At 37.2% G+C, this 72,089-nt stretch overlaps 1 protein-coding gene across 4 annotated transcripts; it reads left to right on the top strand.

Moving 5' to 3' along the window:
• Positions 1-28,111: 28,111 nt before the first annotated feature.
• Positions 28,112-66,542, top strand: Rgs13 (regulator of G protein signaling 13). Of its 4 annotated transcripts, none has more exons than XM_052200748.1 (6): positions 28,112-28,159; positions 29,554-29,622; positions 33,847-33,916; positions 37,226-37,287; positions 62,523-62,689; positions 63,758-66,540. In XM_052200748.1, exons 3-6 carry the CDS (start codon positions 33,852-33,854, stop codon positions 63,938-63,940), a joined length of 477 nt encoding a protein of 158 aa, XP_052056708.1. In that variant the 5' UTR covers positions 28,112-28,159; positions 29,554-29,622; positions 33,847-33,851; the 3' UTR covers positions 63,941-66,540. The 4 variants fall into 4 exon arrangements, with proteins under 4 accessions (XP_052056708.1, XP_052056707.1, XP_052056709.1 ...); XM_052200747.1 differs by having other exon boundaries at positions 28,121-28,305; XM_052200749.1 differs by lacking the exons at positions 28,112-28,159; positions 29,554-29,622 and adding an exon at positions 36,152-36,388 and having other exon boundaries at positions 63,758-66,541.
• The last annotated feature ends 5,547 nt before the right edge of the window (positions 66,543-72,089 follow it).

Below are 72,089 nucleotides of genomic sequence, written 5' to 3'. Positions count from 1 at the left end.
TGTGGATTTTCATATCACTAAAGTATGACCCAACTGTCTGTAAAAGGACACCACTGTCATTTCTTTTTCTTCACTAATCAGGTATGCTAAATTAGAAATAGATGGGTAAAGGATATAGGAGGAGGTGATCTTTCCTCAATTAAGAGTACACAGAAGGACCCTGCTGTGAGAGACAAGAAACAGAATCTGAGTCGCTGCCTCTTGTGAACTGACAGTGTAACTCTTATGATAATTCATAGTTTTCCACAAGCGATCATTTCAGAAAGAGTTCAGAAATGGAAACTTTAAAAACTTGGCTCTAAGCCACACAGGTCATATAACTTTGGGTTTACTTTAGGTTCTAGGCAAACCAGTCTGCTTACCCGGGCCCAAGTGGCTTTATTTACTTGCACATACTTTTTTCTACCATTGTAAACAAATAAAAATATTTTAGACATAGATAGGAAAAAATATACAATGATATTTTTAAGATCTGGTATTTTTACTAGAAACTAGAAATATTTGAAGACAGACTTTTGTGAAATGATTGTAAATTATTGTCTGACATTGACAGCAACCACTGGAGGGCATTGTTATAACCCAAAATGAGCCTAAGAGGGACGTTGGGAAACCCTGTCACAGGGTACCCCAAATAAAATGAAGACTTTGAGAGATGGGGGTGGGGATGGGAGCTTCTCTTATTCACTCACCATACTGTAAATAAGTGAGGACTAGAATACAGGTTTTGGGGGACAGGGGTCTCTTTTAATGTTGTTTGCCTTTTTCTCTAGCTTAATTACTCAAACCTGTCTTTCTTTTCACATAATCTACAAGAGGTTTTCCTGTTGACTGTATTCAGTGACCAGACAGCCTCCCGAGCCATCAGGTAGACGAGAGACGTGAGATCACACGTAACTACCCCACTACCCCAAATGACCACAATCGCCATCACTCTCATCTCAGCAGGATGTAACCATAAGCTACATGACTCCTTCCCTTCAGTCTGTGGTTATTCAAAAGGTAAGAACGCACCAGCCATTGAGAAACCTCTGGAAAGAGTAAAGGGCAGGGGATGAGGCATATTTTCCCCTTGAGTTCATTATAAACCAAAGAAAGGCGATGATCTTTCAGGGGTGTTAACCACCCCTCTTTTTTACTGCCACCCACAGAACACATTTTATAAATAAAGACTATTTAGTCAGTGTCTAAAAGGAAGAACCTAAGGCTATTGGTTGCTTAATTATTTTGTGTGTCAAAAAGAAATTAAACACAAAGCCATATAAATTGACAATAAAGAATATTAGTACCATGAATAAACTTATAAACTTGTGAAAAGAATCTTTAAGAGATTCTGATACTCTGCTTGTGAGCATTTATAGCCACTAGAACATATATTAAAAATTAAGTATGTTTTCCTCAGGCAGGAGACTAGGAATGGGAAAGTGTGCCTCAAATATCCACAATATAATGGTTGTAAATGATGTGCCCACCCCTTACAGCTTCTACTAGTTGTTGCTCTGTTATGAGCATCCTTCCCAGTGTATGCTAGGCCCCTCCTCCAGGCATTCATTTAAATGTCACAGCCTTACCTGGTCAGGGAGGGAACTGACCTTGTTCTCACCTTTAACCAGCACCTACAATTCGACACTGGCACTGATTCCTAATAACTTCTTCTGTTTTTAATGCCTGTGGATTTTGGTACATTCACCCAGAATTCTGCAAAATACATAAAATTATTCTTCCATGTAATACAGCAGATACACATGAAAATATTTTATAGATTTGCTCTTTACTGGATTAACAACCCAGACTCGTGTACCCCTTCTAGTCCCAAACCCTGGTCCACTGGTGTCACTGTCTCTAGAAAGGGTCTCCTTAGTCAAATCCCAATAAGAGTATGAGAAAAATTGAGAGCAGAAGAATCTAACAAAATACAATGACCCTCTAGGCACTCAGGCTCACGGGTCTGCTGACCACATTGTTTGTGTATAGTCCTTACTCACTTAGTCACATAATTGCACATTATATGATGAGACAACTTTATTCATTCCCATACCACTGTTTGAAAAAAAAGGTATTTTGCCATTATTTGAACGTGAATACAAGTTTTTAATTTATTACTGCCTATCAGTTTTAGTTTACATTCCATGTTAATACAATCATTGCCCATTTTTGTTTTTGACTTAAATTAAAGCTTTAGCTGATGCAGAGCATAATTATACTCATTTATGAAGTACCATGTTTTGTTTTGATGCATGCCCATATTTTGCTATTTGAAAAGACTTGAATCAGAAGAAGCACATCAAACTTTCAGGGTGTTTACAGATAACAGAAAAGTACTGTATATTTCCAAAAGCTTGGAGAGAGTTTTCATTTCTTACCACTTTTTATTCTTGACTCTCACTTCACCCAAGCTACCCATGCCCACACATGTACTGTCCGAAATATCAGTATTGAAAAAGGCCCTAAAAAAAGACTAAAGTTAAAGGAAGTGGTCATGCTGAAAAACAGAACTGAAATTCTAATATTTATTTTTAGAAAAAGATACTAGCTCACTCCAGCATGGATATGAGCAACCACCCTCCACAGAGGAATCTCTAAAGCAATACTACCACTATGAATGAATGAAACCTTCCCCTTCCCCTCCAAAGCATAGCCCCTTCCACATAAACTCAAGAACAGCTCCTTAGTACAAAGTTGAAGATTTTTTACCTATGATGGACAATTAGAAAAATCTTTTCTCCCACAAACCTGCATTATTTCCAGTTTGGATTTTTGCTTTGGTTCTGTCCACCCGATAGATACTGACTAGAATCAACACATACCTTCTTCTCTTTCTGTACTTACTGAGTTTGCCTAATTGCTAAATCATAACGTATCACCCTCAGCCGGGTAACATTCTTCTTCCTCATTGTAATACAAGCTTAAAGCTTAATCTACTATCTACTTAGCAGATGCCAATTTTATCCTGAAGCAGACAATACACTTAGAATTAGTGTATTTTTATTCATATTTCAGTCTAGAAAGGATTATAAATGAAATATAAAGTTATAAAGGGGAAGAAAGAAAGAAAGAAAGAGTGGAAAGGTGAGGTAGTGAGGTGTCAGAATTAGGGCAAAATGGAGAGAAAGGCTGTGGAGCAGAACCAAGGAAGACTTAGGAATGTGTTTCATGAGAGGCCGTAAACTCCCTATGTTTTGATCAAAGTTAACTTTAAATTTGTTAGGTAAGAGCAAAACAGGGATAGGGAGGACTCATTGTCCTAGTTAGTTTCAATTGTCAACTTGACATGACATGGAGTTGTCTGAGAAGAAATCCTTGAATGAGGAAATGCCCGTCAGCTTGCCTCTCAGTACGTCTGTGGAGGGTTTTCTTCATTGTGAACAGGTATAGGGCAACCCAGCCAACTGCGGGTGGTACTATCCCTAGGCGGTTGAGCCTAGGACTGCATGCAAGAGATGACTGAGAGTGAACCATCAAGCAGGGTTCCTCCATGGTATCTGCTTCAAGTTCCTAATCAAGTGCTTGCTTTGATTTTCCTCACTGAAGGACGGTGATTTAGAAGTGGAAGCATAAGCCAAATGTACCCCACCTCATCGCTGCTTTTGGTTAGAGTGTTTTAAATCACAACAGAAGAAAGGAGATAAAAACACTCATTGATCTCTAAATCAAATGTGTCCCTAACCTACAAAAGACAAAAATTGTTCAGAAGTGCTACTCTACCTGGTCCTAAAAGCACAGAAGTGTTTCCACCTGAACTTATTCATGAAAATAAAAATGATCAAGTGGCTCTCCTTTTAAATAAAAATGATATCTTGAGTCTCTCTCTGATGATGTGTCTTTCCTTTCATCCATGTACTCTCTGAAAAAAAGGGTGTTCTGCCCTTCTAACTCACTTCACTTCCTTCTTATGGTTCTGCCTGTGACACTAAAACCTCCATTCCCACAGCCTTTCTGAAAATGACCCACAAATGATGTCACTGTGTCAATGACTTCACACTAAACAGCTGTTTCACAATAATATCTGCTTCAGCTGGGCGTGGATTCTCTCTCTTCTACAAGTTAATCAAGTACGTCACAGCCTGAGAAGTTTTCATCAACAGCTGCCCTGATGTTACTGCCTCTCTACCCAAGTATCCACTGACATCAATCACACCAAGACTGAATGTGTCTTCCTATTTCTAAGTGTTTATGGCCAGCATTTCTTTCTTCTCATATTTACCCTCAAGTTCAGGCCTGACGAATGGCAGGTTTGACTTCGGTGACATCTTAGTTGCTCTAGCACCCACATTCACATATTGAGCTCTGCCTTCTGGCACTGTGTCACACTGTGCAGAGTGATACCTAAGCCAGAATACAAAAGGCGATGCACTCCTTTATTAGCTATGTACTGGTAATACATTGAAGTCTTCTTCGACCTTAAACCTAAATAACTTTTTATATTACCAGCAACCTTATACTGATTTAATTTACATTTTATTAACCCTATGTGCCATCCCTAATTCTAGCTCTCCCAAACTGACTTCACTAATTTTCTTCCTAGATTTTTTTTATTGTCTACTGTGTGGAGTCCTGTTGCCAGTCTTTCTCTAATATCACTTACACTTATCTCAGAACCTGATTAATGTGACACTTCGCTTCCAGCAGTCAAACATCCTGGTTTCACATACTGACCATGTTCAGTTCTCAGATGATTGTAAGTCCATGTTCTAAAGGTTATGGGGACTCAAGCCTACTGATTTCATCTCCTTGAAGTCGATATCTTGCCCCACATAGCAGCAGTCAGAATCCCAGCCTCTTGCTATGGGTTCCATATTATTCATTCCATTCTCTTCTCATGTCTCTCCCCGTTCCTCATTTTTAGTAGCTGCACCTCTCTTATTCAAAGCCAAAGAGAGTTTCAAGTCTCAGTTTAAGTTCTAGTTCACCAAGAACAGTCTAGTTTTTCCCAGTGTTTCATCTTGGGACAACAGCAGATATAATTATTATAACATGTACAAGATAAACTATTACATCAGTATATAGCATCATTATATCTTACCCTTCTCTATTCCCCAAAGTGTATATCAACTGTTCTTAACAACTTTGTAGTTATACAACAAATATTTGACTTCAGCGTGAATTGACATCTTAATCATTCCAAACATCAAAATAGGAAAACTTGGCAATATTTTCATAAGACAAATTATAACATTTTAGACCATAAATTTAACCCAACTAGGTATAGAGAAAGGGAGGGGTAGAAGACAGACAGAATCAAATGCATTTGCTTAATGCCAAAAAAATGCAGAAAAATCTTGGTCTCCAAGATTGTTGGTCTCCAATTTGCAATCATATTTTTAACAAAAGTTCTATCCTGCTTTTGCTATATTTTATAAAATAGACATTAAATAGACTAAAGATAAATTTAAAGAGTCAGGTGAATACTGTATACTATTAATATATCTAGAGTGATTTCTAGCTATATCCTTCCTCAAGAGGTTATAATGCTTATTTTAATACATGATGTTATAGTTTTCTTATACATAATAAATAACATAGTTTCAAAATGATAAATTTCTACAAATTATTTTAGCTCGTGTTTTTATTGAAAATGTAAAAAGTTGTATTTTTAGTTTAGCAAATTAATTAAAAGTAACTATCATCAGAATATAGAAGTAAATAAGTTGGACAAGTTTTATTTCTGTGATAAACAGCTTTATAGTAGTAGAGTTTTCTGAGCTAATCCAGCACAGATAATTAATTTTGAGATGTATTTCATGTCTATAATGTACAGACCACAAAGAAAGAGACCTAGATAAAGTTTTCTGGTGGTTTCTATCTTTATTCCGAGCCAAAACACTATTCCAAGCCTTTGTGATTAAAATACTAAATTGACCCTGAATTCCACCAAGAGCTATGTGACCTAGAATCAATCACTTAACTACTCTGAGTTTATTTCATCATTTGTGAGATTTAATAATAAGTATACTTTCCTCTTCAGTATAGTGTGAAAATTTATTAACACATCTTACAAATAATGAAATTGTTTATAAAATTTAGCCATTAGTTTATGAATAATATGATCAACTAAAGATGAAGTCATTCAAGAATACATTGATTCAACTTGAAAAGGCCAGTGTCATTAATATCAGATGATTTCCTCCAGCCTTGGTTACTAACGAATGGCTAAGCTTGTTGCTGTAAATAAGTGGGCACAAGCACATTTCTTAAAAAAAAATGAAATACACATGTGGATCAAGATTAGACTTCTTCCGCTTTGTGGTCTCACATGTCTGACCACAGCAACTATTTTTAATCAGTGTCTGTGCTTTTTAGTGACATCCAACTCCACACATCAGAGTCACCATCCTTATGGTGATGTAGAGACGTGTGACAGTCTTGTCACACCCTTTCGTTCAGTTGTTTATGATTCCAACATGAACTTCTACTATGGCAGCTTTGAAAACAGCAGAGTGCGATGGGCATAGACTACTCATTTCTGTTTTCTAAACTTTTTTTATTAGATACTCTCTTTATTTAGATTTCAAATGTTATCCCCTTTCCTGGTTTCCCCTCTGAAAGCACCCTATCCCATCCCCCCTCCCTCTTCTCACCAACCCACCCACTCTTGCTTCTTTGTCCTAGTATTCCCCTATACTGTGGCATCTCAGCACCAAGGGCCTCTCCTCCCTTTGATATCCCACAAGGCCATCCTCTGCTACATATGCAGTGGAACCATAGGTCCCTCCATGTGTACTCTTTGTTTGATAGTTTTGTCCCTGGGAGCTCTGGGGGTACTGGCTGGTTCATATTGTTGTTCCTTCTATGGGGTGGAAAGCTTTTTCAGCTCTACTCCTTAACTCTACAAAAATAAAAGGGAGGTAGGCAGCTGCCTTGATATAACTTACTTAGCTAATAAACATGGGATGGTTACAAAGAGGGCTTCTGTAATGATAACAAACCAACATTGTTTTTAACTCTAATTGAATTAAAGTATTAAGAATGAACAAGACTTTTAATAGCCATCTAACTGACTCTGATAACAATGAACAGTGGGTGTGCCCTCTCTGCCACTCAGCTACTTACAAAACTGATGGGGAAAAAACATGCTCAAGTTTAGATGAACATGGGTTTGGCTAGAGTGGCTAAAATATCAACACACTGTAGCTATGTGAATGTCATAGAATGTCCCCAACCTGAAATCAGACATTTCTAAGTTCAACTCCCAACCATATAATTTAAAAGCATAGGACCCTGAACAGTTTAATAATTTGTATTACTGGGATAGAAAGACTTAATAAGACTAAAGAGAAAATGGGGGGATGATGAGAGGGATATAAATTAACAATAAATACTAAATTTAAAAGCAACAAAGGTTAAAGGCAAAGACTATAAAGGTAGAGAGGTCTACAAAGAGTGTTGAGAAAAAGCCTCTCTGACGGCATTAGGGACACGATTGTACCTAGGATCTATACTACATAAGACAGTGCCTTACCCTTCTCCAAAGGATACAGAAAAATCATTGCCAGAAACTGTGCAGCTACACAGGAAATATGTGATCTCAGCATGAACTATTTTTCAATTTTAAATATTTCAAAATAGAACTAGGAGATGACACAAAGGGTCAAGATGTTTCCTGCTAAGCCTGATAACTTTAGCTGAAGATAGTGCAAACTTCCTCAGGATGGCCTCTGGCCTCTGCACAGAGACCATGGTAAGCTTTTATGGATGCACACACATACACATAGAAATACATACATACATACATACATACATACATACATACATACATACTTACATAAAATACTTTAAATAAAAAAGCCATCTGGGATGGTTATTCTAAGTCCAATTAACTGTAACCTCAAGGTACAGAAAAGGTGAGCTTTGTGTCCTTATGGTAATGATGCTTCAGGGAGAATAAGGTGACAAGAGCTACAAGCTAGAGTTGTTAGCACAAGACAAATACTAGAAAGTCAATAGCTTTTTGGGAATCAAGGTGCAGAAGAGGAATCAAAGAGTATACTGAGCCTCATCTACCTCTTCTTTTCTTTCTTACTTTAGACTCAGAAGACAGTTTGCATATCACTTGTATAAGAAAATATTCATCTTTGTATATGTTTAAGCAACTCATACTAGATGTTGCAAGATAAACCAGTGGCAAGAGTAGAACTTTATCTCAGGTTGGCCTCACATTGGTTAAGTATTCTTAACCAAAGTACTCCAGGAAACAAATCAACTTCAAACAATAAGACAATATGTAAATAAATCAAAGGAAAATTTGAAATAAGATTTTAAATTTAGACCTCAGCCTTAGCTGCTACTCCAGCAGATCTGCTGGTAGGATTCTAATGACTGCTGAAATCCCAATACCCAGATGGCTCCTGCTATGCTTTCCTTAGAGTGCAAGTACTGTTGACATATGTGTGATCTCTGGAAGAGGTCAGAAATGATACACAACCATATGATACAAAACACTCATGTGTGTACACTCAAGCAAGCATACACACATGTGCTCATGCACACACATGGATAAACACACATGTGCACATTCTCACATGCCCACACATATATTCAGGCACACATGTGTACATATATCCACTCATGCACACGCACATCATATGCATGCGCGCGTGCACACACACACACACACACACACACACACTGACTCCACTACAACCGCCGAAAGGCCCACCACTATTTCTGTACATTCTTATTGGGAACAAAGAGAAAGCCTGAGACTATTTCTGTACATTATTACTGGGAACAAGGAGAAAGTCCGAGAGAATCTAGAAAGTGAGAAAGAGGAGTAAATCTGATTTATAACAGCATAGGGGGCATTGTTTTCTGCATTGAAAAGTAGAAGCATGTAAGCCAAATACTTCAACATTAAAACAACAATAATACAAAACAAAAATCTAAATGACCATAATTGACTATCATCCTGAGTGAGGTAACCCAATCACAAAAGAACACACATGGTACGCACTCACTGATAAGTAAATATTAGCCCCAAAACTCTGAATACCCTGGATACAATTCACAGACCACATGAAGCTCAAGAAGAAGGAAGACCAAAGTGTGGGTGATTTGGTTCTTCTGAGAAGGGGAACAAAATACTCACAGGAGTAAATATATAGATAAAGTGTAGAGAAGAGACTGAAGGCCATCCAGAGACTGTCCCACCTGGGGATGTATCCCGTATCCAATCTCCAAACCCCAACACTATCATGGATGCCAAGAAATGCTTGCTGAAAGGAGCCTGATCTGGCTGTCTCCTGAGAGGCCCTGCCAGAGCCTTACAAATACAGAGGCAGCTGTTCACAGCCAACCATTGGACTGAGCAAGGGGTCCCAAAAGGAGGAGTTAGAGAAATGACTATAGAAGTTGAAGGGGTTTGCAACCTCATAGTAAGAACAACAATATAAGCAACCAGAGCTCCCAGGGACTAAGCCATCAACCAAGGGGTACACATGGCTCTAGCTACATATGTTGCAGAGGATTGCCTTGTCAGACATCAAGGGGAGGAAAGGTCCTTGGTCCTATGAAGGCTCAATAGATGCCCCATTGTAGGGGAATCGAGGGTGAGGAAGTGGGAGCAGGGTGGGTGGAGGAACACCCTCATAGAAGTAGGAGGAGGAAGGATGGGATAGGGGCTATCCGAGAAGGGGGTACTGTGAAAGCGGATAACATTTGAAATGTAAATAAAGAATACACCCAAGGAAAAAAACAAGAAAAATAAAAAAAAAACAATAACAACAACAACAACAACAAAAAAAAAACCAACCCGATGGTTACTTTTCATCCTCTGGTAAATCTAGAGAGATGGAAACTCCTTCCAGACCTTGTGGCAAAAGCAGCCACACAATTTCTTCCACCACTAACCTTGGTAGAAGGACCACAACTATAAGGCTTATACACAAGCCCCTGACTACCACCTCCTATAACTAGATCACACAGGACCAGATGTTTCCCTTGGAAACCGGTGCTCCCCCTCCCAGTACTCCTCCCACTGGAGGGAATTTGTAGTTCCCCGTTTTCATGTGACTGACTTCTGAAAGAGAAATGATTGGCACTCATGTGTTTGTTCATATATTAGCAAAAAGGGAGTAAAGAACATATTTGATTTTTAACATACTTGATCACATATACTTGATCACATATTGTGGGAACCCAAAAAATGCCTTTTTCTGTCATTTTTCTCTGTTCTACAGCTGGTAAGAATTGAAGTCAATAACAGATCACCCTGAAAGCTTCTAAACACTCACAGCTAATGTTAAATTAGTTCACCTAAGTGAAACATGCCTTCATGTAAATCCAGTCACAGTGCTGCAGAAGACACTTAAAAGGGGGGAAGAGCTGTGTCGGTGCACATCTCTTTCAAGCACCAAAGTTGCAGCTCACCTTCTCCACTCTGGAACTGTAGACCTCAGTTTTTCCTCTGTGAATAAACACCATGGCCTGTGGAATCTGCAGCTATGAATGAAGAGTGTCATCACCACTTAACATTGACCAGATTGTTTTCCTGCCTGCTACTGTCACAGCACACGGTTATAGTTCCTACTTCGTTGAATATGGCAATAGCTATGCAGTGGTAATTCCTAGCTACTTTTCCCATAGTGTAGCTATAGAAGCTCTGGGATGAAGCTACTTTCTCCAAAGAGTATACTGGGCATCAATTACAGTGGCACACAGTGACACCTAGTGGATGACAATATATTTTGAACTCTCAAGTTGAAGTAAGCCGTTTTCAGTTCTCCCCTTCCCCTATAAATATTCAGTATTTCTTTTTTGTGAATTCTGGATGATTTTGAAAGAAAAGAAAATATATACAATTTCCTTTTACTATTACAAAATTTAAATGCTCAGAAGATCATTCTCCAAGAAAAGTCACCTTTTCTTTATTACTTTTATGAAAATAAATCTTCAAGTGATATATTACCTAGCAACTAGTTTCAAGAGAAAGACATAGAGCTGGAAATGCAGCTCAGTTGGTAGAATAATAGCCTAGAATGCATAAAATCCTGGATTCCACTACTGCATCACACACCTACCATGGTGGATCATACTTGTGATTCTAATACTGGGGAGGTAGAGTCTTCAGGATCAGAAGTTGAAGGCTATCCTTTAGTGCATTGCAAATTTGAGGCTAGCTTGAGATTTCATGATATCCTGTTAAAAAAAATTTAAGACAAAAAAAATTTTCAAATTCAAAATAAACTTGTGAATTGAAACACATAGACACTGACCCTCCAAGAATATAGGAATATGAAGATAATTCTTTACCAAAATGACTCAAGAAGAAGCCACAGATTTATGATCTCTACCTATGCTACTCACTCATTGACTGTGTGACCTTATCTGAATGATGTGACCTCTCTGTGCCTTTGTTTTATATCTGATATCATAAGAAGGTTTAGATTTAGATGAACTTTCAGAGACTACTCACAAAAGATGACAGATTTCTGTACCAGTCACTGAACATAGTGAGACTCAACTCACCACTGAGAGTAAAATACAATCCAGGTTTTCCCACATAAACTTCTTTCATAAATTCATTTGTACTTAATATTTAATTTAATCATAATTTTAATTTTATATGTGTCATCATCCTATATGTGCCATTAGCTGTTGAATAAAATGGTTGTATTGGCTTTAAACATTCTACACATTTGCTTCAGTAAAATGAAAAGGAAACTGGGCCAGAAGCTCACTCTACTAATTACCGAACTTGAGAGGCTGAGGCAGAACTGCCACAAACTCAAAGTGTCCTTGGATGGAACTGGAAACAATCATTCTAACTGAGGTAACCCACATCCAGAAAGACAACACATTTTCTCGCATAAGTGGATGTTAGCTTTAAATTTTTAGATGCTTGTGTTTTATTATTCATATACATAGATGTTAGGAAACTATCAAGGGCCCATGGAGGTGAGGGGTATCTTTCGAGGAAAAAGAGATTAAAATATAGTATTAAAAGGAGGGGAAAGAGAATAATGGGACAGTAAGAACTAAGGATTGTGGGAGTAAGAGAACAGAGCGGAGGGGCAAATATGATGAGGGATAAATAACACTAAAAACATTTTGAAAAAGCCATGGTAAATTACTAATATATAAGCCTCCTAAAATGTTTCATAAATGTACATATAATGAGTTTAAATGGAGTTTTCCTATAACAGGACCAAAAATTGCCCAACTAGATACCACGTGCTGGCAGTTAAAAAGCCTACTGTGATGAATAAGAGCACTTGCTGCTCTACCAGAAGACCCAGGTTCCATTCCCAGTTCTCCCCTATCACAGCTAACAGTATTAGATAACTCCAGTTCCAGGGGATCTGATGCCCTCTTCTGACCTCTGTAGGCACTGCATACCCAAATTGCACAAGTATACATGCAACCAAACACCCACAGATATTAATTAAATAAACCAAAAAAAAAAAAGAAGAGGAAGGAGAGAGAGACAGAGACAGAGAGACAGACACACACACACACACACACACACAGAGAGAGAGAGAGAGAGAGAGAGAGAGAGAGAGAGAGAGAGAGAGAGAGAAGAATAGAACAATCTATTTGCATTGTTTGTTCAACGGAGGCTAGAGTTTTGTGCTCTATCAGTGCAAGTGAAGTTGAGGGAAGGAGGCAGATTCTGGGAGAGTAAGTATTTTCAACTTTCAATTCCCATTCCTCTGTTAAAGGACATCTGGGTTCTTTCCAGCTTCTGGCTATTACAAACAATGCTGCTATGAACATAGTGGAGCATGTGCCCTTGTTATATGTTGGAGCATCTTTTGGGTATATACCCAGGAGTAGTATAGCTGTGTCCTCAGGTAAAACTATGCTCAATTTTCTGAGGAACCACCAGACTGATTTCCAGAGTAGTTGTACCAGTTTGCAATCCCACAAAAAATGGAGGAGTGTTCCTCTTTTAACATGTCCTTGCCAGCATCTGCTATCACCTGAGTTTTTGATCTTAGCCATTCTGACTTGCCAGCCCAGGCTACTATACCCAACAAAACTCTCAATTACCATAGATGGAGAAAACAAGATATTCCATGACAAAACCAAATTTGCAAAATATCTTTCCACAAAGCCAGCCCTAAAAAGAATATTAGATGGAAAACACCAACACAAGGAGGGAAACTACACCCTAAAAAAAGCAAGAAGGTAATCTTTCAACAAGCCTAAAAGAAGATAGCCACACAAACATAATTCCACCTCTAACAACAAAAATAACAGGAAGTTACAATCACTATTCCTTAATATCTCTTAACATCAATGGATTCAATTCCCCCAACAAAAAGACATAGACTAGTAGACTGGATATGCAAACAGGACCCAGCATTTTGCTGCATACAGGAAATGCACCTCAGTGACAATGACAGACACTAGTAAAAAGCAGTAAAAGACAGTAAAAGGTTGGAAAACAATTTTCCAAGCAAATGGTCCCAAGAACCAAGTTGGAGTAGCCATTCTAATATCAGATAAAATCAACATTCTACCAAAAGTTATCAAAAAAGATAAGGAAGGACAGACCCTTCAAACGAAAAATCTACCAAGATGAACTCTCAATTCTAATCTATTCTCCAAATGCAAGGGTACCCACATTCATAAAAGAAACTGTACTAAAATTCAAAGCACACATTGCACCCATACAATAATAGTGGGAGTCTTCAACACCCCACTTTCAGCAATGGACAGATCATGGAAACAGAAACTAAACAGAGACACAGTGAAACTAACAGAAGTCAAGAACCAAATGGATCTAACACATATTTATAGAACATCTACCTTCTTCACAGAACCTCATGGTACCGTCTCCAAAACTGACCACATAATTGGCCACAGATTCAAGAAGATTGAAATAATCCCATGCATCCTATCAGATTATCACAAACTAAAGCTGGTCTTTAATACCAACAAAAACAACAGAAAACACACATACACGTGGAAGCTGAACTATGCTCTACTCAATGATATCTTGGTCAAGGAAGAAATAATTTAAAAAAATAACTTATTCATCTACTTTTTTAAAGTTTTATTTTATTTTTCATCACATTTATTTGATTGTTTGTTTGTCTGTTTATGGAAGTGCACAGGCGTCATATTGTATGTGTTGAAGTCAGAAGGCAACTTGCAGGACTTACTTGGTTCTCCCTGTCCACTCTTTGGTCCTAAAGCTTAACTCAGACTGGCCAGCTTAAATCTTGCCTGCCCATCATTTTTAATGCACATTAAATAACTGTACATAATTCTGAGATATAACGTGATGCTATGATACTGATATGATGATGAAATCTTATCTACCATCTCAAACAGCTATCACTTCGGTGAATTCCTTAGCCTCTACTTGCCCAAGTAAAACTCATGGTACTTTTTTCTGACTTAATCCCCATCAATTATATATGAAGAGGTTATTTTATCTGCAAACATGTCTAAGTCATCACAAATGGGGATTAAAATTATAAATAACTGTAGAACACAATCCAGCTTACTGTCTGATTTATACATATATCCCTGTCTCATGTGCACTTGATTTAATTAAAGAAAATCCAAACGATCTGAAACATGTTTTATTTCTCTGGTATCTTGACTCTTTCTTTAATTACCCCACAAGTACCTGACTGTTTAGCAATAAAAGGTAAGTATAATCTGTCTTAGAAAAAAAAAAAAACCGAGAAGTCAGGTCTTTGCAGCTGTCTCTTTGCAGCTGTCTCTCTCCCTCCCTCCCTCTCTCCCTCTCCCTCTCCCTCTCTCTCTCCCTCTCCCTCTTCCTCTCCCTCCCTCCCTCTCTCTCTCTCTCTCTCTCTCTCTGTATATATATATATATATATATATATATCAGTAACAGGCTCAAAGATGAAATAACTTTTTTCTTTTTTTAAATTTTTTAAAGATTTATTTTTTATTTATATGAGTACACTGTAGCTGTCTTCAGACACACCAGAAGAGGGCATCCGATCCCATTACAGATGGCTGTGAGCCACCATGTGGTTGCTGGGAATTGAACTCAGGACCTTTGTTAGAGCAGTCAGTGCTCTTAACCACTGAGCCATCTCTCCAGTGAATATATTTTCTGTGTCATTTGTAAATTTTGTCTGGATAAAAAAGAAACCACTGGGATTCATCACTGTGACATAATTCAAACCATGTACCTCCAGGAAGACTAGGGTAGGAAGGCTAAGTGTGTGTGTGTGTGTGTGTGTGTATGTGTGTGTGTGTGTTTCTGTATATGCACATGTCTGTATGTGTTTCTCTGTGCGTCTATTTATGTGATCGTGTGTGCTCATATGTGTCTAGATGCCTGTGTATGTCTGTGTTTGTACATCTGTGTGTGTTTGTCTGGTGTGTCTGTGTATTTATGTCTGTGTGTATATACATGTCTGTGTGTATGTCTAAGTGTATGTTTGTGTGTCTGTTTGTCTTTTTTGTCTTTGTGGGGGAGGTCTATGTGTGTCTGGGAATCTGTTGTGTGAGAAAGAAAGGGAAAGAAAGAAAGAGAGTGGAGAGAGAGAGACAGAGACAGAAAGAGGCAGAGAAAGAAAGAGATAGAGAGACAGAGACAGAGAGCAAAGCACAGGCCTTGTTCCTCTTTTTCTTTCTCCCCCCAACCTTTCCAGGATTTGTCTGGGACGAGAAGAGGGTCTTGCTCAGCAAGGACCTGTAAACCCTCCAGAAAATGTTTCTGCTGTTTGCACTTCCCTTTCCTTCCGTTGTACTGTGAATCTTTAATCTGAGCAGAGAGAGCAATTCTGCTTCCTCTTAAAAATCCTTTTATATCCTGAACTAAGCATTTAGACTTCAGAAGCCACACTTGTGTTTTGTTTCTTCTACCTTCACTCTCAGTGTGCTGTGTGTTATTTTCCCCTAAAGCACCGGATAACTCAGACTTGGAGGTCCAGTGATGTCTCCACAGTGTGACATGAGCAAGGTGGCACCGTTTCCATAGAAAGGAGCCAATTTGCTTAACTAATCTACAAGGAAACAAGCCTTCAATGCCAACAAAGATTGTCTTTAAACACAACTAAGTATGCTAGCTTGACCACACATGACACACTACCACTTCTGGGCTTATAAAAGCAGACAGAAAACCATTTCAGTTCAAACTAATACAAGTGCATATGCACTGGGAGTCAGCTCATCCAATTCAGCACCGTCTGTGTTTAACAGAAATCAAGGAGCACTCTGAATGCCCAGTTCTCTGTTGAGAATGGCTGCAATTCTTTTCACATAATTATGATTATGAGAGCAAGGTTGCTAGCTCTTCACTTCCTAGAAGTCATTATGACAGGTAGGGAGTGTTCTGGAGGGAGCCCTGCACACTCGTGGAGATGCACGTGTGTAGCTGAGGATCCAGACAGCTCAAGTTGCGATAGACAATCCCCAGCACAGCATTCGCAAGCTGAACCACCTTCCTGTATCAAAATACATATGAAGTGATGAAAGCATCTCCTTTATGGGTTTGATTTTGGACAAATTAATATTTAAAGGTATTACAGATCATGCATTTATTTATATTATTAGATATTATAGGTTGAATTTATATCCATGTATCTATTGAAGGCAAATTTATAGGGTCAGATATTAGTCTATAGGTGCCAGGGTAGATAACTGCAACTGAGCATGGAGAATCTGTGGGGAATGGTCATGTTTTGTAAAGTCAGATTCTGGTGAATGCTATGTGATTGGATATATTTATTAGAATCACTAAATTTTACAATCAAAATGAGTGATTTTTATTGCTTGTAGCTTTGGCTATTGTTAATGCAAATATACACTTTTTATCATTTGATAAAATTTATCATTTTTATCACAGCAACATGGATCTGTAAATGAGAGGCAAATAGAGAAACCTGGCATTGTAGGAAGAGCTGTTGCCACAGCAACTAATTAGCATCTTTAGCATCCCATTTATTTACATTAACAAATGTATCTTTAGCCATCATGCCACCTAAATATTCACAGTGTTTGTCACAAGTGTGATTTCACTGTGTTTTGGGATCTTCATCAAAGGAAAAGCTGAGTGATTCCCCCAGTGAGGCCAGTGGCCTAATATTCAGACAGTACTCACTGTGTTTAATATACAGGATATGGCCGCCTGAGAGAGGATTATTTTCTCTGACAAATCTCATATGGGAAATGAAGCAAGTTTAACCAGAAAAAGATTTTCCATGCCCTCATCATATGTGCATCGAAAGAAGGAAAAACAAACTTCCTTTAGAGAGGTTTTAATTATTCACAGTCTCTGACGTGATTTCTACATAATTCAACACAAATGCTGCAGGATTCTTCTTTGCCAACTCGGGTGAGCAGAACAATAGCCCTCTCCACCACTCAGGGAAGAACCCTTTCCCTTTCCAGACGTCACTGAACTCCATACTCAAAGCATTCGGACTGATTCTCCACCAAAACTGAGTCACCCAGCCAATGCTTAGATTGACTAAGCCAACTTCCTAGGATTCTCTGAAAACCCATTTGAATTTTTTCTTGAAGCAAACATTTAAGGGAAAAATAAATGTGATCCTCCAAAGTCCCAGGCTCACAGAAAGCATGTCATCTTCATATGAAATCTTTGGTGCTCCCCTGTAAAAAGATCAGTGTTTGCCAGTATTATCTTACATAATTAAATCTCACTAACTTTTCCTGGTTCACTGTTCTTTAATCTGCAAATACTCAAAATTCCTTTCCTTCTTAACTGAAGGCAAGGTACCATCTTCAAATGTCCTGCATATGCTACCAATTTCTGCCCAGGTTTTAAGAATGCTCCAGTGCTACCCATCGACAATGTATTTATGATATATCACAAACCAAATATCATTCCTTACTCCTTTTAAGCTAAAAAGTTAGTGAGATTTAATTATGTGAGAAAATATTGGCAAACAATTTCCTTTTAGAAATTGTCTCTTTAGCTGCATCTTTACATTATCTGTATGTAGTAATATGCTAATCCACTTCATAACTTGTTCTACTATTAGTCTGGCAGTAACAAGCATATCATAATGTCTTGTACTCTCTATTCTGCTCCCAGCACTTTTCCCTACCCAATACCATTCTTGGAAACAATGTGCTCATAGTATCATTTAAATGAAATGGCAATGGCTACATTGTTCTGACCTATAGTAACAATTTCTCAATACGTATCAGTTCACATAGAGAAAACAAACAGGCTTTATCTGTCTCATTTTGTGTAGCAGTGGGAAGTATCTCCAAACAGTAACATGAATTCTTGTGACAGTTTTGTAGAAGCTTCATCCCTTTGCCAATATTCCTTTGTTCATACATCTGCATATGTCCCAAGGTCTCACTTTCTAAGTGTCCACCCAGACCTGAGTGGTTGCTATGTCACTCCACCTTTTTCCAAACAAGACAGTGCGACATAGCAAATGATATCGACCTCAATTGCAGTCACCATGACTTCTATTCAAATCATGTAGCTCAGCAGGCAGACATAAGCACACTGTTTACCCTGCTGGAATTTTAGAGTCCAAAATAGCAATTCCATACAGTTATTGGGAGGAATGCAGCGAAAATATGTTTAAGGTACTTTTTAAAATCATATTTCACAAATTAAAGGAATTTAAAATAGAATTAACTGTACTAATTAAATTAAATAAATATTTATCAACTGACAACTGGGTATGATGAACCCCTTTGAGGATGGGAAAATGGACAAAACAGACAAAACCCTGTAGAAAACCACACACAATTCAAGAACTAGACCCAGTGTCATGATAAATTGAAGGAAGGGTAGCATACTTTTAGGGCATAGGTGGTGACATCGATGAGATCAGAAGACTCAGTTCTTCAACATCATCAAATCATAGCCTAGAATATAACTCAGTTCCTCCAAACTACAGTTATTATTAGTCCATTTTCTGTCCCATGGCTGAGACACACAACTTAGCACCTACACACTGCAGACATTATTAGCAATCAAGTCCATTTGCTGTTCCTGTGCTGACGCATGCAAGGCACATTACAGATTGGTTTATGACTTCTGGACCACACTGACTTCTAGAATCCAGAAGCATAGTATTGCAGAGAACCAGGAATCAAATATGCATATAAGTATCCAGCCCTTAGATATGAGGAATAGCCTGGGGATAAAAATGTAATTGGTACATGTGTCGTGTATTTGCATAGTTTCCTATTTTGGGTAATAACAAAACTCAGTGTGAAGAGACAGGGACTGATTAGCTCTTTCTGCAAAGCAGATGCCCCGGCTCCCCCTGTGTTTCTAAAGTCTGTTTTCCTCATTTTCTGAAATAGCATGCTAATTTTAAAAAGCAAAATAATAAAAGACATTTGGGGTGGCAAATGGAAAAGTTTCCGAGCTAACGGTGCAGCTTCCCGTCGGAACAGCCTTTGGGGAGTTAGGAGAAATGGGTACACTGCCTTTTAAAGAGGAACCTTGTGCTCGGTAACCTTAGGGGACCCAGAGAACCACTGGGAAACAAATCACACAATTTTAGGCAAACGGAGTCTAACGGCTTCACTGATTAACAAGAATGACTTCAGCAGCAGACCTTGATTCACTCCTGAAGAGGGTTGGCATGAAAGTCAAGGAGACAGCTCCCTCCCTCCTCAGCTTGTGCTTCGCCATCCTCTCAACTCTCCTGGCTCTTCATTGCACCAAAGAACAGGAAACATGCACAGTTTCACCAGTGCCTGCCTTTAATGTCAACTGGGTATGTCTTTGGTAAAAGCAACTTAGAAATGCTTTTTTATTTCCCATAGGATTCCTCCCATTTCTAGTTGGCTCTGTATACATTAATTTACATTACTGTCCTGTGTTATAATAAAAATATTCTTTGTGTATCTTCCTCTTGTGCTCCAAACATATTTACATAAGAGTACCATCCCCAGATTCATTCCCATTTAACTTATCTTTAAAAGAGTATCTTTTGGGCTAGTCAGATGTGTTGGTCAGCAAACTGCTTGCTGAAAATACCTGTGCACCTGAGATTGGATCCTCCCCACCATGTAAAAAATAGTAATACATTATTACTATGTATTATACATAATACTATGAATAATTGTATTAACAATAGTATTATAAATTATATATATTACTATGCATACTACATCGTAATAATAATAAACCAGAAATAGTGCATGCTAATCACTAGAGAGGTAGAGATTAGAAGATTCCTGGGACTTGCATGCCAACTAATATGAGTCAGTAAGTTTCAGATTCAATGAGAGGTCTCTTTTTTTTTTTTTATAAAATAGAGAGCGATAAATAAATAAAAACACTAACCTCAACATCTGAACTCTTCACAAACATGCACATACATGGAAACACACACACATACATGTATATGTACATGCACATGCATACAAAGAACACTTTGCAACCAAGAATTTTTTCTTTTAATTTTTTATTAAGTATTTTCTTTATTTACATTTCAAATATTTTCCTGTTTCCTGGTTTTCCCTCCAAAAACACCCTATCCCATCCCCCTCTCCCTACTCACCAACCCACACACTCCCTCTACCCTGTCCTGGCATTCCCCTATACTGGGGCATCCAACCTTCTCAGGACCAAGGACCTCCCCTCCCTTTGATGACCAGCAAGACCATCCTCTACTTGAACTTCGTTTGGTCTGTGAATTGTGTCTTGGGTCTTCCAAGCGTCTGGGCCAATATCCACTTATCAGTGAGTGTGAATGTGGTGTACAAATCTTCTAAATCATCAACAGAAAATAAAATTAATATGAAGTATTGAATTTAAATTAAATTCTTTGTCTTCATTTTACTTTGGTTATCCACAACTTTGTCATAAATATACATAATTGTGAATTTTCTGAGGAATCAACTTAAGGTAAACTATGACTGGGTTCATGATGTATATTGAGCAGATGTTACAACATAAATGTTCTTGTGTTCTAGTTTTTGCTCAGGGGTAATGAAATGGAAAAAAATCCTAAATGCATTTGATTTAGGAATCTTTTCAGATTAGAATAGTTCTCAAAACTTTCTGGAAAGTTGAAGAAACCCTAATACTCCTCTCACTAGTAGCCACGTGACTCTCAATTTTCTTTTCCACAAAAAATAAAGCTGGTCATATCTGCTTCTTAAGGTTACTGAAAGGATGAAGTCAAGTTACTGCCTACCTATGTATACTGCAGTTCCTATATAAACAGAATAAACATCATTAGCATTGGGATTAAAAAATAATAACCATGTATACGGTATAATAGTCTGTAACACCTGATGCACCTGAGGTCTTCAAACACACCCATATTGAACTGGACATAGATATAAAATGGGAAAACACCCATCTAAAGTCTCACCATCAGATGTGCTCTAACAGCTGGCCCTAGGTCATGAAGTGCTTACTCCCTGTCTCTCTCTGGCTCTTGTTTACAGTTTTAAAGAATCAACCTTAATAGACTATGATGTACCAAGAGCTCACATCAAATTAATTTTATGAATCCTCTAAATTCATCATGGCTCGCAAACAATATCCAAGACATCTAATGTCTTGTGTGTGACCCAATCCTTAACTTTGTAAGGAAATAACTAGATCATACAGATTTTTATAGACAGTGGTGGTTACAGCACATGATGTCTCCCTAGAGAACTGCCAGCAAGACCACTTGAACTAACCTTTTTCAAACCACATCCTCCAAAGCAGTTTGACCCAAGCTCAAGTTCATTTGTTTCTGTTGTGAGGAACAGGCTACTGTGCAAGCAGATGACTTATCTCTTAGGGGCCCTCTGTGCTTCATAGATGCTATCGGAGCCCAACTTTTTGTCATTGAGGGCGGTGAGCACAAAAAGTCATTCTGATGAGTAGTCTAAAGCATTAGCAGTCAAGTGACTTTCTCTTCAGTAGAAGTGATCAAAATAGTTGTCTAGTCCCTATGCATTCGAGTCTCCTAATTAAGTCAATTGTTGCTATCCAGGCTGATGATTGCTGTTAATGAATCTTTCTCCTGATGGCTGATGCAGGAATCTTGTTCTAAGGCCCCAGTTTCTGGCTCTGCATCCTCTACTTGTTCTCATTCTACAGCGCCTCATCCATGCAGAAACATCATTATCAGGAGCACTGCGTTTGCCTTCCACACACTGACACATAATCAAATGCTTTCTTGATATCTTCCACAACTAAATCATTAGGTATATTATTTAAATGCTTTGTCTTTAAGGCCTTATAAGAAAGAATTTTCCACAACCAAACTTTAAATAGACACTATGTTTTGCCTTCTGGTGTCTGCCTCCTAATCTTTTATGACTCCTTCCAGAAATATCTGTGAGACAATGTGTAGAGTTTAATGCAAATGCAAATGCAAAAATGAAAATGAAGAGGACTCTGTTTAAAATATATTGAGAATTGTAAGAGACAGACAACAGGGCCTTGATCCTCTGGGCCTTGTGGGCCATGTGAAAATGCCAAGAGCTCATAGAGGCAGTGTCTCACTCCTATGACACCTCTACACGTGTAAGCTCTGCTGTCTTCCTCAGCCATGACGATAATGTCTTCACCCGTATTTTGGCTCCATAGTTTTATATTGTAGTCTAATTATATTTGTTAGTTTTCTATGTCAAATTCTCAAAGATAATTTCATGGACAAGATAATTCACTGGACCAAATGAGTCTAATGAGAGCTGGGAAGTCTAATCCCTACAGTCCCATTCACGTATGATTTCTAAAACCTTGGCTACCTTTGTAACTGATGAGCCCATTCCTAGTTTACCATGGAATTCCTGTGCAAATGGGCAGTGTGAAACTCAACTAACTGGTAAGTTACCTTGCAGGTAGTCCTCCTAGAAATAAGGCTTGACCCTGGACAGAGTCTTCAGCTAAATGATTAATTTTATAGCAGACAAAACTTTCAAATTCTAGAGCCAATAACATATCTGTAGGCTAGAGCTTGCTCTGCCAGTTAACAGGGGCTGCAGCCTGAACCAATAAGTGGAACCTAAAAATAAAGCCACACAATCCTTTTGGGAAAGTGCTTGACTTAAAACAGACCCAAGTGGAATATTCCTTAATTACTGTTGTTTTGTAATACTGTTTGACCCCTTCTGCTCAGGCATGTTGTGGTTCCCCAGGGTATTTCTAGACATTATACTTAGTAATTTAAGCCTGCTTCCAATTTGCTGATAGCATCATTTCTTCTACCAAAAAACTCTGGTCCTTGGCAGAAAGTGAAAATGAAATAAAGAGAAATATACTAAGTATACTATATGTTCTACTGTCAGATGCAACTAGTGTTTTGAAATGCTAGTCTTACTTAGAAGTCTGAGTAGTATTTATACAACATTCAATTTAAATATATATTCTTTATATCATGTAATTAAAATACTGAGTATCCATTGATTCATAACTTTAAGCTAGAATTCTTTAAGGAATCTTTATGGGAATTTTTCCTAAAATAGATCATATTTTGTTTATAGTTATCATTCCAGCATCTCGATTCTTTTCTCGTGTAGTTTATTATATTCTGATGTTAGTAAGTATTGCATTCCTTTTAAGAACAGTGCTCCAATCTTCTTGCCTGGCAAGTTATAGTTGAAAGTATATACCCTTCACTCAACTCAATAGATTCAAAGCAAGTGCACACAGGTGAAGAGATCATTGTCTCAGTGTGGAATTAAGTAACTACAATACATATGACTCAGAAAAAGGAAGCAGAATTCATATAAACCTAGTATTGGTATCATGTCTCACTGGTAAGAAAAGAAGAGAGAACATATGTGAACATAGGGACAGACATAGATGTAAAGATATGTTTGTTTGTTTGATTTTCAAAGAAAAATGACAAACCTTGTATTAACAAGTTATCAGATCATCTTGGTTTTAGAGGGCTTAACATCAGCCTCACTTCCACCACAGATCCCATGAGCAGCAGGGCAGCACAAAGGTTGGTTTCTTTATCCAACTACACTGAACATTTGAAGTCACTCATTTAAACTTTCTTCAAATTCTAAATTTGAGGGATAAAAATTCTACTCTAAAATGGGGTTAGGAAAGCTGTTTCTGAAACATAGTCTGTTTCCTGTTTGCACAACCAATATTTAAGTATAAAAATACTCCTGTTATTGTAATAGTCACCTCCACAAACCAGTCTCATGAAGATGCAATAAAAGCAAATAACAGTTATAAACTTTCCCTTCTGTTTGCCTTCTGACTACTCACTTGGGGTAAATGGGAGTAACCGTCCACCTACCTGAAAAAAAGAGGGGAGTTTTTCTAAACTTCCAAAGAGGGAAATTTTTAATAAAGTTAAACTAATTTTGTCTCCTGTTGCAAATTGTGTTCTATAGCATTCTTAAATGTATCTAGAAAAAGTAGATGTTTTTACTTTTTAAATCGAAGTCGTCCTTCTTGTATGTCTTGGTTGCTCTCACTCTAGTTTGGCTCTCTGCTCTTCTCTGCTTTCTCTGTGACACTAACTCTTGTATCTGCACCGGTCACACTGTGCATTTGGAATGTCTTAGGAGGCCCCAGGGCATCCAGGATCACAGCTTCTCACATAGCACTCAGTATTCATTTTCCTTTGGATAGAATTTTATCTGGGCAAAATGATTTTTCCGCAACATAAAAGTGTTATAAGACTACATTTTCTTCATAAGAGAAGAGAAAAAAAACCATTTACTTGATGGTTGGCTTTAGTTTTAGAGCTGCTAAGGGGCAAATCCCCAACTCTTCAAACTGGAGGGAAAACTATGTACATTTTTAGTAAAAGAGTATTCCAAATTAATCTATAAAGTTTTGAGGATAACGGTGTTTCTTGTTGTTGTTATTGTTATTTCTTCTCTTTCCTAAATACTAAAGTTGTTTATTCAATTTTGTTTGCCTATCATGTCCCTCCAAAGGTTTCAAGACAGAATTCCAGTCTTTTTTTTTTCAGACAACCGTTGGCTTTGTGTTTCACTGTGTTTCCTTATTTGATAGTTGTGAGGACTCCGTTGTTCAAATTTGCATGCGTTATGAAAATATTTATTTGTGTAAATTATACTTACAAAGTTTAGTATTTCCAAATGTGTGTCGTAAAGACTAGGCTAATTTTAGAGTATGAAAGATTAGCGCATAAAAGCAGGAATATCTGTTAGGAGGGGAGGAGATATTAACAAATACTCCTTCTCAAACCTGACTCCTAAATTTCTATATAGAAGTAAAATGAGCTACAAAGGATGCTTTCATCGTTTATCATAGGTGACTTCTGTACAGGAGAAGTGCCCTTATCCACTGTTAAAATGGTTATTGTGACTTGGCTATACCAGTCTCAGCATCATAACTGCTTTCCTTAAAGCTCCAGATGACCCAACACCCTTTTCTGGCATCCAGGAGCATTTGTACTCACATGCACATATGACTAAGATGGGCAAGAGGAGAGAGAATTTATTTTAATTTTTTAAAGTCCCTAAACTGCTATGCATTTAGTGAAAGAAAGACAGGGAAAAATAGAAAACTAACCTGCCAATATTGATGACAAAGAGGCAACTCTGTGATCTTCTGAATTTATAATTTAAACCCACCCTTCCCATGGTTCAGGAACTCTATGGCAAACATAAAAATAAAAAGTAGAAAAGCAGACCTACCATGATAAACCCTGTCTCCTAGCAGAGCCAATACAGGCCATCTTCAGAAGGGTGCATCCATGACCCAGTCTTCAAAGTGCTCTACCTCACAAAGGAAGTCTTCATCTTCACCACATCTGAGAGAACAGTAAGATTCTAACTAATCAATTAGAATCTGACTACAAAGGATGGGGTGATCTACTGAGTGCTCTAGAGAAAGTGGTAATTAGATCCTATCATCATTCTTTGCAATTCCAGGCTGTAGGTCCAAAGGCCAGCAGTATAACTGCTGACCCCAGGGGAAAGCCAAGAGAATAGATTTGTAGCAGCTTCAGGAGAAATTAAGAATGTCTGGAGTTAGTGACTGATTTTTATGGAATGGTATGATAATGGTTATAACTAAAGGCACCTTTAATACAAGTCTTTGGAGTAAATACAGATAAAACTGGCTGCTAGCTTGCTTGCTGTTTATATGCCTTTTGTGTAGTTAATAGTGATGAATACCCAATAATCTAATTATTGTTGCCATTATGCTTCTATCAACAAGCCAGGCCAGGCAACTCTAGAAACAGGTCTGTACTCTCCTGGGTCCAGACTTCCAATGGCAATTGTTTGGGCCACATTCTGGACATCTGGGCAGTGTGTCAATGTAGACAAGCAGTAGTTGTTCTGAGAGATAAGACACTGGGAAGAAATTCAACACAGGGAGCCAAGATTAGTAGAAGGCTAAGAAGCAAGGACCCAGAGTTCAGGAAAGCAGCAGATAGCAATCTCTCTCTAAATGTCAGCAGCAACTGCCTGCTGGGTATAGTTCACTGAGACTTCTCCTGTGTCTAAGAGCTTCTACTGCTTGCAGAATCAGTTAAAACATACTGATGCAAAAGAATGGGACCAAGAGTGAGGTCAGAAAGTCTTATATAAAGCCTTAAAAAATTAACATATTAAATAAACAAGTTGGCAAAGAGGAAGACTGGAAAACCCCTCTGCCAAGGTTGAATAAATTCAGCTATTGACAGTCTCAGAGCATTCTTGAGAGTCTCAAGGGAACCCATGGCTCTATGTAATACTAAAACACCTAGTCCTGGGTAGAGAGGTAAGGAGATATGAAGTTACATGTAGACCTACATGTAACAGCATTCATGGAAGACACACACTCTGCACGTAAGCAAAAGGCCTGAGCTATGTAACATAAAAGCCTCACCCTTTATGCGATAGGTCTGCTGAACTGCTCAACTTGTTATGTGCTTGAGTCTACTTTCCTTAAGGCTGGAAATGTACTTTGCCTTTAAAAAATGTCAGGTTCTGTTGTAACTGTCTCTGTTCAACTGTTTAAGCACTATATAAAATTATCAAAGAGCCCACAGAGAAATAGTAAACAATAGCTAATTGTACATGTTTTAATTTCTATTACTTTGGGCTTCACTGAAAGAGAATTAAAGGGCTGATCACTTGGGAATGGAAACAGCCACTTTTTGATGGGCCGCTGATCATTCTTCATTGCCATTTTTCAGTGATCACTTTATGAACAATAGTTATTCCAACAGTGGAACAATGGAAATAATCTCAAAGTCCTTGAATTGGTGAATGAATAATAAAATCTGGACATATACACAATATAATTCTATTTAGCTCTAAAGAAAAGTTGAAACTATGAGGTTTTCAGGTAAATGGACAGAGCTGGACAATGTTATACTGAATGAGGTAACCCAGATCCAGAAAGACAAACATCTCACACCATCTATTATTTGTGGAGCTTTACTAGAAATCTTTAGATTTGAGTATGAAACTTGGAGTAACACGGAGGCCAGGAGAGATAATGGAGCAAGAAGGAGCGAGCGCTAGACAGGGGTATAGTGAGATTCAGGTTCCTAAATATCTCAAGAAGTGCTTAATGAATCCTGTTTCTCCTTGGTATTTCATTATTTTATTCCAGCATTTCTATGAGAGAGTTCTGAATGTACACACACACACATACTCAACACACACACACACACACACACACACACAAATGTTAGAGGTAAGACAAGGGCATTAAAAATCTCCCTATAGTCTGCACTTAGTAGATCATGTCTGAATCATGGTGTTCAGTTCAGTTCAAAGCTTAGCAGGCTTGTCAACAGACTGAAAAACAATCAAAACAACAAACAATAACAATCAAAATACTGTCTCAGAAGAACTGCAAGGTTAAGCCAAGAGAGAGGGGGGGGGAGAGGGAGAGAGAGAGAGAGAGAGAGAGAGAGAGAGAGAGAGAGAGAGAGAGAGAGAGTCCTTAGATTGTGTCAGGTCCTTAATCAATTGACTATTGCAAACAGGCTGCTGCTAATAGTTCCCATGGCTTGATAATAGTGTTTGTAATGGGAGTCTGTTCATTTGTACTCAGGTCTTTTTTTTAAGGGGATTTTCCTTTAGGCTGCACATTGACAAAAGCTGGAAAAATTAATTATTCAGAGGAGAAGTTTTGACTACATCAGTTGAAAATTCTCCAGAGCTGCTGCTTCCAGCCATCTGGACATGTCAGATGTTCTGATAAGTTTAGATAAAAACCTCTTTTATCAGCAAGGCATTGCCATGCCACAGCACTACTTTCCATATTCAAAAAACCTCTCTTTGCATAGATATGTGTCTGTAAAACAAGAATTTCATAGCACAGACACCCGGAGTGCCATAGAAGGTAATTATACAGACAGTGGCGTGTTTTTATGCCAGGAAAAATAAAAGTACTTGGTGTCTCGTGCAATTTCAGAGCCTGATTTCAAAAGGATCATAACAAGAAGAAAATAAAATGTAGCTTGGTAGACTGCTCCACGGGATATATTTGTGAGTATGAGATTCAGTAAAAGAGATGGTAAAATAGAAAACTGTTTTCTTGATATAATTTTCTAATTGGCACTGACTTCAGTAGCTGAGATGTAGCAGTGCATGTAAGGTATTTTTTTCCAGGAAATAAACAAAATTGTAAAAACTTGTTTCTTTCTTGGCTTAGATTTTCTGTACCTCAAACTAAGAATTTCTTTCTATAAAAAATTAAATAAGCCAGGAGAAGATATATTACATTTTAGAATATGCTCTTTTTATGTGGTTTTTATGTGTGTGATAGAGATATAAAATCAGAAAATTTAGTTTTCAAATCACTGATCACTAAGTTATTGCTTAAATCAATTTATTAGTTCTGTTAATTCCAGTGGGGGTTTTTTTGGGGGGAGGGGAGAAGGTCTGACAGAAACCCTGTTAAATGTGGCTTATTGAATATCTTCGTTTCTTATACTGTGCCTAAGGAAAAATTCACAAAATTACTGGTTTTTAAGGGCAGGAATTTTTGTACCATTGTAGAAAAGAGTTTGTCAAAATGTAAAGCAGTCCACATTTTTCTAAACTATATTCGACCTTCTAAAATAAAAGAGAATGGGGAGGGGGAGAGATATGTTATTTGGTTGGTTGTTTGAATATGAACAGAAAGAATTTATTGATTACTTGTCAGGAGTAAAAGGGATACATTTAAAATTTATTTATCTTTGTTTTACTTTAAGACTTAATTTAAAGGCAGGAAGATATGTGGATCTATTTACGCCATAGTATGTCTAGGACTCATACTATTAGCAGTATATTTATTAGTAGTATATTGATGGAATGTGCTCCTTTTATAATAGTTATCCAAAGAAAATATTGAAAAAAATATGAAGAACGGCATTTACCCTAAATATGCTATGCTTAAAGAGTTATAAAAGTGGAGTGGGGATTTAATTCAGTGGTAGAATGCTTGCCTAGCAAGCACAAAGCCCTGGGTTCAGTCCTTAGCTCTGAAAAATAAAAACAAGTTGTAAAAATATATGCTTTTACCAACAGAGTATAGAAAAAAGGGTCAGAAAATTAATATGTAATTAAAATAATCATAAGACAATTAAATGAAAACCAACCATTTCATGTATTTTATAATAATCTATGAAATAATGTAGAAGTTATTGGTTGAAAGCAAAGGCAAAGTACTTGTAGAAATCCTTATAAAATATTCTATTTTCACACTACTCTTTCTACTTCCACTTATTTTTATCATTACTTTATTCTTAGGTTAATGGAATGTTTCTTCATCATTGCATCAGCATGAGAAAAACAGGATCATCACTGATTTGAAGCCTGGTGAGTTTATCCACAAAATAAATCAGTCTCACATCACATCAATTTAGGTCATACTAAACTGGGAACTCTCTTTTTTACCAAAATAGAATTCAAGTTCTAGGGAGGATTTGAGGTTACCTTTTATTTTTTATTTGACCTCTAATTTGGAAAACGTATTAACTAAAACTTAGCTGGATTTATCCAAGAAAACAAATTTAAGTTTACAAATGAGGTACATACATTTAAATGCTCATTACACTTCTTTTAAAACTTAGAATTTACAATTTTGAAATACTGATTTAAAGTTCCTCTACTGTACATTTGAGGCCACTTGACCCTGCCATTTTATATTTTGGTGGAGATTAAAAATGAATATGTACAATTTAATGGCAAAATATGTGGGATGGCCATGGTTTCTCTTTATTTTTGAATTAGAAGTATTTAGAGAATACTTCTTTTATCAATTCTTCATCCTCAGACTATGTGTTATGTGTTCCTCATTTGGTCATATAAAATTCCAAAGCCTGTGTTTTTTCTCAGTCTAGAGGTCTCAGAATTTTAACTTTACCCTCCTTTCTAGCTTCCAAAACAACTTTAAAATGTTTTGTTATTTTTTTTCTTCTTTACTCTTTTTCTTCCCCGCTGTGTATAAGTCTTGTATGTTCTTTATCTCTCATTTTACCTGAATTTTGCTTGGAAGAGAGTGTAAACTTAATTGGTCAATCTGACAGTTTTATTTAAAATTAAATATTTGTGACTTGCCTCTTTACCTCAATCTAGAGAACATGGTGAGATATAACAGTGTTGTCCTTCCTCCCAGCAAAGTTTTGGTGCATGGCCATGAATCCAATAACAACATGAAGGCACATAGGCATGTGGGTGGGCATTTAGTTCTTAATGTGCAAAACAGGGCCAAAGGTCCCAGGAAGACCTGTAAACAGATTTGAAATGCTAGGACAATCTCCATCAAGATGATGAAAAGCCTAGAGTCAGAGAATATCATAGAATACATTTTGTTCTGTGCTCTATGTATTCTATGTATTCTATTTCTAAATATTTTCTGCAATTTAATCATTGATAATTTTATGACATTCTATTTTATTCATTATATTCTGTAATCTAAAAAATCTTTGAGAATGACTTGGAATACATAAATAATGTGAAAACAACTGCTACAAATGTTTATTGAATAATATGTGAAATTACTTATAATAGTAGCTGATAAGTTAGAACTTTAAATAGCATGTTTATGTATTTAATGCATGTATAATTAATTATAGCTATATAGCAATCCCTTCAAGTGCTGCCCAAGTAATGAACAGTTTGGGCCACAGAACATTGTTCTGTATCAATCATCTGACTGAGCCCAGGATACTGTTGATCTAGACAGAGCTTTGCAGGGATTAGAAAAATTAGAACCACGCATGGGTTCCTGTAGCTTCTTGAGGTCCTATAGCTTGGCAAGGGTGCCCATATGGATCTCAATCTCTTGGTTCCCTTTCAACTGTGCATCTATATAGAAGAGACAACCTGCATAATAATCTTCAAGAGGACAAACCGGGGGAACTGTTCTCTCTCACCTTTCTACTCTAGTGATTAAACTTCTGGCCATGCAAAATCTATCTTGTGGTGTCTGTCCTTCAGACATATATTCCTTGAGAATTCTAAATACCTGGAGCTGACTCACCCAACTCCATTGTTGAACTAACCTCTAAACCAGTAATAAATAAATAAATAAATAAATAAATAAAACGATGTAGCAGTTAAAACAATAAAAGGAAAAAACAGGGTTTTCAGTGTGTGTATTCACATATAGAAGAATGGTCAATATTAGTAAGGAAAAGTAGTCATCTGAGTTGAAATTTAAAAAGGAAGAAGAAATATAGCCTGATAGAATGCATACTGCCTTCCTACAAATGGACTTGGGAAATATTTCCTGAGTGACAGAGTAAAAGAAGCTAAAGGTCAGATAAAGTGGAACAGAAACATTTTGAATGCATCTATTTTTTCTAATCTTCATTGTTCCACTTCAGAAAAAAAGGAAATAGATAATCAGAGAGGTAAATTAATACGCTCAAGGTCACACAGCTAAGAAAAGCCTCAATTCAAGCATGTGTTATTCTAGTTTCAGAACCCTGAGCTATCTGAATATACCGCTCTCAGGGGCTCTGGGAAACCCCGAAAGGCTTGTGCTCTCACTAAGTACCTCCACTGTGCATCTGACCTCCGTGACTGCTGCACACTGACTGCTGTGGTTTTGTCTGACTACATTATTATCTATTAAGAATATTATAATCTATAACAGATATGTATTAGAGTTATAGAAATGATAACAATATGAAAATATGTCCACATGGCTCTAGTAGATGGAGTGAAAAGACAATGAAACAAAATCAATTGTTAAAGAAGAAATATTGAATCCTTGTAGGAGACAAGCATGAGTAGTTGCATTAATAGTGAGAATGTTCAAGAATAAACAAGAGATGTTAGGTATGGAAACTCAGCTGCACCAGTAGAGTTCAGGGCTCAGTTTTATACAGCATCATTATAAATAGCCAGTCAATATCCCAGTTCTCTTAAGTCTCAAGTTATTTCATTATAATCATCTTTAGTCCAATTTATTCTCTTTTTAAAAAAGACTTCTATTTTCACTGCTTTGATATCTTAAAACTTTGATAAATTACTATTAACCACACTTGAAAATGCAACGATTTTTTTCTGGCATCTATGGTTATATAAAATCTAGTTGCATACACACATAGCCACATCATAAACTTTCCTGTCTACATATATTACTGTATTTACAATCAAAGGAACCTTACTCAATTAGCCTTCCTCCCTCCTGTTTGTTCCCTTGTCTACATCTATTTAGCTGCACAATGTTTATTCTATTATTTTACTCACTTCTCTCATGTCTTCTATCCATGGATATCTTTTTTCCCCACCCCACCCATGGATATCCTTTAGCAAATTCACACTGTCACAAAGTCACTGTCACACACTATCAACATGAAAACTAGCACGCTCAAGAGAGAAAGTCTTGCCTCTGTATCCCTGCTGTGTCATTCTTCAACAGCTTTCACAGCAGAGAGGAGTGAAGGGATAGGCACTCCATTTTATTCCTTTCTCCATCTTGTTGCTGCCAACTCTGATCCACGTTGCTCATGAATGGCATTCTTACGGATCTGGGAGCATCTTCCTTTCCTGTCTTCAACTAACCATTACCTCCTAACCTTTACCTATGCAAACCCTCCTCCCTTCTCCATCTCAGCATAACCTATTGGCTCCTGCTTAGATGGTACATTGCTGGGATGGCTTCACTGACTATTCTCAACTCTGACACAGTTCTTTCCTTGCACTCATACAGCCCCTGTAATAAAATGCCATGGTTTTTCATCTTGCCCATAAGGACAGGAAGAGAAGCAAGGTCTGTGAAGATCACTCACTGCCACTGAGAGCTTGACAGGGAACAGGTGTTCAAAATACTTTGAATGAGTCAATAAAATCATAGACGCTCACTATTGATCCTCGGTGTTTACGTCATATAATTACCTATGATTAGTCACTAAACTATCTCCATATTTTATATAAAGCATGGACTCAATTATTCCTAGCATGTTTTTAGCTCTTTCTTTCAAAGTCCCAAGTTAAAAAAAAAAATAAGCCTACCATGACACACATGGCTATATAGATGCTCAGCCTAGACTAAGTCACCTCTGTCAGAATTTCAAAGTTACAATGTCCAAAAAATGCCCAAATTTATGTAACAATTACTCTTCTCGGAATGCATGCTTAAGGAGTTTTTATTTGGCTGGTTATGCTATTTAATCTGACTAATTACAAAGAGGCACGTTTTCCTTCATATATTTAAGGAACACTCTAAAAATAAGAATTGTCCCAAAAAGGAAACTTTAGAAGTTGATGAGTTCATTGTCAGTGGCTTCTCATTAAAATACAGCTTTCAGAGTCCTATATTTAGGGGGAAGAACTCTGTTATTAATGAGTAGGTGGGTAAGAGGGATTCCAAAGTCACTGAGAAATCTAATCACTTATATTCTTATGGAATATGTATGAAGTGAGTCATTTCCCCCATTTTTTCTTCATGACCCATAGTGATGTCTAGTAACTTTAAGAATTCATGTTTTTTGTGATTTATGACGTTATGTGCTCTTTGAAAATTGACTCTCTCAAGCAGCCATTTTGCATGACTAAATTATATACCTCTATACTTTTTTTTTTTTTTAGAAAAAATGAGCAGGCATATCTGTTGGATTTGTAAGTTATGCAGAGATGAATCTAAGAGGCTCCCTTCAAAGTAAGTACCTTTTAAATGTTATGGCAGTTTAAAAGAATTCTTAAGCACATAATAAATAGGTACATCTCGAATATATTTCTAATATATTTTGTTCTAAATATATTTTGCTGAGAAAGTAAAACTTTCATTTATACATGAGAAACTCCACCAGAGAAGCGATCATGTGTCACAATTTCCATAATTCATGGTATACACCTGAAAATTTGGTAACTTTAATGCTTTAGAGATATGTTACAAACATTCTTTACAATACAGACTTGTGATGTTTATATTAAAGGGTTTTGTTAATCTAACATATTCTCATAACTAAACTCCTCATAAGAAGTGACAGACACCTTCATTCCTTCCTGGGGTTAATGAGAATGGAAGCCTACCAAGCTCTTGGTATTCTCTGAATGCAGGCAAAGTTGTGATTGTTTGTTTGTTTCCTTGCTTTTTACAGTGTCTGTCCATACAGACCAGGTCATCCCCAACCATGTGATCTTACTGCCTAAGCCTCCTGATCTGGCCTTTTTGCCCTGATGATCTGGTATATTAAAATGTATAGAGTGACTGGAAGGCTTACCAACAGTTGGATTTGTCACAAAGAATTCACAGGTTGTAGATTGACCCTGTTAGACTAAACACACGTGCCTAACCCAGGTCACACTGAAGGCTTCAGTTGTGAACACATCCTTATGAATCAGAACTCTTGACCCATCTGACCTCCCACTAAAGTAAGAACTATCTCAAAAGGTCACAAACTATGGCTTGGTGAAGAAAGGTAGATATAGTGGTGGGTGCTAAATCCAATGCTCAAAATTCTAGTGACCAGTTGAAGTTTTGTGAACCATGCATATATACCCATGGAGAAAGATATAACTAAATGACTGAAAATAACTTTCTTCTATTGATTATCCATATGGCCTATCACAATAAGAATGTGGATTTCTTCTTCTCTGCCTTTTAGATCCTCTATAAAAAGGAGGAGTTCTGGAAAAGAGAATTCGTATTTATAAGGTTACTTAAGGTCATTTGATATGACATTTTACATTCATAATAACTGTCAAATATAAAGATAATAACAAAACTAAGGTGTGGAGTATGAAGTCCTGCATCAGGATTGCATTCCCCCAACCCTCAGACGCTAAGCATCAATGCTTAGTTTCATAAAGCCCCCATGTCTGATTGCTTTTTGCTACTTCCCCTACCAGAAAAAGGAAAAGGCACAAAAGCAGAGAACTCTGATCAGGAAACTTAGGTCACTCAATAACAAAATGTGCTTAAAATAATCTTTAAATAATCTGAGGAGATCATCTTCATCATGGGTCAGCACAAAATCTGTGGCACAGAAAATAAGCAAGGTACTCAGCAATTAGAAACAATGAATTCACAAAATTTTTAGGCAAATGGTTTGATCTGGAAAATATCATCCTAAGTGAGGTAACCCAGTCACAAAAGAATACACATGGAATGCAATCTCTGATAAGTGGATATTAATTAGCCCTGAAGCCCTGAATACCCAAGGCACAAATCACATAACAAATGACTCCCATGAAGAAGTATGGAGAGGGTCCTGATCCTGGAAAGGATTGATCTAGCATTGGAGGGGAATATAAGGACAGAGAAAAAAAGGAGAGAGGTGATTGGAGAATGGATGGAGAGAAGAAGGTTTATGGAACATATGGGGAGGGGGGATCCGGGAAAGGGGAAATCATTTGGAATGTAAACAAAGAATATAGAAAATAAAAATATTAAAAAAAATAAGCAAGGGCAAAAATGGAGTTCAAATAAGACAATTTCTCCTACCACGGTCTGCATCCGTAAGACTCATAAATCTTACAAGCAAAGACATTCTCTCCACAACTATTTCCCAACACAGTGATATTTTGTCCCCTCACTGGAGATTTTAGTTTTCCTCTAGAAGGAAATCCACGAAATAGAAAAGTATGCAAGAAACCCGCCTCCTATTTCCCACTTCAATAAATTAAAAGCATTATTTTAGCTTATTCCTCTGAAGTTCTAGTGAGTGAAAAAGACAATGAGTCAGAAATAATTTCATGCAAATGTTTCTGAGAGCACTCTGCAGTGCACTGTCCAGCCGAGACGTTGATGTGAAGATCCCCATGGAGCTGGCAGGACCATCAGAGTTGTTACAGAACTAATATTATTCCATATTTTGTATTACTTAACTTCTTTAAGCTTTTGTTATGTTCATAACCAGCTAATGCTCAGTCTTAAAGAATTAATATTCAGGTTGAGTCCACCATGCAGCAAGGAGCAGGCCTGGCTTGTGTCTTCAGTTTTCTTACACCAGTGCAAAAGGTGGTGACGCTGATGGATTATATTAGATGGATTGCTGATGATTATATTAGAGATCTCGAAATAGGAAAATAAAGTTATTTGTGTGTAAGGAAGCACGATCACTTGTCAGTCACCTCATGAAGCTCACCCACAGAAACCGAAAGGAAGCATTCAAGCCAACACCATGAAGTATGTCTTTGTTCGTTCTGTTACTTCCAATGTAAGCTGACATATTGTACCGTCACTAAAGTAAAAACCTTCAAAATTCAACACATAAGTACATATGTATCAAATAAGAAACTGCAAACATAATAGGCAAAACAATACATGAAAATGTGCACATAAGCTTTGTAGATAGACTCTGCATTCATTAAGTAAGTGGGTGCACATCTGATAGTAGTAGTAAAATATGAGACAATCCTAGGGAGACAATGTGGGAGTTTGTGCCTTTCAGCCTGTTTCTGCTATCCTACAAAATTACCACAGCAACATTGCCATATTAGTTTGACTATACATAGTTTTAATGGGGAAAAATAAGAAATACTCAGAATTGTTTAAATTAACTATATAAACTCTGAAAGGCCCCTTGTAGAATATTATACTGTCACCAAGATGTTCTCTGCATGATTAATTTATAATTACAAGTTAAAGAGTAAGATCATAGTAATCACATAAAAAATGGGTACAAGAAGAACATAGACATGGAAACTAAGCATGGAAAATGTAATTTCTTGGTTAAAAACACAAACACATACATAACAAAAACTAAATCTATCACAATTCTAATAGCAAATGGGAAATGAGATTATACAACTCTCTTTAATATTTATTTTAGAATCTCAGGTATATACCTCTTCTCTTTTTCACACCTTAAAATTCAGTAAAAAAATAAAACATAAAAGGCTAAGGATAATAAGCAATGTAAATTATATTCTTCGATTGTTCTCAACATAGCATAGATTTATTTAGTCCAGCAAAACTTTGATAATAATTTATCCCAATCAGTGCTTTTGTTTCTTTTCAAAGCCTTACTTTGGATGAAGTTTTAAAATGGGCCCAATCTTTGGAAAGTCTGATGGCTACAAAATGTGAGTACGATCAACACAGCATCTTTTAATGAGTGGCCTGTTTCACGTTCATAGCTGTGGGGGAGGGGTGCCAGATGACAAGTGTGGCTCTGCTCACTGCCTTCTAAATGGCAACTGACACAGTTAAAAAAGGAAAACCTGAAAATAGTTTGTCATGCCAACCACTGTTATTTGCTTTGGTGTTAATTAAAACAAGATTAGTCACTGTGGGTCTCTATTCTTCACAAGTATATTATGAAACCCATCAGGAATATGCTGAAATAGTAACACATACTGAAATATACTGCCTTCCCATAGCTTGCTAAAGTTAGTGCTTGGAAACTATTAAAAAGTTGCTGTTCTAAGTGCTGTCAAAACTAACAACCAATTCAAGTATCATTCTAAAACTGCATGAAGCTCTTCAGTCTTTAATTCCAGTGCTTCTGGGTATAATGGTGCAAACCTTAGAATTCAAGTGATACAAAGGAAAAGTCATAGCTATGTAGGCGAAAACATAACTTTAGAAGCTCAATGCAGTTAATATAAAGAATTAGGGGTATTCAAGAAAACTGTCTACTTTATTTGGAACAAAAGAATCCTGGTAGATGATAGAAAAAGATAATAACAAGAAGACAGGTTAAAAAAAGTAGAGGGTACTCAAAATTCTACTGAACTTAGTTCCTAAGTTCCTTAGTGTTATCCCTATTAAATATCTGCTAATTTTATCTATGAATTTATCTCTTTATTAGGGACCTCCCTGTATGAGGTTCTCTGTGAATAATGAATTAGATCCCCTGACTGAACAGGAGATAATTGTAGTACTACAGTATTTCAATTAGTGAGTGCACAGGTTATTCTAGACAGTACATTCTGTCACTCTTGGGGACCTCTGTGTTCCTAGGACACTACCTACACTCATAGCCTCAAGAAAATTCTTTAACACAACATCTGTTGTTTCTTACTCACAAAGCAATCATAGGAAGCTTGAAATTTTGACTCTTGGCTTTTTCTATTAAGAGTTCCTTAGTGCCTTTATCTCTGACTCTGAGACTCTGCTCTTCCTGTTGTACATATCCAGATCTGGGGCACCACCTAATCACCTATCTTGAGTTGCAAGCCATTCCATTGAAAATGTGTGTCATAATTTTTTTCTTTTGCATTCATTTCAAAGGAAGTTTGAGCTATGCCTTTTACTTATCAAGTTTTATTCATAGTTCTCTGACATAACTTGCCAGCATGATCATGAATTGAATATTATATCTTTGCACTAGTATTTTGGTCACTTAAATGGAAGAACAGAAATCTGCCAGTTATGTCAGCTGTATTGATTCTTTTCCAAACAATTTTAATATCAGTTCTAACACATGTCCATGGCATTGACAGGTTAATCTCACTTTCAGAGTTACAGACATCTCTTCAGTAAAGTGAGAATACTATCATCTCTCTATTCAACACTATTGTACAAGTTGAACATAAATGACATAGTTCGATGCACGGGACAACTTGAGCACAAAATTAATTTCCATTTGCTCTTATTAATAATAATGTACACATCTGTGAGTACAGTCATTTTTTTCCTCTTTTTTCGTACCAAAAGTCCAAACTCTTAGTATTCAGGATCCATGATACTCTAAACCAATTTGTTTTCTGAAATTTATCTCTAGATATGTTGTTTATGAAACACGACTTACACCAAGGTGGTAACTGTTCCATCACTTTCTTGTACATCAGCAACTCTCCTGCTAGAGCTGTTGCTCATTGTCCATTGTATTCTCACCAAATCCTGCATAGTCTTAAAAATTAAAATTCAAGTTCCACCTTTTCTATGAAATGATTTAGAAATATTCTTTTGTTCTATTTTTCAGTACATTAATTATTCCTCTCTTAATTATAACGAGTTGGGGTAATGAATTTATTTCCAAAGGAGCTTGCTCAAAAAATTGTGAAGCCCTTTGAATAATAGATACTGCTTATGAATTTCATATTCCCCTGAGAGACGAAAGTATCATTTGTTCCTAGTAGGCATGTACTATTGTTCAGTGAAAGATAAATATTAGTAGGGAAAGATAAACATATCAAGCTATATTTATTATGACAATTCATGTGCCAGTGCTGAAAAACTGACAAAATAAATGGAAAAAATAGAGTTAATCATTTGACATAAATATCAAGTGAGAACTTGCTTAGCTAGACTCAGTAATTTAGAGATATAGTGTCATAAGAATAAGCAAAGTATACCAAAAAAAGTGAGGGCAAGAAGGCATAGCACTGTTCTTAATAAAGTCAGTGAATGAAGTCATGAAATAAAGTCAGTCATGAAGTCAAATTAGTATGAAGTTCATTTAAAATCCTACAACACATAATCAAAAAGTGATTTCAAAAAATAAATCACCTTAAAGTTAGGACCAGTCAACTAGGAAAATTAAGAAAGCAAACACTTTATGTTCTATGGAGTAAGAATGCTTCAACTATCAAAGGACACTAAAATGTATCTGCTACCCTAAGATACACAAACTTCAATTATTACAGAGATTAAAGCACAGCCTCTTAGAATATATAGATCAGGAACTCACATGGAAATGAAATGTGTTAGTTTGAGCCTCAGGAAATGATGAGAAATTAATATACGAAATATTTGTTGGAAAACTATTAATAACTATATTCAACCCAATGCCATTAAACCAAAGGGCTTTATAAAATGGAAATTGGATTTTTTTTTGAGATAGGGTTTCTCTGTGTAGCCCTGGCTGTCCTGGAACTCACTCTGTAGACCAGACTGGCCTCGAACTCAGAAATCCACCTGCCTCTGCCTCCCAAGTGCTGGGATTAAAGGTGTGCGCCATCACCATCCAATGTCCCTCAATAGAGGAATGGATACAGAAAATGTGGTATATTTACACAATGGAATACTACTCAGCAATTAGAAACAATGAATTCATGAAATTCTTAGGCAAAAGGTTGGAACTGGAAAATATCATTCTAGGTTAAGTAACCCAATCACAAAAGAACATACATGGAATGCAATCACTGATAAGTGGATATTAATTAGCCCAGAAAGTCTGAATTCTCAAGACACAATTAGCATACCAAATGATTCCCAAGAAGAAGGAAGGAGAGGGCCCTGGTTCTGAAAAGACTTGATCCAGTATTGTAGGGGAGTACCAGGACAGAGAAATGGGAGGGGGGTGATTGGGAAATGGGTGGAGGGAAGAGGACTTATGAGACCGATGAGGTGGGGGGAACTGGGAAAGGGGAAAACATTCGGAATGTAAACTAAGAATATAGAAAATTTAAAAAAAAGAAATGTAAAAAATGGAAATTGGAAAGCACCAAGTTTATGCAGCCTTTTCTAGGAGAAGTAGTTTCATAATCTCTCTCAGAAATACTTCCTGGTATTCTGGTATTTACAATCTTTCTGACCCCTCTTGTGCATTGTTTCTTGAGCCACAGGTGTAGGCAGGCACTAGAATCAAGACATATCCACTAACACTTTTCTGCCAAAAATCTACTTGTATCTGTACTGTGTCCAGTTTGGGTTTTCTGTCATTTGTTGTAAAGAGAGGTTTCTTTGATGAGATTGTTAGTGACATTTATCTACGGTTACAAGGATAATACATGGGGAGAAAAATGTGGAAGGAATTAAACTGTCTCAACATAGTGGTGACAAAAGATTCCTTTCTAAGGCCCATGGCCTCCCTATCCCAGGATACAGATCAGGTCCGTAGTACCATGATTTTCTTCCTGTTGAGTAAGCCTTAAATCCAATAAGACTGCTTTTAGAAGCTACCATCATTTAAGTGTACCTTATTGTACACTTATTGTACCTTATTGTACCTTAATGCATTCTTGCCAAGACCAGAACATTGTAAATATCAATGAACGTGCCAATGTGGGAGGAAAATGTTGTAGGATCCCATCCATAGACAAAGAACCACAGACCACTAACAACTGATGGAAGAAAGAACATTAGTCTCTCCCTGGAATAGGCCCCTTATTGTTTTGTCCAAATAACAGTGATCAATCATAACCACACAAGCAAAAAAAAAAAAATGGTCTCAGAAGAATAGACAGAGAGATGATAGATTATAGATAGATAGATAGATAGATAGATAGATAGATAGATAGATAGATAGATAGATACCCATGTGTATGCATATGTATGCACATATACATATATATGCATGCAATAATAATCAAAGAGGGGAACATGGGAGAAGCTCAAGAAGTGTTAGCTGGGAGAGGCTAGATAGAAATGGAAAGAAATAGTGAAATGTGAAATGGCTCTATTTCAATTAAAACCATACTTTGAAGAAAACCAAGCAAGGAAAAAGAAGGAAAAAGAAGGAAAAAGAAAAGGAGAAAATGAGGAGGAAAGAGGAAGAAGAGGAAGAGGAAAAATAAGAAGTGAAGGAAGAGGAGGAGGCAGAGAAGGAGGAGGAAGAGAAGAGGGAAGATGGTGGAAGAGGAGAATGAAGATAAGGAAGAAAAGCAGAAAAAAACAAGTTGACAGCTATGGCAAAATCAGATGTTAATTCAAAATTAAGAATGTTTGTAACCCTAGCATTCTGTAACACTAGGGCGCTGAGGTGGGAGGGGGAGGGTGGATGTGGAGCACCCTCATAGAGAAATGGGGGAATGGGGGAGATGATAAGGGTTTTAACTTGGAGGGTGGATAACATTTGAAATGTAAATAAATAAAATAACCAATAAAATAAAATTTAAAGGAGAATATTTGCAACCTGGGCACATTCTAGATGTTTCAGGATGATACACTGCTGACAAACAAGTTTTCAAAGCATTGAAGATACTTTAAAAAAATAATGTGTGCATATTCACTAATAGTAGATACTAAGCCTGTTTTAAGCCTGTTTTATTAGATAGCATGCCTATGGACCTATCACACATATAAAATTTCACAGGAAAAAAAGAGGTATTTTCAAAAATCTGAAAGTTCTTTAAACAGGAATGAAAGAATCACCATTTTATGGTAGACTATGGAAAGACTAATATCATTTGAGCAAAAGCCTTTCCTAAGGCTACATAAATGGGTGAATGACAGTAGTTTAAATACAATAAATTATTTAAGAACTAAAGCTGGCATAGATAAATTGTGTCTTTTAAATGAAAAAAATGCAGTGCATTGCTTCCTTGGTATTTGATGTGAAAGTGAGTGCCTTTTAAAAATCATCCAAAGTGAAAGAAGCAGGGAACGCTCTATACTTTTTAAAAGTCCACAGGTGACTGAAAATTCATCTTTTTAAATATATATATTTAGAAAATATTTTTAGAAGTGTCAAGAATATGAACGTGTTAGGAAAAAAACTTGTCATCTATCCAACAAAATACTGAATTAGCTAAGATGTCCCCTCAAATCATAGGAATCCAGATTATGTTACTAAAATCAAAATTGCTACCAAGGCATCAAGCTTCACAAACCTGAATATCAGAAAAGTAGTTCTGTAGGTGCTTTTGGTATCTAAGCACTAAATGAGATTATCAAAGCAAAAAAGATACAAAAAGATACATTCGAAATTATAGAAGAACAAAATCATTCAGGTCTAAGAAGTTTTCAAGGGTCAAAACTTAATAATCAGAATCTATAATGCCAGAAAATACAGAACCATTTTTTGTCTTTTTTAGTGACAGATGCTTTATTAACTATTTCTTCCTTTGGGGGATTATAATATAGTTACATCATTTTCCCTTCCCTTTACTTCCTCAAAACCATATACCCCCTTTATTTCTTTCAAATTTTGGGTCTCTTTCTTTTTATTAATTGGTGTTGCACACACACACACACACACACACACTCCTAAGTTCTTAATTACCAATTGTTCAATTTGTACAGTGCTACCTGTATATTTGTCTTAGGGATGACTGGTATTAGATAACCACTTTGTGTGCTCTTCCTTGGGGAAGGATATTTCTCCAGCTTTCAGCCGCCTTTGTTGCCTGTAGTTCTTTGCCCAGAGTTGAAGACACATAGCCTTTTTCCTCATTCACTTTAGCATGTCTGTTGTTGTCATTCTTTTGTAGCAGTCACACTGGTGACACTTGGTGGATGGAGCTTCTGAAATTCCTCAGAGACACAAACATCACTGCAAACTCACAGTTTCTCTAGCTCTTACAATTTTTCTGCCCCTTCTGAAATGAGTACTGGGCTCCAGAACTCTGTATTTAAATTGGCTGTGGTTTCTACAGTGATATCTGTCTGTTCCAGCGAGAAGTTTCCTTGATGAGGGCTGAAGAATACACTTAATCTGTGGGTATAAGCACAAATATTTACAATGTAGATAGAGAGTATCCTGGTTTAATCAAGTAGCAGTTGTAGTTTCTTCTCTATGATTCATGACTTCATTAGCCCTGGATAATTGGCCAGGTTTCCAGTACCAGGCATGATTCAATCTTATTGTGTGGGTATTAAGTTCAATTAGAAAACTATTGGTTATTGCCAAGATTTCCATCCCACTACTGCACCCTTAGAATTATCAGGCTTTACTGCTCACTGTTGTGGCTCATAAATGACATAGCTAGACAGAACTATAGGATGCATTCTTCCTATGAAAGCTTCATGGTACCTTCTTGCATCATGAAAACCAGTCCTCAGGCAAGTCCTGTGTCTGTAGTTCATAGTGTCTTCAGCAATAGGAATCTACTTTCTACCTCTGGAAGCAAACTAATTCTCAAAAGACAATAGAAGGTATTTGCTGGTATATCTTGCTTTATACACATAAAAAGACCACTTGGATGACTCAAACAATCCTACCAAGTATGTGGAAGACAACATAAGGATGGAGATGAAATGAAGGAAGTATATATACACTCAGGCCATGTATTCCACTTAAACCGAAGAGAGAAGGAACAAGAAAATGAATGCATAGATAATTCCATAAACTGGTAAGCGCCTTGAAAAATAAAATCAAGTGATTTGGAAAAAAGGCACAAGACTACAATTTTTCAACTGAGAATTGTTAACAGGAAAGAAAAGCTGTCAGAAAGAGTAGAACTGCCAGAATCTCTGAGAGAGAATAAAACTGTCAGAATGGATAGGATTTGAACAGAGTGATTAGTCATAAGAAGCAGACATCTGTGCTGAGGTCTTTGGATATGAACCCAGGGAAAACATATCTACCAGATCCAAAGATGAGACAGTGGTGCCTACAAATAACTGAAAAAGATTTTAATACTTCAGCTGCCTAAGGCCTTATGAGGACATATGAATGACCTCACCCTGAATATTAACCAAATTTTGGTAAGCAAGTAAATATATTTTCAAAGATTCCCCCAGCTTTTTCTGAAGAAAAACGAAGGGAAACTAGTTATAATGATAATGCAATAAGCCAAACTAAAACCAGAACTCAAGAGAAAAGACAAAGCTGAAAATAATTAGTATCAAGAGCCAAGGATTACTAGAAGAATTAAAATAAAAAAGGAAAGAAAAAGAGATGGTGCTTGAAACCAAAATGATATTTCAGAGTTTGGGAAGGAGAACCAGTGAATACAAAGAAACATCAGGTAAATCAAAGATGAACAAAAATAGTGTGTTACCATGGAAGCCAAACGATACAGTTCTTTCAAGGAAAGTGCCTTGAACTGTGCTGAAGACTGGAAAGAAATCAGGTTATAGTAGAGCCCATTTTATAGCTAAACAGAAGCACTTGTAGTGGCATGATGAAAGCAAATTAGAATATATAAAATAATTTACATAAATTTTGATGTAAAAATAAGAAGATAAAAGAACAAAGATTGGAAGGTGGCTGGCTAGGAAGTCTTTGTGCTTTCCTCTGTAACAAACTATGCTACAGTCAAACTGTCAAAATCAGACAAACCAAATTCCATAAATTACATGCGGCTGGCTCTGAAGATCAATAGTTGAGCCTTGGCGTATCATGAGTCTACAAATGTAGTTTCCAGCACTGTTTGGTGTGTGTGTGTGTGTGTGTGTGTGTGTGTGTGTGTATTCATCATTAATAATATTAAATATTACATCAGCAGTTCTTATTTCTTTTTCTGGTCCTTTTTGATGCAGCAAAGGGGGAAGAGTATCAGCAGGAGTAACAATTGATCTTAGGAGATATTTAGAGTTGCTATATAGAACATTTTCTTGTCTTAAGTCTAAGCCACTTTTCTGCAGTAGCTGACCTGCCTGTCTGAGTTCCTCCAAGGCCAGGGACTGTTTAGCCCCTTGTCATAAAACAGCAGGAGATTAAGTAAAGTAGCCTTTATTCTATCTCTAAAGGAATTGGGAAGCTCTAACTTTCAGCCTGCTAGTTGAAGTCACAGGGAAATAAAGGGACACTTTGAAACATGATTTCAGAGTTTATTTTTAAGTTTTAAAAAGTTTCCTATGAAAGCTCTCTAAGAAAAATAGGGAAAGGACTTATAAGAAAAGAAGGATTAGAGGATAAAAAAGGAAAAGATTAAACCAAGAAAAAGGGGGATGAGCAGTGCTAAGAAAGGGGGATATGATATGTTCTCCTCTCTTTGTCCTAAGCACTTATGTGGCTTTGAGAATACATGGTCACATGGGAAAATGTTCATCACAAGTTTACACATAGCTTCAAATCATAAATCTAATAATAAGTTTACAGCAGAGAATGTTTATATGTTAAATATGTTTATCTGGCTAAATATTCATCCCCTGTCAGCTCTACGGGTTCATGGAGAGTTCAAAACCATAATTTTTATGACTAATTTAGTATAGTTTTATATACATAGACCTAGTCAATATTCTATCTTCTGTCCTTGTACTTATTGTAAATCCTTAGCTCCCTTTTTATGTTAAGGATTTTACAACCTCTTGGAATGTGCTCTGAGTAGTAGATGCCAGATTGCTATCTCAGAAACAATTAATTCATGACATTTGAAGACTGACAGAGTTCTCACTGCAATTTTGATTATCAGAGAGAACCTAATAGCAGTTCCACTATAAAAGATCTTAATAATTACTAATATAATTTTAGGAATTCTTATAGGATAATCATTAAGAATTAAGAAGTCATCATTACATGTTCTACTATGTTCATAGCAGCCCTATTTATAATTGCCAGAAGTTGGAAAGAACCCAGGTATCCCTCAACAGAAGAGTGGATGCAAAAAATGTGGTATATATACACAGTGGAGTACTATTCAGCCATTAGAAACAATGAATTCATGAAATTCTTAGGCAAATGGATGGAGCTAGAGAACATCATACTAAGTGAGGTAACCCAGACTCAAAAGATGAATCATGGTATGCACTCACTAATAAGTGGATATTAACCTAGAAAACTGGAATACCCAAAACATAATCCACACATCAAATGAGGTACAAGAAGAACGGAGGAGTGGCCCCTTGTTCTGGAAAGACTCAGTGAAGCAGTATAGAACAAAATCAGAACAGGGAAGTGGGAAGGGTTGGGTGGGAAAACAGGGGGAGAGAAGGTGACTGATGGGACTTTCGGGGAGTGGGGGTCCAGAAAAGGGGAAATCATTTGAAATGTAAATAAATATATCAATAAATTAAAAAAAAGAAGTCATCTATTTGTCTATGTAGCAGTACATCTTCGTTGTTCTGCAGAGATCTGATCAAAACTGTGGGCTAATACCTACTTATTATAGATACAGATACAGCTATAGACATAGACATAGACATAGATGTAGACATAGACCTATATATGCAAGAAAAGCATATTAATAGCAGGATTTTTTTCACAAAATGATTATCTCCTAGGCCTTGCCAGAATAAATCTATCATAGATTTTAATCCAAAGTAGACCCAACTCAGGAAGATTACCTGTTAATTTTTAGCTTCTCCTATGATAGCAACTGACAATCCCCCAACTAAAGTATATGGGATAATAAATAGATATTAAAAAAAAAACAAAAAGCTAGACCCAACTACATGCTTCCTTTCAAAGTTACTTTAGCAGTAAAGAGATATGTACAGACGGAAAATGAAAGAAGGAAAAGATAGACCTTGAATGTTACACTTAAAATCAGGCAAAAATAGTTATGCATGTGTCAGATGAAACATACTAAAAACAAAAAACAATGCAAAGAAACAAAGTTATCACTAAATAATAATGAAAATATCAATTTATCAAAAAGAAAAATACAAATGTATGTACCCAAAGGTGGAACAATTCAATGTATGAAGTGTTACTTGAAGAGCTGGACTCTACTGTGCTTCACTTTTATCAAATAGACAAAAATTAACAACCATTGGTATTAGACTACAATACAGACTGGGGAACAGAAGTTTATAGGTAGTTGCTTCAAAGTGCTGCAAAATACACAGTTCTCACCATAGCATAGGGCAATCACCTGAATATTTTATATATTTACCTGCATAACCAATTCTCAACAAAGTTAAAAAACTTGAAATCCTCAGTTCAATTCTTGGCTGTATTTACGTCTGTCTCAGTCAGCTCCTGATAGAGCCTCTCAGAGGACAGTCATGCTAGGCTCCTGTCTGCAAGCATAATGTACCATCAGTAATAGGGTTAGGGTTTGGTGTCCACTCCCCATGGGATGGGTTCCAAGTTGGGCCTGTCACTGGTCAGCCATTTGTTCAGTCTTTTCTCCATTTTTGTCCCTGCATTTCTTTTAGACAGGAACAATTTGGGGTGAAATATTTGAAGGTGAGTTGGTCTCCCCCATTCCTCTACGGGGTCTCCCCCAACCCAGGACTGTGGGACATTCTAGAAGTTCCCCCACTCCCAGCAGCTACATATTTCCATCCATTCTCATTGATCTCTGTGCTTCTATTCTATCTCTGCCCCCATCTAATTCTGCCCCCTTTTCCCCTTGCCCTCCCATTTCCCACTCAGGTCCCTCCCTCCCTCTGCCTCCCGTGATTATTTTGTTACCCCTTCTAAGTGAAATGTATCATGGGTATGCTGTACTTTTGGCTAGTATTCATTCATCAGTGAGTACATATCATGAATGGTTTTTTTGTTGTGTTACCTCACTCAGGATGATATTTTCTAGATCCACCTATTTGCCAGTAAAATTCATGACATCCCTGTTTTTAATAGGTGAGAGCCATTGTATAAATGAATCATATTTCCTATATCCATTGTTCACTTGAGAGAAACATGGGTTGCTTACATTTTCTGTCTATTATATATAATGTGGCTATGAGCATAGTGGAACATGTGTGCTTGTGCTATTTTGAAGCATCTTTTGAGTATATACCCAGGAGCAGTATATCTGGTTCTTCAGGTAGAACTATTTTAAATTTTCTGAGGAACCACATATAGATTTCCAGAGTGGTTGTACCAGTTTGCAATCCCACCAGCTATGTAGGAGTGTTCTCCTATGGAACCCCTATGGAAGAGTTAGAAGGATTGAAGGAACCAAAGGGGGTGACAACCACATAACTAACCATTGGGAACTCCCAGAGATTAAGTCACAAACCAAAGAACATGCACAAGCTGGTCCAAGTCCCTAGCACATATGTAGCAGAGGCCTGCCTTGTCTGGCTTCAATGAGATAGGATGCACCTAATCCTGTAGAGATTTGATACCACAGGGAGGGGGGATACTAATGGGGACCATTCTCTCAGAGGTGAAGAGGAGGGGAGCTACATTTGGAATGTAAATAAATAAAATAATTAATTAATAATAATAAAAAACCTTGAAATTATAACATTTGTCTTCTCTGATCACAGTAGAGTTGTTGCAAGATATTTCCTATATATTCACATTGAGGCAGTGAGGGGCCAGTGATTGGAGGGGAGAGAGGAGGAGGAACTAAGAGAAGTGAGGGGCAGAGAAAGGCTGGGTGCCCCTGATGATCAGAACAGAGGAGGAGATCTAAATGGCTTCAGATGTATTTCTGGTGTTTTGGAGAGGTTAGAAATATTAGGATAAGACTCTATCATTGTAAATTGGCATTATGTAATTGGGAGTTTCTTATACATGAATATATTTGGTTAACTATTCAAGTTTAAGAGACATGCTTTACTGGATACTTGAAAGGAGTGGGTGCTGGACAGAAGCGTGGGACTCCTAGCATTTACAGAGTCTAGGGCGGAGAGGAAACACAGCTGGGATGCTGTGAGAGCTAGCTACAATAGATTGGCACAGCAGCGACAGTAAGAGCTGCCCTGAGTGAGACCCAACGGGACTTGGTTGGAGTCCAAGAGGCCAGGTGGGACAGTACTCTTTATTAATTATTACCCACTACATGGAGTAAAACTAGAAACCTATAACATTTGGAATTTTGGAAGTTGTATAAATAGATGCATAGAAACTTTTTAAAAGCTCCTTATTAAATTATCAATTATATTTCACATAATTAAATAAAAACACTTCTAGAATTTCCATGGAACCACAAAAGAATCAAATTATCAAATCAAACAAATTATCAAATCAAACAAAAAGCAAATAAACAAAAGGCAAATCATTATAACACCAGACTCAAGGCATAATTTAGAGGAATTGCTTGCATACAAAACAAAAACGAACTGGTATTAAAGCCGGTCAGAATCTTATAAAACAGAATTGAACATTTCAGAAATAAATTCATGCTTCTCGGAAGATATAAAAACAAAAATCTAAATTCAGAGGAAACCTGAACACCCCCTCCTTCTCTCCCTCCGCCTCTCTCTCTCTCTCTCTCTCTCTCTCTCTCTCTCTCTCTCTCTCTCTCTCTCTCTCTCTCTCTCTCTCACACACACACACACACACACACATATATACACACACCATCACCATCATCATCACCTATAAAAGCAACTCAAAGTGGACCAAAACTTGAGTGTAACTCAACCATAAAGATACTAGAAGACATAGAAAATACTTTAGAATCTTGGAATAAACAAATATTTATGGGTACAGCCCATATACATCCAGATAAGAAAGAATGAAAGAAAGGAAGAAAGAAACGAAGGAAGGAAGGAAGGAAGGAAGGAAGGAAGGAAGGAAGAAAGAAAGAAAGAAAGAAAGAAAGAAAGAAAGAAAGAAAGAAAGAAAGAAAGAAAGAAAGAAAGAAAGAAAGACAGACAGACAGACAAGCAGGATTATAGCAACCTGAAAGGCTTTGATACAGCCACGAGAACAGGAAAGAAAGTTAGAATGCTTCCTAAAAGATTGGATAAAGACTTATAAACTATTCATTTAAAGAGGGATTGCTTTCCAGGATATACAAGAGATTAAAACAACTCAACACTAAAACAGTAATAACAAGAACAACAATCCAATTTAAAACAGATAGTTTGTATAGAAATTTCCCAAAATAGAATGTACAAATCATTAGTCATGATATGAAAAAAGGCTCACCTCACTACATATCAAGAGGGTGCAAATCAAATAATAATGGACTATTATGATACACCTTATCGCCAGCACCACTATCAAAGGACAACAAATAAAGCTCCTATCAAAAATCTGAAGACGGGGACTGATTGTAGATGGTTGATGTAAATTCAAGTATGTCTGGGAGTTCAAAAGCAAAAACAAAAACAAATAAAACTACCATGATCTGGTAATCTCACTATTGAGTACATAGCCAAAGCAGTTAACATGTGAATGTGCAAAAACCATTAGTACTTAAACATTTTCACAACACTATTCTCAGTCAGCCAGATGTGGAATCAACACTAGTGTCCAAGTGTTTAAATTGGTAAAGAAAATGTGTCTGACATATATCTGTGAACATAGTCATAATAAAATATTTTAATCATAAAATAATAAAATTTTGTTGGTTATGGGGACACATGCATCTGGAGATAATTGTGAAATAAGTCAAAAGTCAAGGGGATGTAAAAATTATCTTTTATTCAACTGATTCACTCTCTGAAGTGTACTGTCGCCATCTGCTAATCTAGGCCTACTCTTGGAAGCTTCTAGCCTCCATGCAAACTTATCTATGCCTAGAGTGTTTTCAGCCTCTGAGACTTACTGTGGAATAAGTTCACCCTTTCCTGTTCTTTCTGAACCCAACCTGGGTGGTTCAACTTGGCTGTTCTGGCTCAAACTCCTCTCCAAACTGACTGATTCAATCTTGCTTTTCTCTAGTTTTTTTTTTTAAATATTTTTATTTTCTATATTCTTTGTTTACATTCCAAATGATTTCCCCTTTCCCGCACCCCCCCATATGTCCCATAAACCTTCTTCTCTCCATCCATTCTCCAATCACCTCCCTCCTTTTTTTCTCTGTCTTTATATTCCCTTCCAATGCTAGATCAATCCTTTTAGGATCAGGACCCTCTCCATACTTTTTCATGGGAGTCATTTGTTATGCAATTTGTGCCTTGGGTATTCAGGGCTTCTGGGCTAATTAATATCCACTTATCAGAGATTGCATTCCATGTGTATTCTTTTGTGATTGGGTTACCTCACTTCGGATGATATTTTACAGATCAAACCATTTGCCTAAAAATTTTGTGAATTCATTGTTTCTAATTGCTGAGTAGTATTCCATTGTGTAAATATACCACATTTTCTGTATCCATTCCTCCTTTGAGGGGCATCTGGGTTCTCTCCGGCTTCTGGCTATTATAAATAAGACTGCTATGAACATAATGGAGCATGTGTCTTTATTGCATGCTGGGGAATCATTTGGGTATATGCCCAGGAGGGGTATAGTAGGGTCCTCCAGAAGTGTCATGTCCAGTTTTCTGAGGAACCGCCAGACTGATTTCCAAAGTGGCTGTACCATCTTACAGCCCCACCAGTTTCTCTGCTTGGCCTCAAACTAACTCTAGAAATCTGTTCAAATCTTCTGGCTCCTTCTCATTCTCTGGCTTATTCTGTCTTTACCTGTGTCTAGCTCTTTCTCTCCTCAATCTGTCTCTGTAAAACTCTCCTGGTAAAACTACCTCTCTCCCTCTGTTCTGCTCTGCTCTGTGCTGCTCTTTCTTACGTAGCATCCCTTTCTATCTTCTCAAGAGAGTTGGGCATATCCTGTTCTGTAAAATCTTCCTCTGATTCATGACTTCGTCTGCCTCTGAATTACACATCACTTTTAAACAAGGCTGGCTCCTTTTATAAACCAACTTTGCCTTCATTGTTTAGAATTAAAGGTGTGTGTAAGGGAGTGTCTATATTCCAGCTGGAGGGATTGTAGGTCTCTGCTAAGAGCTGAAGAACACAACAACTAGAAACAGGTTTATCCAGTAAATTCCACAATCTCCATGTTCACAGCATGAGCGAGCATCCTAAAATAGATGGCTCAGTGGATTAAGTGCCTATCATGTAAATGTAAAGTCTGGAGTTCAGATCACCAATACCCAATAAAGGCAGAAAGAGTGGTACACGCTTATTGTTCCAAGTAAGCCTACAGAAAAAGGGAAGAAGGATCCTTCAAACCTTTGGGGACAATCAGCTTAAGGTCCTGCCTCAGACAGGTGGGAAAGCAAGGATTGACACCCAAGACTGTCCCTCTTGCTTCCACTTGACATGTTTGATCCAGCACTCACACACATAGTACACACAGTAACATTTTAAAAATGAAATTAGTCAGACCCACAGAAATGCTATATGTTCTCATTTATATGTGGAATCTAAAACATTATTCTCCAAGCAGTGAATACAATTTGGTCTCCAGCTTCTGAGAAGAATGTGAGACAATGACAAACAGAGAAAAGGTGAAGAAGGGGTACAAAGGTGCAATTTAATAAGGATAACTTCTAATGCAACACACGAGGATAACTATGTTTGAAGGCAAATAATTAAACATTTCAAACTAGATAGGAGAAAATGGTTTTGAGTGCTCCCAAATAATACGTCTGAAGTGATAAATATGCCAATTATTCTAATCTAATCATTACATATGGTACACATAAGCTAAAACAGCACATGTGTACAACATACTAAGAACTGTCACTATTTGCCAGTTTAAAAACATAGACTCTCAAGAAAAACAGAAAAGAGGATTTATAGAAAAACTTCAATCAGTAAATTGCCTTGCAAGCATGAAGACCTAAATCTATAGAGGCTCCCTTCTAAAACAAGAGAAATGCCTGGGCATAGTTGTGCATACTTACAATCCCAGTTTAGGGAAGGCAGAGACAGGTAGAGCCTGTGGGCAACCCAGCCTAAACTACTTTGCCAGTCCCAGACTAGTAAGGGGCACACACACATACACACACACTCACACACACACACACACAAATGCAAATAACAGAGGCAGGAAAGAGACATATGGTCAGGAGCAGGAAGGAGACTTAGGGTTAAGAATTGTTTTAATCCTTGTAAGGCAAAGGATACTATCAAAAGGACAAATCAGCAACCAACAAATTGGGAAAAGATCTTCACCAACCCTACATCAGATAGAGGGCTAATATCCAGTATATACAACGAACTCAAGAAGTTAGACCCCAGGAAACTAAATAACCCTATTAAAAATGGGGTACAGAGCTAAACAAAGAATTTTCACCTGAAGAACTTCGGATGGCCGAGAAGCATCTTAAAAAATGTTCAGCTTCATTAGTCATTAGGGAAATGCAAATCAATACAACCCTGAGATTTCACCTTCCACCAGTCAGAATGGCTAAGATTAAAAACTCAGGAGACAGCAGGTGTTGGCGAGGATGTGGAGAAAGAGGAACACTCTGGTGGGGTTGCAAACTTGTACAACCACTCTGGAAATCAGTCTGGCGGTTCCTCAGAAAACTGGGCACGTCACTTCCCGAGGATCCTGCTATAACACTCCTGGGCATATACCCAGAGGATTCCACAGCATGTAATAAGCATACATGCTCTACTATGTTCATAGCAGCCCTATTTATAATAGCCAGAAGCTGATAAGAACCCAGGTATCCCTCAACAGAAGAATGGATGCAAAAAAATGTGGTATATATACACAATGGAGTACTATTCAGCCATTAGAAACAATGAATTCATGAAATTCTTAGACAAATGGATGGAGCTGGAGAACACCATCCTAAGTTAGGTAACCCAGTCTCAAAAGATCAATCATGGTATGCACTCACTAATAAGTGGATATTAGCTTAGAAAATTGGAATACCCAAAACATAATCCACACATCAAATGAGGTACAAGAACAGAGGAGTGGCCCCTGGTTCAGGAAAGACTCAGTGTAGCAGTATATGGCAAAACCAGAACAGGGAAGTGGGAAGGGGCAGATGGGAGAACAGGGGGAGGGAAGGGAACCTGAAAAGGGGAAATCATTTGAAATATAAATAAAAATATATTGAATAAAAAAAGAAAAAAAAAGATTTCATCTTACACCAGTCAGAATGGCTAAGATTAAAAATTCAGGAGACAGCAGGTGTTGGAGAGGGTGTGGAGAAAGAGGAACACTCCTCCACTGCTGGTGGGGTTGCAAATTGGTACAACCACTCTGGAAATCAGTCTGGCGGTTCCTCCGAAAACTGGGCACCTTACTTCCAGAAGATCCTGCTATACCACTCCTGGGCATATACCCAGAAGACTCCCCACCATGTAATAAGGATACATGTTCTACTATGTTCATAGCAGCCCTATTTGTAATTGCCAGATGCTGGAAAGAACCCAGGTATCCCTCAACAGAAGAGTGGATGCAAAAAATGTGGTATATCTACACAATGGAGTACTATTCAGCCATTAGAAACAATGAATTCATGAAATTCTTAGGCAAATGGATGGAGCTAGAGAATATCATACTAAGTGAGGTAACCCAGACTCAAAAGGTGAATCATGGTATGCACTCACTAATAAGTGGATATTAACCTAGAAAACTGGAATACCCAAAACATAATCCACACATCAAATGAGGTACAAGAAGAAAGGAGGAGTGGCCCCTGGTTCTGGAAAGACTCAGTGAAACAGTATTCAGCAAAACCAGAACGGGGAACTGGGAAGGGGTGGGTGGGAGGACAGGGGAAGAGAAGGGGGCTTGCGGGACTTATAGATCACAGCTATAAGGGACTTGCGGGAGTGGGGGGGCTAGAAAAGGAGAAATCATTTGAAATGTAAATAAATTATATCGAATAAAAAAAATAAAAATAAAAAAAAAGAAAAAAAAGAAAAAAAAGAAAATGGAAACACACACACAAAAAAGAATTGTTTTAATCACAGTTGGGAACACAGCAACATGCTCATCTGATGACAGCTAACAGTGGAGAGGACAGACAGGAGAGGGGATAATAGAGCACAACCAACTAGTAAATGTAAAGTACTAAAGAAAGCAAAGGCAGTAAAGAACCTGGAAAAACTCTAGCCAGTACAAAGGAGCCAAAATAACATTCTAGGGCTATGATATCAGAGAAATAGCAATTGACAACTGCACGTTGTTGAGTGATGCTTAAAATGATTGTGGAGATCATTTTAACTCAGAAAGCACAGCTGTGGGCTTTCCTGTGTCCCGCTCAGCTGCCCAGCACTGATGTTCTGGATAGGCAGGAGTTCTGAATAAGAGCTAGCATTAGTCCTTTACTTTGGGTCAAAATTATACTTAAATGTACTTTATACTCCCCCTTCTAATGTGTCATAATTACAGGTAGGTGATCATTTAAAACACTGAATTTAACAGTGCAGGATTGGCAATCTGCTCAAGGCAATGAAATCTCTCCCTACTCATAAACCATCAGGCTGGTGGAGCACCTTTGTTGGCCTAGTGGCACAGGGCGGACATGAAAAGTAGCTGGTGGATTTTGTGCTCCCTCTGTGCATTTTCTCAGCTCTCTGCATCTGTGAGAGATTTCCTGCCTCCCACTCAGGGATTGGCAGCTTCCTACACTACCATTTATCCTAATGTCTGCTAACCATTACTGTTGCCATGGTTACCTTCATCACACCTTTTGTTACTGTACAACTTTGCCTCAGCCCTTTCCATTTAGCACTTTTCATCTTCTCCAGTTTCTCGTGCACTTTTTCACCTGCCAAAGTGAGAAAAGAAATGGCCTTTTATAGACATTGTTGTTCAGCCGGCACTTTCTTCCCACTGTGAGAAAATGAAAAGCAATGGTCTACTATTATAATCCCTGGGTCTTGAGCACCTCCTGCGTGGGGACTGACTAGAGCCTACTTTACTTTTTAAAAATGTATAAGAGGGTCTATTAAAACATAAAAGCACGAAGGAGACAGAAGCACAGGTTATAAAATATTTTATCCACCAGTACTTGGCATTTAACAGCGAATAGGAACTCTATATACAGTAGTTAATAACCTACAGTCCTGGTTCTCATAGCTTCTCAGGTGAATGGGGGAAATCAATAAATATAATATATCGTAATATACTTCTTGGAATTATAGACTCTCTTTGTATTAGGTGTGTTTGTCAACTGACAAAATATTCACGCAACCATGAGAGTTCGGAGAACTTTTCCCAGAGCTGTGATCTATAAGCTAAGTCTGGGATAGAGAATAAAGTGCAACACCGGAAAGAAACTATATAAATGAGTAACATGCCAGAGACCCACAAAGTGCGTTTAGAGACGTGCATCTGAACACGACTCAGGCACTATGCTTATGAGTCACTAAGCACAGGTGGGAAAGTTGAGTCCTGTACCCAGTAAGCCTGGCAATTACAGTCAAAAGCTCGAGCCTTTATCATTGGAATCATGGGAAGATATTGGTAGGGTATAATAATATGGCTACATTTCTTAAAGAACTTTTTTCCCTAATAAACTTCCTGACAATACTGAAAGGAGCATTTGGAAAATTACTAAAGCTTTCTTTATTTAAGATGGTTACAAATATACCTCAAAATAACGTGCAAATAACAGAAGATAATGCAGAAGTGTAATAGTATCTTTAACATTTAAAGAGAATAGAAGAGAAAGAAAAATTCTAACTATAAAACACAAATTTTAATAAAAACAGAACATGTGCTATAAAAGATTATAGAAATTCTAGTGGAATTACAAACTTTAGTGTGCCTGGTGATGTAGATTGAGAGTACAAGAATTAAAACTTAGTTTGCACATACTTTAGCATGTATATGTTCAGCATGGCCATGTCTCACATGCCAGATTTAATGCATGATTAAGACTTGCCTTACAACCCTATTTATAATAGCCAGAAGCTGGAAAGAACCCAGGTATCCCTCAACAGAAGAATGGATGCTAAAAATGTGGTATATATACACAATGGAGTACTATTCAGCCATTAGAAACAATGAATTCATGAAATTCTTAGGCAAATGGATGGAGCTGGAGAACATCATCCTAAGTGAGGTAACCCAGTCTCAAAAGATCAATCATGGTATGCACTCACTGATAAGTGGATATTAGCCTGGAAAACTGGAATACCCAAAACATAATCCACACATCAAATGAGGTACAAGAAGAAAGGAGGAGTGGCCCCTGGTTCTGGAAAGACTCAGTGAAGCAGTATAAGGCAAAACCAGAACAGGGAAGTGGGAAGGGGTGGGTGGGAGGACAGGGGGAGGGAAGGGGGCTTATGTGACTTTCAGGGAGTGGGGAACCAGAAAAAAGGAAATCATTTGAAATGTAAATAAAAAAATATATCAAATAAAATAAAAAAATATTTTTAAAAGTTCAAAAAAAAAAAAGACTTACCTTACACAGAAATCACAAAATCAGAAAAACAGAACACTATTCTAACTCAGTTAAAAAAATCTCACATGTTCCTTCCCCATCAAGGTAACTGTCACATATCTCTTTGTGTCCCACAGATAAACTAATCCCAGTACTTTCTATAGAGCAATATAGAGATTATTAAAGGTTCCACCCACATTTTAAAAGGAAAATGCATATACAAAATATAACACAAACTTGTTCTCTTATCCTCTCAGTCCTGGTCTTTCTTTCATTGGCCCTCCTAAGCAGCATCAAGTCTCCCGAGCACCATTTCAAACTTCAAAATGAACTATTTGGAGCACTACTACCTAATTTAGGAAAAACATTTCACCTTGTAATTCACTTGTGGTATGAGTCACCAGAACTATAAACTCAGCAAATTGATTTTCCATTTACTAAGATTTTACTAAGATTCCTGAAATTATTTTTGCACAGATGTTGTTCTAACTGCTTGCTTAGGTAGCTAGGATTTACACAGATGTTTGTTAAAAAAAAAAAAACAATTATGTAAGCATAGTCATTCTGCACACTAAAGCACATCTGAAATATTATATGGGTTCTAGTTGTCTAGTCAGCTTTTGCAAAATTATGATGAAATAATAAGTTCCATTAAAATCCAACTTGATTGTAATAAAGAAGGTTTTCTTCTCATTCAGGATATATGGCAACTGAGGTCAGTTGCAATTCTGTTCCATGCCTTAATTCTGGCATTGGGCTAAAAGAGCAGCTTTCTTCTAGATGCATTCACCTTGTGACAAGGGAAGAAAAGAGCCACCTGAGAGTAAAAGTCTGCTTCCACTTTAAAATGCAGTTTTGCATAACTTTCACTGACCCATGCAAATGAGGAGCCAGTGTAGAGGTGAGTGGGACAAGGAAATATGGACCTCTTAAAGGAGCAGGACTGAAAATAATGCCCTGTGCAAGAAAAAAAATCAAAAACAAAAACCATAAAATCATTAAAATGAGAGACCGAGTCCATTCTTTTTCTGAATCACGAACAAAATCAGATAAGTGTTTTCACATGGGCCAAAAATGTAGCATTTATAGCCATTTCCTGTATTGCAGAGAGAAAGAATTAAAAACATTTAGAAGCACAATGAGAAGGCTGCATTGGAGACATCCAGCCTCCTAAATCTCCTACATCTCATAATTTTCCAATTTGACTCTCATGAGTTATTTTGTGTTAGAAGTTACTAGTTATTTTATCAAAACAATTTGTGGCTTTCACTCATACATTTTCTCCTTTAATAAAAGTTCTTTGTATATTGATGATAATCGACCTTGATTAACCAGAATAAATTAATAGTTAAATCAATCCTCATTTAAAAAAACAAGAAAAGAAGAGTAGGTCTACTACAGAAAGTTGAAGATTAGTACAAGTTCAAGATTAAAAATAAACACACATTTAAATGTAATAAAAAACCCAATATTGGCTTCCAAATCATATTCTCACCTCAGTCAACTAACTGTCCAACTGGCCAGACATCATCCCATGCAATGACCTGTGAACTTTACCAATCTCTATTTTCTGATTTACAACTTATTTCTCTATTTCAAAGTCCCTTTTTCCTATTCCTACTTAAGTCTTCAGTCAACATTCCTCTAAGTACCAATTATATAAATGTATTCATGTTAATAAGACTTTATTTCAATGCATGCTGGGAATTTGGGGCTTTCACATTTTCTTATTAAAGAAGTAATGACTTTTCGTTTGTTGCTTTGCCCACAGTTTGAGCTTTCTCTCTAACATGCATCAATCACCACAACTGCATTTCTCGGCTCCTAATTTTCAATGCTCATGGTGAGACAATGGGAAACAAACTTCTTACTTGAAATATGTTACAATATATTTCTCATTGGGTAGCCATGTCTACCTCTGTCCCTTCCTGGCCTACATATCTATGCACGCTGTGCCCTCATTATTTGTACTATCAGCCAAGGTAAAGTTTCTTTCAAACTTCTTCCATTCATTGACTAGAGGCTGAAGCTAGCCACATAACTGTGAGCCATGCCCTAGGTCTCTGTATCCCATGCCGCATTTGCAGATTACCAACTTCTCTCATCCCTGAGTGTTTCATAAGTGGTATCTACCTGTATCTGTATTATTTTCCCTGAATATAAAATGGTTGTCTTTCTTCTTGTTTCACTGCTGATATAATCAGTGAAAATCAAAGGAGCATGTAGCTTGATTTTCTTTTCTTTTTTCTTTTTCCTTTTTTTTTTTACTTTATTTGGCTTTGACAGTTACAGGAGGTAATGCCTAATCTACTCTTCTAACTGCTGACCTGGTTATTTCCCCAGCACTGTACCCCAGATTATTGCCCTGTGTTCATCTTTTATATCCTCTCTCTCCTCTCCTTTCTTTCTCCTTCTCCTCCTAATCTCTCCCCCAACCAGGTCACTCCAGACCCACCTACCTCTAATCCCTCCAGGAATTGGCTGGAGCCAATTTTATTTAACTAATAGTTTTCAATCAAGGAACAAGGATTGTAGGACAAAACCTTGTAAATACGGAAAGTCACTCTTAGAACCAGACCTGGTCTAGAAATTAACATTACAATACATAGTAACAGAACAAACCTCCACACCTATGTATGTTTTAAAGAAGAAAGGCAAGGTCTTCCAAAATGTTTTTTTCCAAAACATGCATTTCACAGAATCCAATACAATGTCCCATGGGGTAAGGCAATGAGGAGGCATATGTGTAACAGATTGTCTTAATCTTCCCAATGGTGTTAGAAGTGGGGTTTCTTTCTGTACACATACATGTTTTAAAGAAGAAAAGCAAGGTCTTTTCTCCCAGAAGATCCTGGGGGTTTTTGTTTTTGTTTTTGTTTTGTTTTCACATTCAACTGAATTTAGTAATCTCTGCTATGGATGTGGTTTGTTTTAGTAAGTGAACACTTTTCCTTTCTTGACTTTTCTGTACTTTTACATATGCATTTTACAAAGTGCAATACAATTTCCTATGGCATATATACAATGACATTGCATATGTGTAATAGTTCATCTAATCTCTTCAATAGTGTTAGCTTGATTACTTTTGTATACTTTGACATATGTGATTCAAAGAATGCAATACAATTTTCTATGGCCTAATTGCAATGAACATGCATATGTGTAAATGTCCTAATCTTTCCAGGGATATTCGGGTTAGAGTTAGGGTTAGTTATTAAACATGTGTGTGTGTGTGTGTGTGTGTGTGTTAATTAATTACTTTATATTTCACTTATTCACTTTACATCCCACTCACTGTCCCCCTCCCAGTGACCCCTTCCCACAATCCTTCCCTTATCCTGCCTTCTTCTCTGAGCAGGTGGACCCTCCCCACCCCCTGGAATCCTCCAACCCTGGCACTTCAAGTCTTTGAGAGACTAGGAGCTTCCTCTCCTACTGAGACCAGACAAGGCAGCCCAGCTAGTATCCCACATACAGGTGACAGCTTTTGGAATAGCCCCTGTTCCATTTGTTCCAGACCCATATGAAGACCAAGTAGCTTGATTTTCTAATGCTGGGAAGTTGATGTAATAATGTCTTCTCTAAAGATGCAGGAAAATATGACTTTATTCACTACTTCTATTCCATTTGATTGTCACTATTTCCCATGACAGTTAATGATACTAATGAACATTTTTGTTAGCAAAATTCTATACTTTAGAAAATAATGGGCACTTATGACACAACTTATTGTTAACAATTTCATGGATAGGTACTGACCTCAAAACTCATTAAATCCAAACATTAAACGATGCAGTGAGTGTTTGTAAAAGAAAAAAATTATGCTGTCAGTCTGTAAGTGGTCTCAGATTCAGTTTGACTAAACATCATTTTATTAACATTAATTGAAAGTTGCTTCATCATTTTAGCGTTTAGCAATTAAATGTCTCATCTGTACCCAGTCACCACCATGAGTTTAGGGTCAGTCTCAATGTACTCATCTTGAACCATGATGCTTGATGGTCCCAGGGAAAATGAGTAACAAACTGCACTTATGAGCATGACTCATCGATAAGTACAAGCTCCCGCAAACAGGGTCAGAATGAAAGTCCTTCCGTTCATCCTCTCACACTAGGAGCTTTTCAATACCAGAATGGAAGATAACTATCTGAGCACCAAGTGCCATCTCATGGTTGTGTTCAACACAATACATCGCCCTGGGTTAGGTTCTGAGAAGATGTCCAACATCCGCCTGGATTCCATTCCTTACTTGGTCCCTATTTCTGGCTTGAACCATAAACTATAAATATGATGTTCAATTCTTCATCTTCCTGTTCTCCTGCTTATTGGACATTGAGAAACACTCCAGACAACTCTAGCTCATCAAAGTATCATTCATACATAGCTTAGATAGTTTCCTTCCAACCCTGACTTGCCAGTTCTTGCCAGTTCAGAACTAGTTAACCTAGTTCTTATCTATCACTTTATTGTGAAGTCTTAAATATTTTATATAACTATATGAGGAGAGTTCTGTCTGCCTATGTAGCTTAAGTCATTTGTGTGGGTTCTCATGACATCTCTTAATCTTTCTGTCAAAGGCACATCAAAACTGATAAGCATTTTTCCACTGAGTGGCTCAGAACAAAGGGGTAACTTCACCAATTGGTAGCATCCTTGAACATGCTTCAGATGTATAGACTGTGTAACTGACAAAGTTATACTTAGAGCATAATCCACGTGTTCTGTATCTTTAGAGCTCTTCTTTGGGTTTCTGTATTAAACTGTATGAATTGTTGTTTAATTTCTATTATCCCATGAAAACAATTGCATTTTTTTCTACTTTTAGATGGCCCAATAGTGTACACAGCATATTTAAAATTGGAGCACAGTGATGAGAACATTAAATTCTGGATGGCATGTGAAACCTACAAGAAAATTGCTTCACGGAGGGGCAGAATTTCTAGGGCAAAAAAGCTTTACAATATCTACATCCAACCACAGTCTCCTAGAGAGGTAATGATGGGACACAATAGTTGGGTCACCCCTTGGAAGACACTAATAATTTGAGCACCATTATACCAGTCATATTCCACTCCAATATCTCCTAAAATTATATAAATTAAGAGCTACTTATCTTATTTTTTTCAGTTACAAGACCTATGAATTGGATATCTTAATGAATTCCCACTATGTGGTAGAGTCATTGAGTAGTAGCCATAGAATTTAAAGGTGAGCTGTTTGATCCAAAATCCTCTACCCATTAGCCAATCTTAATGACCAGCACAGTTAAAAAGAGCAAAGGGATTGTTGGAAGAATTCTCTGGCATCATAAACTTGAAATGTCTTGAATGAGCACTCCAGTGAGGTTGGTCCTCTGAGACATTTCACGTTATCCTAATCCAACAACCACAGCTGACATCCAAGATGTCATTACTACTCTCACACTGCCTAACCCTGAGGCTCCTGAGAGAGAGAGAGAGAGAGAGAGAGAGAGAGAGAGAGAGAGAACCAAAAATTATAATTCATGTTAAATGCAAGGGTGGAGGATAGCATAGGAGATAGCTATTACTTCGCATAACCCCATATTATTCAATGAGTCCCACAAACCCTTCTGGAAATTTTTAGTTTTCTGAGATAACCACTTCTTCCCTCTATTTCTTCACTTCTCCTCACGTGCTTCCCATTTCAGGACTTAGCTGACTAACACAGCATGTGTGACTACTAAGAAAAGGAAAGTTTAAAGCAACCATCAGCTTCCTTTATTTCTTTAAAAAAAAAGAGCCCTCCAGTTCATAGACATGTCTGCAGACTACCACTAGCAAACCACTGGCATGTCCCAAGGAAGCAGTGGTTTCTAGAGTTTCCTAGTCACAGACTTCACGCCTTCAGTCTATCCCTGGGTGCTAATGGTGGATCTTTACTTTTAAAAAGAGTGAAGATTTCATTTCCTAAAAGTCTTTAAATACTTCTGAAAATTGAGCCTAAACTATCCTGTTACTCTGAAGAAGTGGGTAGCACATTAAAGCATTCCATTGTAGGCATATGTATTTGTTGTGCTTATCCTATAATTTCATTTTTCAGATTAACATCGACAGTACGACACGGGAAGCTATCATCAAAAGCATTCAAGAACCCACTCAAACAAGCTTTGAAGAAGCTCAAAAGATTGTATATATGCATATGGAAATGGATTCTTATCCCAGATTTTTAAAGTCTGAAATGTACCAACAACTACTGAAAACTGTTCAATCCAAAAGCTCGTGAATACTACCTAGAAGTTTAAACTGAAGATGGCATGCTGCAATTGCTAATGTAATTTAGAAAAAGGCACAAAATGAGAATGAAGGTAGAAAGGAAACAGAAACCAAGCTGTAAGTTGATCTCTAGTTACCAAAGGAAATTCATCCCAAACCTAAAGAGCTCCCAGATGCTGTAACACAATTTATATCACACTTACAGAGAGGAATTAACAGAGAAGAAAAAAGAAAAAGTTTCCTTTATCATATTAACACTATAACATTTTTTACTCTACTAGGCAACTAATGATCCTTTTCACTAAAGAAATTTGGCAGTCATAGCACAAATAACTGGTTTTAAAACCATTGCTTTGTGAATTTTGTCACTATGTATTGTAGAGATATGATCAGAATATCTTGAATTAGTATACAGGTGTATTAGTCATAATAAGTTGAACTTTAACATAATCAGTAGAGAAAATATGATAGAGGAAATTTAGCTATAAAATTTTCCCAGTAGCATGTTCATGATTGACCTTAGAAGGTCATGTATATCTTCTACATGTTAAATCTTTGGGATAATTGTAAGCTTTTTACTATATGTGTATCTTTTTTTCATTTGTATTTTACATTCACAATGTCATTGGGCTATAAATTTGGTCTTTTATTTGAGATTAATGTCTTCACAATTTGAACTCATCATAGTATTAGAAATCAATCAGTAGAAACAAAAACCTGTGTGCATATTTTTCAAAGACACCTTTTTGTATCATACAACGAACATTTCAAAGGGCCTAAAGTTTGCAAAAGTGAGAAAATAAAATAAAGTAGTTTCATTTGCTTGTTTGATATGACAATACTGTCACTTTAAAACATTAAAAGAATTTAGACTCAATCCTGAGATCTGGAGTTCTATAGGGTCAACAAAACATACATGGGAACAAAATTTGAACCATTACCTTTTGTACTTTAAAAAATGTCAAGTGTTGCTTGACATTTTCATACAGTAAAAAAATGACATTGTGTTGCTGATGGACAGGAAGCATTGAAACTGACCCTCACCCTAGCCCAGATTCACTTTGCAATCCTCATGTTTTGTCTTGGTTTTGAAAAGGACCTTAAAATAGATTTTACCCTTCTGGTGAAGCCAAGCTTCCACTATTCCCAGGAACTCCTGCATCCCCACAGTACCACGGTCTGACTGCTTGAGCTGTGTTCCATTGAACCTAAAAGAATAAAGGCTGCCAGCCTCCATGGTTCACAAGGTCCCAGGCATTTTAATTACTGCTTTCTACATGCAAAGGGGACAGCATGAATGACTGCACAGCCAACCACAGTCTATTCACATGCTGAGAAATGCTAAGGCACCAACCATCCGCCTTCAGCCCCAGAGAAGCCAGGCAAACAGTAGTGAATAAGTGAAGAGTCACTGGCAATATAGTTGGGAAATGAATGCTTTAACTCCACACATGGAAAGAATACTAAATGTATATAAGAGACTGAAGTTTCACCTTTGGGTTTCCCAAACTGACAATTACATGAATTTATTTAGACCTGTGTGCACTATAGAAGGTAGAAAAGAATGTCACAACACTTCAGTTTCCTTACATTGCTTTTTAAATTTTATTTTACATTTTATTTATTGTGGGGGAAATATAGATACATGCACACAACATTTCACGTACAGAAGTAAGTCAAAGGACAACTTGTAGAGAGCAATCAGTTCTCTCTTTCTACCTTGTGGGCAGGCCCAGGAATGACTATCAGGCCATCAGGTTTAATGGCAAGCACCTTTAGTCATAAAGCCACTTCTTAGGACCAAGTTTCCCTTTCTATGACCTCTCTTTACTTTCCAAGCACCCAGCCTCGCCTTCAACTCACTCTTAAACCAAGACAGACTTTGAATTCATAAACCTCCTGCCTCAGTCTTCAAAGCAATTTGGATCCATAGGTTTGTTATATGTAACTTCTTGCATGTTGAAGTATGTTCCCTCAAATCCTGTTTTCTCTAATATTTATCATGAAGGTATGCAATTTAATTGCTCAGCCAGGTTTATTGCTGGTCTGTTTACAATGTAAATACCCTTCAACAGAAAGATGCATAATGAAAATGTGGTGCATGTACACAGTGTAATTCTATCCATCTGTAACAAAAGTAAAGTCATGAAATGTATAGGGAAATAGATGACACTAGGAAACATTACACTGAGTGAAGTAAGTCCTACACAGAAAGACAGATGCCTCTTATTTGTAGGGCCTAGCTCTGAATCTTTAGACATGAATAAATAACTTGAAGTAACCACAGGAACCAGAAAAAAAATCAAAAGCGACCAGAGGTAAGAAGGAAATCTAGAGAGGTCTAGAAAGGTGATATGGTAGGACACAAGTGCTGTGAAGGAAGATGTGAAAAATGGGAGGCAGGAGGAATTGAAATACTAAGACAGACAGACGGACAGACAGACAGAGACAGAGAAAATGAATAATAAACAAAATTAAGGATGATTGAAAAAGTTATAAGAAAAACTACTGTTTACTTAACAGTGTATGTGTGTGTATGTGTATGTATATTTAAATAAAATTATGCCCCTTGGGGATGAGAATGTTCTCCACAAGAACTATAACCTGTCTAAAAAAAAAAAAAAAAAAAAAAAAAAAAAAAAAAAAAAAATGGTGGCCAAGACAAATCTCTCTTTGAGTGGCTGATCATGAGTATCCAAGAGACTCCCAGAACTATATAGACTGTTGACGTCCTTAATTGCCTCCCAGAACTTGAAGATATGTCCTTATTACTGAAGACACCAAATGCTTCAGACTCAGGACTTGGAGACACCAGCTGAAACTATCCTGGAAGTTTCCCCTTGAGGAATAGCTCTCACAGTATCTAAAGCTGCTGTTCAGGCTTTCAATGGAGACATATAAAACTACATATAAAACTAGCTATCATAGCACTAGCCATATATCCCAGCTAAATAGATGAGTTCCAGGTTCTTCAAGAGACCCTGTCTTGAAAACTAAGGTGAGAGTGCCTGTAGACATGCTCAGTAGTTAAGAGTACTTTCTGCTCTTGAAGAGTACATAGGTTCAGTACATAGCACCCACTGGGTGCTTCACAGCATTCTGTAACTCTAATCCTAGTGGATCTGCTGTCTTCTTCTAACCTCTGCAACCACGGGGCATGCACATGGCGTACCAATATGTTCTGGCAAAGCATTCACATATTTTTTAAACATATAAGAAATTTAAACCATAAAGTGGAGAGTGATCAAAAAAGGTATTCGGTACCTCTGTGTAGCCACACGCGGCCACATGTGAACTGGAGACCTGGAAGAGAATTCTGGGGATAAACGGGAAGGCGACAAAAGAGAATTGAGTCAAGACAACATTTTGCTGATCAAGACTGACTTTACTATTATTTAGCCAATATATATAGTCTTTAGAAAACCACTCGCCCCCCCCCCCCTGTGAATTCCTAATTCCTTGGTTCTTCTCAGTGGGTCGCCTGCTTTCAGTCAAGCAGGTCTCTGCTGGTCTCCAGGTGAGACTGCCCTGAGGCAGCCTTGGTTGTCAAGGTGAAAGCGGCTGTATTGTTCTCAAGGGAACAAGGGCCGGAGATAACACCAGTGGAAGGGTGGAGGCTGCCAGCCCAGAATGTCGCAGCTTGAATAGGCTGGGTAACACCAGTGGAAGGGTAGGAGCTGAGAAGTCCAGCTCAATGCTGTGGGGGAAGGGACACCTCTGGCTGCCACATGCACACATATGCTTGCACATCCATATACACATGTGCATATATTCACATAGACCCACACACAAGACTCATAATCATTAAGTAAAGATGCAAGCTTTTCAATAAGTAAATATTAATAAAGAAATGCCTCAGAATTCATGTATCCTAGCACAGGTGACCATTTTTCTATTTATATTTCATCACACACACAATTTCATTACAAAGAATTTTCTATCAATTTTGGAATAATGACTATAGAAAACACAAGGTTTTCATCAAAGGCATAAAAGATAAATATTATAACTTAAGGAAAATGGTAAGTCTCCACTGCCTAAAAAGTATCTTTCACTTATCTAGGACTTAAAATTCCCACTACTGATCATAGATGAAAAATAGCATCTAAACTCACACAAGAAGAATGAGTCACTAATGCTAACACATTAGCTGTTGCCTAGCAGAAAGCAAAACTTGTAAAAATAAAATATAGTAATATAGTATAGTATAGGAAAATATCTAGGCTCTGGGAACAAAGACATTAATTAGGAAAACTCTGGACTTGGGAACAAGAGAGAAGGGCAAACAGTATTTCATTTATAAAAGTTTCCCAGTATTGTTAATAGAAAAATTAAAGATGTGAAATGAGCTTCATGAGAATTATACATCTTGGTAGAAAAAAATAATGTCTTGTGAAAACAGAAGAGAAAATATAAAACTATTACATAAATGTCATTTATAGAGGCATCTGTTTAAGAAAATTAACCTGGCTCCCGTAGCACCAAGACACTGTGCAGACAGCCATTAGTTATAGTAATGCTTCCCACTCTCAGAGACATGTGCAATGATAACTAAAGGCCACTTCAATAATGGCCAAGCATCCATGGACAAAGGCTGCTTTGAAAACCCAAAAGAAGCCCTTTCCTCTACACAGTGGAACCTGTAAAGAACAGGAAATTTGCTGTTCGAGAAGGGTTGTGAAGAATAATTAAGAGATCTCTCAGGGAAGAAGGGAAGACTATGTGAACTGGAACAAGGACTGAAGACAGGAGAACATGTAACACTTAGGAAGATGCAGAAGATGGTGGACATTCTGCCAAGAGGCTGATCCAAGTTCACAATCTGGCTCCAAAGTCTAGCACCTATAAATATTCCAGAACACTGTTCAATCTCATTGAAATTTATTTTACTTTTATGTATGAAATAATACAATTATTTTACTGATATGGGCTTCTTTTTCTCAAAACAATTTATTTGTTTTATGTAGGTGAGTACACTGTTACTGTCTTCAGATACCCTAGAAGAGGGCATCAGATCCCATTACAGATAGTTGTGAGCCATCATATGGTTGCTGGGAATTAAACTTGGGACTTCTGGAAGAACAGACAATGATTTTAACCTCTGAGCCATCTCTCCAGCCCCTGAAATAGACTTCTATATTCAAAAATAGAACAAAAAGTAGCTATATCAGTCACCTAAAAAGCCCAAACAAAAGGGAATGTTAGTGAAGCCTTGCAATGAGGAAAAGAGAATAATTTTGAGGAAGAAATTGAGAAAAGATATTTGAACAATGAGGGAAAGATCATAAACAACCAGTTTCTAAAGCAATCAGTATGATAATTTCAAATACCGTTTTGTGACACAATAACCTAAGGTATTTAAAGACTATTGCAGAGGGTGTTGTTATTACATGCCGTGGAAACCTTAACTGTGGTGGTTAGCTTTGTCAACTTGGAACAATCTAAAAATCACTTAAAAAGAGAATCTTAATGACTTCATAGTTGATGTAGGAAGAGACAGCCCACTGTAGGTATCACCATCCCCTAAGTGGGGATAATGGAAGGGATTCTGAAATGTGTAAGAGTAGAGAATTAGAGGTAAGCAGAAGCAAACAATCAGGCGCAATGCATTCATTTCCTTCTGCTATTGACTGTAGATATAATGCAACTAAATACTTTAACGTGACCTCCTTGCTATCATAAACTATAACCTGTGATTGTGAGCTGAAATAATTCTCTTTTCCCCTAAGTGGCTTTTTATACAGGTATTTTATCAAGGCAACAGAAATAATACTAGAACTATTTGTAGGACCAAGTAGCTAAGTAAGTGGATCTTAGAGGGAAGCAATGCATGAGAGTAATCAGAAACTCATAGGAAACAATGAAGTTCTGGGAAACAAAATAATAGTCTAATAATTCCTAGATGTTCTCTGTAGGCTCATTACAGTGCTAAAGCAATGACAAAGATAATTTGTTGCATTTTAAAGAATAGCATGTGTTTTGACACATTCATTCAACAAATGATTAAGGGTTACGTGTACCAATAGGGTGATAAGACATAGATAAAAAACTACCACCACCAAACCAATCAGAAAATGCCTTCATGACCCTTAAAATGTCATTAATAAAATAAATAAAAAACACATAAGATCAGAAGAAAGTTCTATAAACAAAGTAAAAATGAGATAATATAATAAAAGAAGAGCAGATGGATCACTGGACAATGTTGTTGTGTTCATCTTTACATAATTCACACACACACACACACACACACACACATACCTCACTCTCTGACAATACTAACCAAAGGTGAGAAATCCAAGACTTTAAGAGATTATTTAACATGTACATATGAGCATGTATATGTGAAGAACATGGAGCAAAGCTATACTCTCTTAGCATATTTAAATGTGTCTCTAAAGCTTGGTATAAATAAAATATACAGCAAACTTTGATTTTCATTCGTCTTATATAACTAAAACTTCATGCTCATTGATTAGCAAGTTTACAGTTCCTTGTTCCCTTTAGTCCTAGAAAGTATCATGCTATTCAACTTTAATTACTATAGATAGACATCTCATGTTCCTAGATTGGTGAAATATATGTCCTTCTTTGATATGCTTCTTTTGTTTAGCATTATGTCCTAAACATTTATCTATATTGTTACAAAAATATAGGACTTTATGTTGAATAATATTCTATAGCAAAAGCAGAATGTATTTAATATATCCAATCATTCATGTCACAATGTCTGTGTTCTCTCTTGCTTGCATTTTCCTAAGGATTATTAAAATAACATTATTTTTTTTCTTTTTTTTCTTTTTCTTTTTTTTTATTATTATTCGATATAATTTATTTACATTTCAAATGATTTCCCCTCTTCTAGCCCCCCCACTCCCCGAAAGTCCCGCAAGTCCCCTTCTCTTCCCCTGTCCTCCCACCCACCCCTTCCCACTTCCCCGTTCTGGTTTTGCTGAATACTGTTTCACTGAGTCTTTCCAGAACCAGGGGCCACTCCTCCTTTCTTCTTGTACCTCATTTGATGTGTGGATTATGTTTTGGGTATTCCAGTTTTCTAGGTTAATATCCACTTATTAGTGAGTGCATACCATGATTCACCTTTTGAGTCTGGGTTACCTCACTTAGTATGATATTCTCTAGCTCCATCCATTTGCCTAAGAATTTCATGAATTCATTGTTTCTAATGGCTAAATAGTACTCCATTGTGTAGATATACCACATTTTTTGCATCCACTCTTCTGTTGAGGGATACCTGGGTTCTTTCCAGCATCTGGCAATTACAAATAGGGCTGCTATGAACATAGTAGAACATGTATCCTTATTACATGGTGGGGAGTCTTCTGGGTATATGCCCAGGAGTGGTATAGCAGGATCTTCTGGAAGTAAGGTGCCCAGTTTTCGGAGGAACCGCCAGACTGATTTCCAGAGTGGTTGTACCAATTTGCAACCCCACCAGCAGTGGAGAAGTGTTCCTCTTTCTCCACACCCTCTCCAACACCTGCTGTCTCCTGAATTTTTAATCTTAGCCATTCTGACTGGTGTAAGATGAAATCTTAGGGTTGTTTTGATTTGCATTTCCCTAATGACTAATGAAGTTGAGCATTTTTAAGATGCTTCTCCACCATCCGAAGTTCTTCAGGTGAGAATTCTTTGTTTAACTCTGTACCCCATTTTTAATAGGGTTGTTTGGTTTTCTGGAGTCTAACTTCTTGAGTTCTTTATATATATTGGATATTAGCCCTCTATCTGATGTAGGATTGGTGAAGATCTTTTCCCAATTTGTTGGTTGCCGATTTGTCCTCTTGATGGTGTCCTTTGCCTTACAGAAACTTTGTAATTTTATGAGGTCCCATTTGTCAATTCTTGCTCTTAGAGCATACGCTATTGGTGTTCTGTTCAAAAACTTTCTCCCTGTACCGATGTCCTCAAGGGTCTTCCCCAGTTTTTTTTCTATTAGATTCAGAGTGTCTGGCTTTATGTGGAGGTCCTTGATCCATTTGGATTTGAGCTTAGTACAAGGAGACAAGGATGGATCAATTCGCATTCTTCTGCATGCTGACCTCCAGTTGAACCAGGACCATTTGTTGAAAAGGCTATCTTTTTTCCATTGGATGTTTTCAGCCTCTTTGTCGAGGATCAAGTGGCCATAGGTGTGTGGG

Source organism: Apodemus sylvaticus, chromosome 12, assembly GCF_947179515.1.
Source record: "Apodemus sylvaticus chromosome 12, mApoSyl1.1, whole genome shotgun sequence".
Taxonomy (NCBI): Eukaryota; Metazoa; Chordata; class Mammalia; order Rodentia; family Muridae; genus Apodemus; species Apodemus sylvaticus.
This window is presented reverse-complemented; position numbering and strand designations above follow the sequence as displayed.

Bases quoted from the DNA above. Each gene is read 5' to 3' on its own strand.
- Rgs13 (XM_052200745.1), top strand. From the start codon at position 37,250: ATGGGCCCAATCTTTGGAAAGTCTGATGGCTACAAAAT. The intron at 37,288-61,055 runs GTGAGTACGATC...TTCTCTGAGCAG, and splicing joins AAGTCTGATGGCTACAAAAT to GTGGACCCTCCCCACCCCCT. The intron at 62,690-63,757 runs GTAATGATGGGA...TTCATTTTTCAG, and splicing joins AACCACAGTCTCCTAGAGAG to ATTAACATCGACAGTACGAC.